Source organism: Dermacentor variabilis, chromosome 4 (assembly GCF_050947875.1).
Source record: "Dermacentor variabilis isolate Ectoservices chromosome 4, ASM5094787v1, whole genome shotgun sequence".
Lineage (NCBI taxonomy): Eukaryota > Metazoa > Arthropoda > Arachnida > Ixodida > Ixodidae > Dermacentor > Dermacentor variabilis.
In genome coordinates, this window is record NC_134571.1 from 170,690,961 (window position 1) to 170,763,049 (window position 72,089).

The 72,089-nt window shown below is 47.0% G+C and overlaps 1 protein-coding gene across 1 annotated transcript; it reads right to left on the reverse strand.

The window, feature by feature from the left end:
- Positions 1-9,971: 9,971 nt before the first annotated feature.
- LOC142578419 (uncharacterized) lies at positions 9,972-29,100 on the reverse strand. Its single transcript, XM_075687807.1, has 7 exons — positions 28,500-29,100; positions 24,846-24,974; positions 21,434-21,506; positions 20,018-20,189; positions 15,783-16,048; positions 14,662-14,760; positions 9,972-11,518 (listed from the first exon to the last, which is right to left on the reverse strand). The coding sequence occupies exons 1-7, from the start codon at positions 28,682-28,684 to the stop codon at positions 11,129-11,131; spliced, it is 1,314 nt and encodes a 437-aa protein (XP_075543922.1). The 5' UTR covers positions 28,685-29,100; the 3' UTR covers positions 9,972-11,128.
- Positions 29,101-72,089: the final 42,989 nt, after the last annotated feature.

Genomic DNA, 72,089 nt, shown 5'->3' on the forward strand with positions numbered 1-72,089 from the left:
GATATGAGTAACGATATTGCCGGCTTCATCTCTTAACGCATACATCTGATTCTTGCCTATTCCTAGTTTCTTCTTTACTGCTTTTAGGCTTCCTCCGTTCCTGAGAGCATGTTCAAGTCCATCCATAATATTGTTCCTTATGTCAGCTGTCTTACGCTTGTTGATTAACTTAGCAAGTTCTGCCAGTTCACTTCTAGCTGTAGGGTTATTTAGCTACTATAGCTGTAATAATCACCAGAATTACAAAGTGGTGCTAACCAAAAACGAAACAGACGTGCGAATTTTAACTGGGCAGGCAAACGAGGGTTGATCTGAAGCTATATGTGTTGCCTAAATGCGAGTTGCCTCGTACATGTACCACATGCTATCTTATGCTAGCCTGCGGATGCAACGAATTTAGCAACCATTACTACACAGATAATTTACGCCATTGCTTAATTTTTCTCTTTAATTACGGTGTAACCTGTTCCACAAATCGTGCTTTAAGTAAGTAGTCACGCACAACCATTCACCAATACACATATTTGCGAATGTATTAACATCTACGCAAGAATACCTCTGAGAAGAGAGAGAGTGAGAAAAAGCTTCATTTTGTAACCTGGCGCATGCTTTCTTCGCCCCGAAATGGGTGCCTCCCTATTCTAGGTAGCCATGGCTTGTACTGCTGGATAGCTCACGGCATGTCATCTATACTGATTCTAGATCTGCAGTCAGAGCATTTGAAAAAGGCACCGTTTCCAAACAGGCCCCCAGACTTATTGGGGGCAAGGCAATCACGCACCACTTCATTTATTGGTTACCGGCACATCAGGGTCATATAAAGGGTGCTCCTCCCAACCTCAACGAGTCGGCTCACGGGGCTGCGCGTGAACTTGCCCACCGCGCTACCCTCGACCAATCGGAAGCCGACTCCCCAGAGAACAGGGACACGCCCTCCACCTACAACGAGATTACTAAACACTACTATCTCAGCCGTAGAACCTACTTTGTTCCTCATCCGCGCCTCAGTAGAGCTCAATGATTAACGCTCCGTCTACTACAAACGAATACATATCCGAATCCGTCGCTCTTACATAAAATCTATCCGGATACTTACACCAACTCTACCTGCCACGATTGTGGAGATATAGCCACGTTAGACCATATGCTCTGGCGGTGTGCCCGGTCACGCTCTATGATCGCTAACAGCTCGGCCAAAGGGAAGCGGTTCTCCGCAGCCCTCTTCTGGCTGACCAACTCTGGGCTATCCAGCAGGCCCACGATGCCGCCGAGAGGCTCGGCCTTCCGGTTCCCACGTGGGAGCGGCCCGCTTCGTGAAGACTCACGATCTGCAGGACTTCATTAAAGTTTTACCATATCATACCATACCATACGATACCATGGCTTGTAGCGGACGCTCGGCCCCTGCCCACAAGTCGGAGCTGGTCCTCAAGATTCCGTGATGTCAGCAGTACCTCCCACTGGTTTTCTTGATGTTGTTCTGGGACTTCTTCCTCAATGACTTGAATGCTTAAGTTGTTTCGGCACCCCCATGCAATGTTGAACAAGGTGTTCACTGTCTCCTGGCAGTATTTGGAGTTCCTGCTGTAGATACCTGTATATATGGCGTGGAAAAGTGTACGGTGTGGATAGGTCCCTGCTTGGAGTCATCACGATACATTCGTCGTCGCACCATCTACGTGATACAGTCGATAAGCACTTGTCCCCTGTCTACCACTCTAGTTCGTGTCGTGTCTGTGTTTGTTTTTCGCTCTTAATTCATCTCATATATGCAGCAACTAGACCCTCTGAACGTCCTTTTAAATAATCGTTACGCCATATTTGTCATACAGTCGTCGTCATCCCCATTGTCTTCATACCTTTCTCATGTCATCATTGTCACACGGTCATCGTAATGCCGTTGAGGTCCTTCCGTCGTCACCATTCTATAACTTCATTATCCGTCTATTCTCATGCCGTCGTCGTGATGCAATTGTCGTCACACAGTGGTCGTCAAAAAATTCTAGTCACGCTATTGGCATCAGGCTCTTTTACCATCCTGATTGCGCCAAAAGCCATCCTATAGTCGTCTTATAGCCTTTGTCTTTCCGTCAACGTGATTCCTTCTCCGTCCTTCTATCGTAATCAGGCTGTAATTATTCATTTTGTTACGCTGCCGTAGGCAGGTCCGCGTGGTCATTGCGTCGTCATTGGACAGCCGTTGTCATGCATTCCTTGTCATCCGTCGTCGTGATGCTTTTGTGGTAATTCCACAGTCACTGTTCCAGCTTTGTCAACCTGTTCTCGTCATACCATCGTCAAGCCGCCGTCGTCATACACTCGTCATTCCGTGATCTTCACGCTGTCGTCGTTATACCATCGTCATTTCAGAATCGTAATGGGATTGTCCTCGTGCCGTCGTCGTCATACCGCAATGTCTTTCCTTCAATGTCATTCCTTCTCCGCCATTACTTCGTCGTCACTGCGTCGTCGTCATGCCGTTGTGGTCATGGGCGACCTTGGCAAGTGAGTGTGATAGACAGTACGCCGATACCGGAGACCCTATGTGTCGCATATAGCCGAGGCAACGAAAGTCTCCTTATGACCACTATGAAATGTAAATTAACGTGACTTCCGCTATGTCGCCTGTCGCTAAATTGCTTGAATACTAATCGCAAAACTGTGGACAGTCATCGTGAAATGAGCTCTGCCGTAAGGTTTCTTATCCTTGATTTCGTGGAGGATGCGCTGGGCAGGTGCGTCTCTTCTTGGAGTGTATATAGATGCTTTAGAAACGCTCGTCTTACTTTCGTAAGCTTCAATATCTCTAGTTGATTCCCCTTTTGTGCTTAAACTAAATCTTCCTTGGTGTCATGAGCTCCCATCTTGAGAAGTTTTATCGTCGATGCGGTGGGTGAAAGTCCCATGGCGAAGAAAAAGAAAGGTTGGCAACTCTTCACACAGAATTCAAAATTCAAGCCGTGATTCGGGCGCGCAGGGGAGGAAACGGCGATAGAAGCATTGGTGTTTGCGAGGCCGAGAAATTCGAGAGCTAGCGCTTCGCGTTCGGCTGTGGGAAATCATACATTTCAATGATTGTGCTGGTCATGTCGAATTCGTGGACCGGAGACAATACGTAGCAGATAAATGACTGATTCGTTCAGCGTTCCCACCTGGATGTATTATTGAGCTCGGAATTCGTCCACTCGCCGACAAGAAGTACGTTTCATTCACGTGTTGCTCTGTTCTGCGACATTTGAAAATCATGCGTCGTGGTAGCCAGAAGTTGGACACAAGCAAGCGGGATGGATAGATAGATAGATAGATAGATAGATAGATAGATAGATAGATAGATAGATAGATAGATAGATAGATAGATAGATAGATAGATAGATAGATAGATAGATAGATAGATAGATAGATAGATAGATAGATAGATAGATAGATAGATAGATAGATAGATAGTGAGGCCATACAGTTTCTCACTATACTACCTAGAGGGAAATCTGCTGCTGCTGCGCTGTGGTGGGAATGCCGGTATATTGTTATAACTTCGGATTGGCATCGTCCTCGGAGAGCCAGGGCACCTTGTAGACGCGCCTGGCAAGCACCTTTCTGTCTGTAGTAATGTTTCATTTTCTACTAAAACAGCACGTAAAAAGCTGTTTTAGCTTCTTCATTGCACAAAACATGCTTTGTTTAATTATGAGAACTTGTTATTGCATGTACAAATATATGAAACGTAGAAAGTATCAGCGGGCCGCTAAAGTTGGAGGACAGATCACGAGGTTCGTGGTCGCTTTGGAACAGTTTGTCGTCTGTTCTTGCTTTTCTTCGCTTGGTTACACATTGCAGGTGAGTAAACTTCACTGGAAGATGTAATATGCGTGAATGAAAAGCTTTCATGAAGATTTTACTTTAAGAACGAGTTATTTGTGTATCCATACACACGATTCAGAGGAAACGTTCTACAACACCTGCAAACACAAGCTTCGCAGACACATATATCGTCATTCCCATGACAGCACAGTGCCTCTTAAGAAACTCCCATAGGCGGTGGCGCCAGATTTCCTTCTAGGTGTTATAGTGAAAAATTCCATGGATGATAGATAGATAGATAGATAGATAGATAGATAGATAGATAGATAGATAGATAGATAGATAGATAGATAGATAGATAGATAGATAGATAGATAGATAGATAGATAGATAGATAGATAGATAGATAGATAGATAGATAGATAGATAGATAGGTCTACCCGAGTAGCCGCAATGTCCAGCTACGGCAGTTGGAGCCTCGACACGACAGGCTAGAGGGGCGGCGTCCAGCTTTTGTCTGCCTTGTGGCCGCCTCTGAAACTCCCAGCAGACCACCATGCTCGGGGGCCACGACCTTGATCCCGCTGTGAGAATTGTGGCATTGTTCCGCGCTATAGGACAGACACAGCGACATCACGGCATAGTGCAAGAAGGTGACGAAGTGTGCTCCAGCCGTTACTGCGAATCAGCTGGCCTGGTCTCCGAGGGCGAATCTTCACCACCACAGATATTCAAGAGCTGCGTCATTCTTCCGGTGCGGTGACTGATGCCAACATTCCAAAAAGATAAATTTGCACAAATTCACGTGAAACTCATAGTGCAACTAGAAGCACTTGAAAACGTTGCGCGCATGTATTTCCGACTTCCTCGCAAAACTGATTGTTGCACCGCGATGGAATTAGGAGGAAATTAGGAATCACTTGAGGGAACAGATTGCAGTGTTCTGGTTACAATGGCGGATTAAATAAAAATTCCCAGACGCTCGTTTTAGCCATGTTTAGATGCGTTATATGAAATGCGTAGAAAGTTCTCCTGATGTCCTAAGAAAATTAAAAGTCGCCGCGACATTATATTTGGAGAAATGTGGGGCTTCTTATGGATGATACGCACTGGCAGTTTAGCGCGTGTAGGTTAATTGGAGGCTTTGGATAACATTACTAAACATTCGCTTTGTTCCTATTTAAAGGCTTTATACGAAGTGCGTGCTTTGTTTGGCCCAAATGCAGTTGAGGGACTGATGCTTATGCGCGCACTAAACTTGAAGTAGGTGAGTTAAATACAGCCTTTGGGGGCAGTAGGCTATTTAGCGCATCGCTTGAAAGTGTTAAACAAGCATTAAGTGTTAGTATTTCCGGTGTTCCAGAAGGGCTTAATGTGACCAAAGGAGTTCATATTTGGATAAAATGGAGAACACGTATGGGCCATATACGGGCAAAGTCGTGAGTTAATTGCTTAATTACGGTCATCTAATAAATTGGCTAATGCAAGTGCTCGAAAGAAGGATCTCTGTTGAAAACTGGGTTGATGTATTGCAATGTAACCCAAGTCTGCTTTATTATCTTTTTTTATTTGTGTACTAAGACAACCATGCTGTCATCCTTCTCCACCAATGCTCCAGACTGCCGTTGCCCGCCTCTACGTACAGTCGGCGTCAAAAATTTATGGACCGAGGTGCCTGAGAAAGGTGTATATTTCTGCACCCTGGACACGCGGCCCAGCATTGTGATTTCCTGCGGATGCTAATACATCCTAAGAACTTAGTGGTGTACAGCTTTTTCTGGCTACGGTGCTACTCTGCTCGAAAATTAAGCTCTTTCTCAGATACTGAGGTCCGTGAACATGTAACGCCGGCTGTACCTTTTTGCGTATTGATGCACCCGTGAGGAATTTTAAATGACAGTCTTTCTTGGTTCACTGTGCTAGCTTCGGCAACTTTGGACTGAAGAAAATTACACATAAATATATAGACCGTCATGTTGCTGGATTGTGTACAGAAGCAGCAAATATATTTATTCGTTATTGCAGAACGTTTTTCGGTAGTATTTATCCCTCAAGCACCCACGTCCTATCCTCAAATAGTAAAACTGACATCCGCCCTTTCCCCACCACTCTTGGAGTTGTCAAAAAGATTTCTTTTAATATCTTCTTTGCGATTATACTAATATGGCAGTTGGGCCAATCTTTTCATGCATATACAATGGGCGTCAACGTACAAATTTGCGGAAAGTGCTTTTTCAATGTATGTCCTTGGTACTGCACTTCCAATGTAGGTTTTCGGTCTTGTACGTAATGTATCAAACGCAATAGTTTCTTGTAATCAGTTACATATTTTGGTAATTGCGTAATTTGTTGAATTACATCGTTACAATTGGTAACGCTCATTGTAATTCAGTTACTTTTTTAGTAACCTATTAGATGTAAGCAGTTACATTTTATGACGAAAGGAGCTATAACAGCAGACGCAGCAGTGAGTACGTGGATTTGGCGGGAACTACAGCGTGCAAAGGGACAAAAAACACTTACATGTGTTACCTCCCTCCACACAATCAGCGTCCTGCAGCTACACCCCAATCACCGCTTGACAGGCTTGCCAATTTACACACTTCTCTTGGAAGTCCGGCTTCTCAGCTTTTCTGTTATAAATTTCTGTCTCCTGGAAGCGCTTTTAATCGGCCTTCATAGGCGCTAAGAGCTGCTGCATAATGCTTTGTGGAGTCTATGGCTTCTCTGATATATACAAAAGCTTTGCGCCATTAAACGCATATGTGTCTATCTGTTTGCTATATACATGATTCATATACATTCATTTTTGCGATTGTAACGGACGAACTTCGTCACTATTAGGACTGAACAATATGCAGCTTTTATAATAAGTTACATTACACATTTCCCAATTTCCCAATTTAATCACCTTCGCAGGCGCTAGTTAGAATCCGTCGGCGTAGTACAGAGGTACACTTAGAGATCGCAGGGAGAGGCCTCCGTCCTGCAGTGGCTGCTGCTGCTGCTGATGATCATGACATTACAAATTTGGCCTCCTTTATAACTAAGAAAGTGAACGTTTGCTGGACTCCGTTCACCCGCCGTGGTTGCCTAGCGTCTATGGTGTCGGGCTGCTGAGCACGAGGCCGCGTGATCGAATCCCGGCCACGGCGGCCGCATTTCGACGGGGGCGAAATGCGTAAACACCCGTGTACTTAGATTTAGGTGCATGGTAAGGAACCCCAGGTGGCCCAAATTTCTGGAGTCCCCCATTAAGGCGCGCCTCATAATAAGATCGTTGTTTTGGCCCGTAAAACCGTACAATTTTGGACTCCCCTGCAGTTAGTCGTTTAAGTCTAAAGGGCTAATGAGTGAAGAGCGTCGGGTGGACGTCCACCAGATGTTGGCCGACTGATTGAAGCAGCGCTTCTCTGACTCCACAGCGATGGCTACTTCGGGATTCGCTTCGGGAATACCAGGGAATCACCCATGGACGATTTTTTAGATTCTTTACTGGCGTTATCGAGAGCGCCTTCCCCTTGCACCAGAAACACTGAAGCACTGCGCTTCGTAGAAGACCCAGACCTGATCCTTTATGGTACTGAGTAACCATGAATCGTGTGAGCAAGGTGTTCGAACGTTACAGCACAGCCATCGCTCCAGAGCACACGTCGAATGTGTTTTCAGCGTCGCTGCAGATGTGTTCACACACACACAAAAAAAAAACGAGGGCAGATTGAGTATGGGAGAAAATGTTGAAATGCAATTTTTACTGAAAAACAAAGCGCGAGGAGCTGCAGAGGACGCGTTGGAAGGACGCATGCGAGCTCGTTCTACTCGTTCTATTCACTGTATATGTGCAATGTTAGCTAAAGTTGGGCTGTAAGTAAACTTCAAATAATCGATATTTTTTTTAATAATTGCTCAGTCGCTTTAGTGGCGTTGTAAGTGGGTAAGTACAATCACTTACATTTTTTAAAGAAGTAATTGTACTTGTAAGTGGTTACTCTTTTTTTCTGTAACTTGCGCAAGTCTGCATAACGTCTTGCATTATAGTACTTTAGTAATGACGCCTAAAATATCTTGATTTATTTTTTCAGGGTAACATGCATCTTGTCTTCCACTACGATGGCACCAATGTCGCCTCGGTGAAGCAACCTCTGCCCACAAGTAGTTATTAGCTCAACCACCAGCAGCGAGCCACTTCGCTCTGTATTGCAGTGTTTAATCCGGCGCCCGTCCAGTTGACATCTATTGCCTGTCCCAACTGTTCTTGTTGTTTTTATAAGTGGTTGTTAAGAAAAAAAGGCGAGAGGTCTTTTACCAATGCATAAGACATATCGGCGAGCGGGAAGGTGGCATGATGGATTATGGGAAGGCATTAACAGGGGAAAAATAGGAGGATGAGATATAAATTGCAAAATAGCGTCCCATACTGTGTTCGCTAATTCGAGTGGATGTGCCAGAATAACGTTCCTTAACGACTGGGGTCTTAAATTAGTTGGGAGGTGCTCCATGACAACTAGGTTGCTTTGAAAGCCAGTACAGACCCGAATGGTGTGTTCACTTGTATTCGATGTTCGGTCCTTTTCTGGTAGATTATGAAAGAGTGTCGTATAACAGAGGAAAGGCTTGTGAAGGTTATGGGCGGCCTCAGACGGACTTGCTGGGAGTGGGGATAGGGTTCGGGGAGGTGAGTGGACTTACAAGGTAAGCTAAATGATCTTTGCGTTGCTTCGCAAATGCTGCCCGCTCGTATTCTGAGTCCGAAGACGTCCAGCTGGCTTGAGTCGTGGTGACAGGTTGATAACATAATGCCATGCGACTCTCCTAATTTCCTGGTTTTGCAAGATGGCCGGGTGCCCATGATACGACGACATTGACGTTGCAGTAGCTATAACGTAGTGGTCTTGAGTTCTATAATTTGATGTATACTCAAGCTGTGTGACGAATGACTCGACTGTGACGCTTACAAGCCTCTCAAGCACCTTCTCCGTTGATGCGCGGCCTCAGCGCGGCCAGCTTTTGTCTACGTTTGCGACTTGTCGTCGAGTCCGGACCAGTGCTTCTCTTCCCAGAAGGCAGTGCGCAGGCTTATGAGATTGCTCAAGCTACCTTTGTGATAATGGTGAACGAGCCTGACGCTGTTGACTTCGTTGCACATGTCAGTGTTCATTTTGTATATTTTTTGTATTCTTTCAAGTTTTATTATGGTTAAAACTAACACAGCGGAGAAGACGGAGACGACCGATACACAAGCGCTGATTATCAATATGAAATTTGCTGCTGAAAAGTGGCTGTTTATCTTATCTTGCCACGCTGTTGTGCTCACCAACGAACCTGTACCAACTTTCTCAGTTTTCTCTTCTCTCCAGTGACAATTTAATGACCTTATTTATAAGGGTTTGTGGGCTTTTTTATTGCTAATATATTTTTAACTTTCTATCCAATTTCTGCATATATATTGTTGAGTGCATACTTGCTTTCCCCATTCTTTATAGCCATTCCCTTCCATGTTTAAATTTATTCCTTTGCTTGGCCCGGGCCAATTCAGGCGTCCACCAACAGGCGTCAGTTACGAAAGCCGCGGCCTTTCCTCGTCGATTACATTGTTTACTTTGAGCAACAGACCTTGTCTGCATACGTTAACCAACTCTCGGATTCAGGCTAGGCGAATACGTCAGAAGTACATGCGCTGCTTGCGCGCTTTGTAACACACACACACACACACACACACACACACACACACACACACACACACACACACACACACACACACACACACACACACACACACACACACACACACACACACACACACACACACACACACACACACACACACACACACACACACACACACACACGCACACGCGCACGCACACGCACACGCGCACGCGCACACACACGCACGCAGATGCACGCACACACGCACGCACACACACGCACTCACACACACACACGCGCGCACACACACACACACACACACACACACACACACACACACACACACACACACACACACACACACACACGCGCGCGCGCGCGCGCGCGCACGCACACACGCACACGCACACACGCACGCACACGCACGCACGCACGCGCACGCACGCGCACGCACGCGCACGCACGCGCACGCACGCGCACACAAATCAGAACAAAAAAACAAAATATAGGCTTAATACTTTGTGAAATGCATCCGCTGTTTTATTGCCTTTGACACGGAGGTACACAGTACTCAATGGCTTGTCAGAAATGAGTTGGTGGGTGAATTCTAGGGAACCATAGGTAAATCATTATTTTCACCATGCACGTTTAGGGCACAAGAAAGGGTCGAATCGCATAGCCACAGTTGGGCCCACAGGCATAATGAGGAAATAACGAAAAACATATCCTCTATATTATCCACATGTAACGTCATGTTTATTGCGATAGACAATCACAACGTATTTTGACAAGTCCACGAACGTGGTCCATCACAGAACGCTATGATCGATTGCCGCAATAGCAATAGATGATACCACAACAGGTGATAAGTGAGCAGCTGCCCGCACTAGCAATCGCTTCGACTACACACCATGTAGGTGCAACAGGCAACCCTGATTCACTGTGGTATCCATGTCACTATATTGACAAATACGGAAATGAACGACAGCTTATCAAAAATCTCACGCCAGCGCGAGACCTATAGGTTCGATATGGCGAGCAGTATTTACCAAACAGCCATTGTTAAGTTCCTCCGTTGTGAAATGAATTATACAGTAAATTCAACAGTCCAGAATCTCGTCACGCGCAGCCGTTCATTAATCAGTGCATCAATTGATGCTGCAGTAGAGATTGCTGATGTTTCACAGGATGAAGTAGCCACAGGTAAAGAGGCCTGCGGCCGCCTTCGGAAGCTCAGGCGATGCTCGATCGACGGCTCAATGTGGAAGACTAATGGTTAACTGCGAAGCTCTCTATGCTGCTCTTCGCCTTTGTGCAACTTGTTAAAACGAGTTATCCAGAGCATCGCAAAAAAAAAAAAAGAGATTGTTCAGGCTCCGCACACGTCTTCCCTTTCGGACACAACTGCATGACTATTTCCATCGGGCTTGCGCCGGATTCAACTTCTCTACTTGTCGTCACGTCGGCATCACAGTCGGCTAAGGAACCGACATTCTCAGCAAACGCTGATTTCCTTGCTCGCAAGTTCGCAGTAGAAGTTTCCGTGGCCGTTTTTCACTCACTGCCGTCACTCGCTTACGACGAAATGTCCGGCATCGAACGGACCAACTGGAACGACGCTCGTCGACTGCACATCACGTCAGACCAGGCGCGCTGCGCCGATGACGTGCCGCATGCGGTGCTAGCGCTTCCAGAAGTCGTCTTCCTCGCTCAGGGCGACGTAGTAGGCGTCGTTCGGCGCCATCGTCGCGGTCGCGTTCTCCAGGGCGCCCCGCAGGTCTCCGATGGCGGCCCGCAGTCCCGTCGCCGTCTCGGCCACCTTCTGCAGCATGGGGGGCATTCGCTTCTCGAGGTCCGCCGCCGCTCGCGACGCCAGCGACGCCGCGGCTCGCAGCGGCTCGTACGCGTCCTCGGTGAAGACGCGCAGCTCGAGAACTCGGGCGGCGGCCGCGGACTCGGCCAGCTCGGCCCTCAGGTCGGGCAGCTTGCGGGCCTGGCCGTCCAGCGAGTCGGCCAAGTCGGTGACGCGCGACAGCGGAACTTCGGTGTCCCGTCGCACGCTCTCGGTTGCCTGCGAGGAGACCGTGCGCATCAAGTACTTCCCTACGAGTACCGTAAAGTTTCACAGTGTCAGTGGGTAGCGTTACATTTTAATGGTTTAACCAGCGTAGTAGAAGCACTTATTTATCATTATGGTATTTATCCAGTAAGCATTAGCGAGAGTGTCCATTGCGTCTTCATTTTCTCTGTTTCCGTGGCTTAGTATTGTAATTTGTTCGCCAAGCACCTTTATTAAAAATAAGAGATGGTTAACATGTTGCGCTAAACCGATCTGTAAATAAACTTAGCATAACATTGACTTTCATATTTATCAACTACATCTATATATCTTTATTGATAAATTTGCCTTTAACGCATATGGCCTATACGTCAATTTATCGCAGTGGTTGTAATATACAACCAAACAATACATGTTCAAGATATGAATAGGTAAAGCCGGGTAACATTTCGACATCTACATTTACTATACGTGAAAATAGAACATCAACATTTACTACATGAGAAAATAGTTTTTTTTTCAGAATAATCAGAAGGTCGTTTTGGCACGTAAAACCCCATAATTTAATTTTTAATTTCTCTTTATGTCAGTGGCAAATAAACATGGCGTCAAACTAATAAATTAATTATGGCCCCGCAGCAAATTCACAATGACAAATCAGTGACAAATATTAAAGGAATGCCATAAGGAGGTATAGTAAGTCGTATCAGTATATGAGAATAGGTTGGTCAGGCCAGAAGAGGGCGACGAAAAAACAGTTCACCGACGTTTACGATACTTCCTAATGTGAAATTTGAGCGCAGCTGTATAGGTGTTTCCATTTCGCGATATATATTGGCTGGCGCGGACAATCTTTCTCGTGAGACACGTTGCAAACGGAGCGAAGTCTGTCGCGACTGCCTCGCTAATCGGGAGATCGCGAGAGGAAGCGCGTGAGTGATGCGTGGGCGCGATTCACAGCAGCCGCCGCAGACAGACCTCCGCTCATGCAGCGCTTTGTTTTCATACAGACGAAGCCCGCTACTCTGGCGCCATTTCGTAGCCATCGTCGCCGCAAGGCCACTCGTGCGCGGCACCACGCTCCTCTTCTCACGATTTCGCCATACCCTCCTCCTCCGTTTTCCTCCTTGTGCTCTCTTCGCTCTCGCCGCTTATTTCATACACCGCGGCACTCCGCGTTCGCTCTCATCGTTCGCTGTGTTCATTCGCTCAGTTACGAGGTACGCCGACACCGACGCTCGCCCCAGGAACGGGTGCCTAAGAGCTACGCTCTAAAGAGAAAGCGAGGGGCGCTTTTAAAGCTCGTTTGTTGTAGCCGTATAGGCCTTGTGCACACTTCACAAATACTCTTACGCGAGGTAGGCCATCGTGCCATTCGATGTCTCTGACGCCTGTGAGAGACAACGTGACCGTGTGGTATCGCTTTGGCGTTGCACGCGTGGCAAGAAAATTCTTTGTTCTCCTGGTCAGGCATGACGTTCGACATGTCGACTCTACACTGAGTTAACCCCACACTAAAGCAATGTTCTGACAGCTGCAAGCAGCAACTTTAGGTATGCACGCTTGCTTCTACTGATCGAGATGCACCCTACAAACTAGCTTGACTGTATAAACCATCTTGATAAAAGCACATTCACTTCGTCAAAGCTGATCGTCAATTTAACAAAAATTTCAATAAATAAACGAAAAAATATTTGATCATTTGGATAGCAACGTAATCAATTATTCGGAACGCTGAACTTTAATAACAAAACTGATCAACTAGCCGAAAAACTAATCCAATCATCTAGGCTAAGCAACTTGCGCACAAAACTGAGTGACCTGGACTATGTGTTTTCAAGTTAGTGCGGTGGTGCCAATAGTGCACAAGAACTGTGAGGTTTATTGCGTTCTACGAAGACATAAGCCAGCATGGCCAGGTATTTTTGCGTACCATGTCTTCATTTGGATAACGCCGAGACACGTGACACATTTTCTGCAGTGTAAATTATACGAAGCATATGTGAGGAAGCTATAAATGCCCGTGCACCTATTCTTCTCGATGATAAAATCCTGTCTTGACACCGTCGACGACTGAGCGAAACCTATGTGGTAGCTCTAATAAAAAAGGGTCAAACTTCTTTTAAGAAGGACCTATGCGCACAAGCGAAACTAAGTGTATAATCGAATTCGGCAAGTAGTGGTAAATATTCGTATGGCGTTTAAGGCTATAGCTAACTTCTTCAGTAATTGATGTTGAACTTGCGTACGAATCTGTAAGCGTTAAATTGCAATGAAAGTTTCGTATCCAACATCTGAGGAAAAAATCAAGACTATTACCCTGCTAATTGAGTACATGGATAAATTATGACAAATAAGTTCTGCGGAAGTCAACAAAATGGAGGAAGGCTCATGAAAGGAAAAAATTGCGATCCATCTGAATGTAGCCCGAACGTACAAAGGGAACCCACACGGGTTTCAGTGTGCACACGTGTACTTCAATTTATTGATTAATTCGCTCTTGCTCTACGATGAGCTGGCCTCCTCCTTTACTGATGGTAGAGCGATTGCTCCGCAAAGGCGGTCGCCCCAGACCAGGACAATTTTGTTTTCAAGTGGAAAACTTTATTTCTGAAAATACCGTATGGGTCGCCTTTGAAGCTTCGGGCTATAGTCGGATGGATGAAAATTTCCCGTTTCCAGAAATAAACAAGGATAACTATTTGGCCTAATGAATTTCGTAGTTGCATCCATAGGCACTAAAGTGTACGCAGGTAATTTCATCTCATAGAGACTAACAACTGAGGAGGAGCGCTTAGAGAAGTTACGGCTCAAATGAAAACCTCTTCGTTTCTTTAAGTTGGTGCTGACATTACGCACCTTATGTGATCAACGAGAACAAAGATTCGGTTTTTAAAGTTTTATACGCGAAGCTCTGCGGCTGGGCTCACAGACAAACACGCATATGGGCCGCGCACCGTTGGAGGCGCTGCGGTTATCCTTTATAGTTTATTACATTCTGTCAGGACGTCATTGTACTTCGCTACCGGCATCTCTCATAGCTCACTGAACTTGTGTATAACTTGACCGCTTATATTCAATATGACGCTGCTCTAAATTTTTCGGACCCTCGTTTTCTGGGTCTACCGGACTACGCGGGAATACGCTGCACGAACCTGGCGCAAGTGCTTGGCGATGTTCGTGCGTGTGGAGCCGAACAGATCTGTGAAGATGCCGCGCACCTTATCCTGGCGACGGTGAGCAGTGGAGGTCCCCTGTATGAAAGACGGAACGATCAGCTTAAAAATTTTCAAAGAAAACACCAGTATCATTGGCATGTAATAAATCTTAGTGTCCGCTGTAAGATACATGAGCGATGTAGCTATGCTTGTAATGTTGTCAAATGCTTATGAATGGTAGTTTATGTGAGGGTGTACTTACGGTTCCTGCAATTGCTCGTAAATGTTATGTGCGGGTATACTTATGGTCTGAGCACTCGCCTGTGAAGTTGTGAACCTATTTATGTGTTAAGCACTTAAGCTTACATATGTAATTGTATACGTGTTCATGTTCTATGCGTTCCTGGACAAACGTACGGAACTTGGTGTCAATGCTGACTGTCTTTTTCGTGATACATTTGTGTCAAATATTGTTACGTATATTGTGACGCTATCTTTCCTAGCCAAGAGACAGGTATAGCAACCGGTGCCATCTAAAGGAGTCAATTTCTCCTATTACGTCATGTACTAAAGAGAAGCGTGACGGTGTGCATCAGGATTAAATAAAGAGAGCCGGCAAGGGACACATCAACAGAACAAGACAAGGCACAGAGCGCAATCGCAACTAACATTGTGGATCTTTGCAGCGCACAAAGGGTGTTGGTTGATGCCGTCCTGCACTAAGTAAACGAAAAAAAATGATATAGATTGAAAATAAAATAAAGAATAAATAAATAAAGCATTGTGTTGTTTCTGGATACCGGTCTTGATCAAAACACTATTTCTTGTATCCGCCCTGTATGAGCCTCGACAAGTCCCGCGGCATCATTGAAGACGAAACAGCTTTCCCTACTTCAGTGAGATTCATCAAAAATCGGCCTAGCGTTCCACCCTGAAGACTGGCCATTTTTCTTGTAGTTCGAGGTTCGGTTAGTTGTTCTCATGAATTGAACATCAGCAGTCGCGAACCGGTGCTGTGCGCATCGTAATTCTCTATATGTGTCTGTGTGTCGAGCTGTTATCGCTACCCTCCTGGAACCCCCCCCCCCCCAAAAAAAAAGAAAAAAATGCATACTCGCCTGGATGCGGAAGGGAGGCGTGGATCCCGTGGGTGACCTGTGGTTGTTCTTGAGCTCGACCATGTGCAAGGGCCTGGCGCTTCCAGTACCGCTGGAGCTCAAGGTACCGGAGGACATGGAAGGCTGCGACTCCCAGGGCAGCACTTGTGGTCTCAGCAGGTGCGCCGCTCCATTGGCGGACGTCTTACCTCCTACAATGACTGGCCGACTCGTCTGTATGTTGACCGCCGGCCTCGCCAGCAGGAAGCCTCGCTGTTCCAACTTGGCTGCGTGCAGTGCGTTTCCATTTATTCGACGTACACGCGAAAGGAATAGCCCGCGGGGTCAGCGGCGCTGCAGTATCCGTGAAATGCGAAGCACTAAACTGTTCTATGGAAGCCATCGGGCTATAAGACGGAATAATATGTGATCAAAAAATGCACCCCCCTGTAACTGTGTGCGAAAAAGTCGTTACATAAAATCTTTTTCAGTACGCTGAACGACAAGACCTAGAAATTCCTTTCGAGATCACCTTAACTTAAGAAAGAAGTCGAGGAAGTGTTGTTCGTGAGAAAAAAAAATACAGCTCATCTATAACTGAATAGAATGATATACAAGAATAAATCAAGTTTGGGCTTCAGAACTTAAGCCGAGTTGCGAAACTGTAGTTATTTTAAATGGCTATTGCATTCTAGCCTAAGAGATTTGGAACAGTATTGGTATTTATGTTCCCGCACCGTGTCGGACATGCTTTAAAACAAAACTATGGTTTCAACGATTTCTTCAAGAGCGGGCGCCTCATATTCTGAAAACTCTTGCCAGCATGGTTGCTCTAGCGGTAAAACGGCAGAAAGACAACTGATCATTCATATGGGCTGCTGCTAGCACTTCCGCTTTCAAGTAGGTATTCACGATGTCAGTGCGGAACCAGAATGACTCGCCTGTGTACTGCAAGCAGTGAATATTGTTTCGCTGCATGGCATGGCCTCACTTTTTTTTTTTTCAGCAGCAGGGTACTACCCACGAGCACTTTTAGTGACGTTACAGTGCTTCTCCTCGTCTACACTATGGAGAATGCAATCGACATGCATGCAAAAAGTTTCAAAGATTCGTCATTCCTCCGACTTAAAAGTGCCTGGATATGCATGCTATGGAGGCGGTACGCATAAGTTTCTAGTTCTTTCAGTCAGTTTCTAGTTCCCTAATTATCGAGAGCAGTTCGCTTACTATATTGACACGTGTACTTATCTTTATCGGGCGACCACGTTTCGCCGCCTAACAAATGTTATCGCACAGCGCGGGACGCGCCTGCATGTATCCGAAGTTTCTGGAATGTTATCGATGCTTCTATCCGCTGTCTGTTGTCGCCGAACCTTGTGTTATCTGATTTCATCGCCTGACGCGAATAATGCAGAACTTTGTGGAAGGCACGCGGGTCCCGACGGTTAGTCTGGAACATTCGACGACTGATCTATAAAAGCCGACGCGCTTGACCCGCTGATCACATTTTCGACGATCGCCGAGTGTGTTCGCCGCTACCGTTGTTCATTGAGTGTAGCCTGTTTTTGAGGGCACAAGTTCGCCCAATGAAAGGCTCGTTTCGTTAATCACAGTTTTGCTGCTTTCTTAACCGCCACTACCACGTGACAATCTTACTTTTTTTTTACGAACGACAGGTTGATGAGCTGGTTGCCTGAGTAGTTTGTTGTCACAACGGCCGCCTTTGGCTTCTCCCATATTATTTTTCCCTAATAGCTTTGGCAATGTGATCACAGATAAGTTCCTTGTAATTCAGAGGTTCTTGATTAAAATTGAATCGCCATTGTGTTTACCGGTGAGCCTCTGACGAAGTTAATCGAATTATCGAAACCATGGAATTCTAGTTATGCTACAGTCAAACATTTGGTGCACCTATAAAGAAAAAAAATCCGGTGACTAGCGGGAATTACGTTCGTTCCTTTGCAATTCCTTGCCGTCATTTCCTGCAACTGCTCCTCAGCCAGTCGAGCTGCACAAGTGGCCACTTTTATTTATCCCTGCTTTATAGACTTTGCGACATGAATGGACTGTGATTTTATTTGAGCTGCATGCATTAGAAGAAATATTCCGCTGCACGCAACCTATTTGTTGGAATCTACATTAAGTGAAGCTTTGTCGAAAAGTTTCAGTTAAATGTTATATGCACAGAGAAAGAAAAATGCGTGCAATTTTAGTTTATTTCAAACTACGTGCCAGCGATGACATAGCCGCTTGCAAATGGCGCACACTCTCATAATTCGCAATGCGGGCTTTTATACGCTCAGCCATGCCCACGCTCTCACAAACCCGTGACCGCACGCTGCACAAATCCCTGACACGCCACTGCAGTCCGCGGCATCGGTCCAGTTTATCTGGCGAGAAACCAACCTTACAGCCGTGCCAAGCACATGGAAGGCCGGCAAAAAAGAAATCTTCGTTCCAAGAAATTATGCGCTTGAAGGCCGATTTTTCTTGTAGTAAAAATATTTAGGCACCGTTTGTTGTTTCACTGGGACATTTTATTGTGTCACTGCGTTTCACTGTGTACGTAGATAACGCAGCCGGTCACCAGCACATTCGTAGGTATCGATACAAATGGCTATATAAACCAATTCATCAACTTCATGACCACTCGGTCGTCTATACCCGGCTTGAAATATACATATCCATACATGCATATGCGAAACTCCTAAGGTTATATGTGGACAAAAATCCTCTTCAAAAGGCGGCTCGTCCCACATCGACGCAAGTAGACTATAAAGCTTGAAATGCACGTCACTCTACTTGCGAGAGACGTTTATAACACATATTGCTATCATTACTGCTCGTATGTAGTGCGCGCTATCGTTTCGGAATGTGTTGATCGTCAGCGTCGCCATGATTTTACCTCTTTCTTTAGTGGAAAAGATATACGCCGCTTACAGCACGTCGTATTCTACCGATACGCGCTGCCTGTTTTGATAGCAGCAGCAACTGCTCGGAACTTCGTGCTTCGCTAGCTTTGACACTGCTTTCTGCTGAGACGTTCTCCATTGAATGACGAAGAACGGCACCCTGGAAGACGATCATGGCAATATTTTTCTACATGTTTAAGTAGAACAGGACTGGAACGAAGGTTTTCGCGAAAAGAAAACACAAACATGGTCACTGCAGCCTTTGCTGCGCTTAGAAGGCCATTATGCTATGTTCAGACTACGTTCGTAAGGCGCCGATTTTTCGTAACATGCGTAAGTGGAAGCGCAACAAGCGTATGCGGCTAGTTCAGACTGCGAACGTAAAAGTACCAACGTGCGCAATTCACGCGAAAATCGTGGGTGAGAGTGTTAAAGGGTCGGCAACATTTACGACTGTGATATTACAACCGTTGCGACACAGCCAATGATCGATAAGATTTCGGTTTTCAACAACCGGTGACGCCACTTCCGTCCTCCCGTCTGCAGACAGCTCCGGGCGCGGGAAGTGCCATTCCGCCATTCCGTGCGCACGATTAGGTTGGCTGTGTTCGCGAAAATTTGTGCAGTGCGCCTTGCGAGACTGTTTTCAGTTTATGTGGTTTATCCACCGAGGAAATCGATGGCCGCAGATGCGTGGTGCAAACTTCGATGAGTGGTCTCACTAGGTTTTCAAGGAAGCGGAACTGCTGGGGCGACATGCGCATGAAGTTATGAAACATCGCAGCGTCACCAACTCGGAGCTTCGCGAAAAGGTTGTGAAAATCGCCGTCCACGGCCCTGTCGAGAAATACCAGCCGCACCCAAACCCTTCTGCGTCGCCTTCGTCGTCTTTGGGCGATTGAATACCTGACTATAAGTTTGTTTTGAGCGTGAATTTATTCGATCTCGGCCAGCGCTCACATGTTGACAGGAGCCATATTGGACTGCTAGTGACGTCGATTCTGCAGCTCCAAATTTGATTGGTCTGTTGTAAAAGCCGTAATTTACACAGCAGTAAATGTGAACAAAAGTGCCGGCTTAAGTGCCGTAACGTTTTTTACAGCCGTTACGTTCGATACGCCGAAAGAGCTGTTACGCGCGTTACGGCCGTAGTGTAAACATAGCTTTACGCTGTGCTTCGAAGCAATATGAAACTAGAGTGCTAAGCTACTACTAGCAACGGCAGCCAATCAGGAGCGCGTACGTGCGTTCATACCAAGCTCACGGCACACGATCACGGCACGCAAAGCGATCTGATACGTATTTTTTCGCGGACGCGTTTTGACATAGTAACATCCTGCTTACCGACGATGCGATCTGAGCTGTGCGTCGTGTAATTGCGCAGGTCTCCGAGCATGTGGCGGAAGAAGCGTTGCTCGTCCCTCAGGTCCCGCAGCTGGTCACCTATGGAGGCCAGCTCGGCGGTGGAGGCCTTGTCTCCGCTCGAGGACAGGGAGGACGATGACGACCCGCATCCCTGCGCACGCGTAATTACGTAATTACATTTTGATTGATTCCTTCTTAGAGTTTAACGCTTCAAAGCAACACCTGCGCTAAGCGAGACGCCGTAGTTGAGGGCGTCGGATTAATTTTGATTACCTCGGGTTCTTGAACATGCGACTAAGCAGAAGCGCAGGAGTGTGCTATAGAAACGTGGTACAATAGTACTTGAGCATTTTCGCAGTTCGCCCCCTACGAGCATATTTCGTAACAGCGATGGTAAGGAACACGTAGATCAGAAGCCATAGCAAGCTCGGTCAGAAGCCATAAGACGGACCACTGATCCCGCAGAACGCTGAAGGAATGTAAACTAGGCTTGAAGCAGACACCGTCATGCACATGCACAAGAGACGAAGCCTCAGTTATAAACAGAGCCATAGCATGCACCCTGTACACACTATACAATACCCTTTACGTTAATGCATAAACGGGCTTCCCTACCTATACACAGCGCAGGGCCTACCTATGGAAAGCTCCCACCTTATACACCTTCGAGAAATGCCGGTATATCAAACTTGCCACCCCTCAAGCATCACGGCAGTTGGGAAGCGGAAACCCTTTTCTTAAGGGCATTGAAGACAGTCTTTTGGCAGCTCCCATTCGCTCCCTCTGAATAAACGACGTCGTAGGAAAAAAAAAAAAAACCAAAACCTTACGATGCCTATCATGGAATTCAGTTGATTATTGGGACTAGTAGAGGTGCTCCCAAAGAAGCTTTGCGTAGAAGCCTTTATTTGCGCTACAAAAGTTCCTGAGGTCTTGGGACCTTTATGTTACACTTCGAGAGCGCCGATTGCTACCGCTGCATAGCGTACGCGGTTACCTTGTTTGCACTCGCCTCTCTTTCTCTCTTTCCCCTTCTCATTGCACTCTCTTTCTTTTTTAATCTGCCTACTCATTCCCTTCCTGAACTACCTGTCGTTAACCTCTCTGCTCTTCTATACGTCCTTATTATCTCTCACCTCTTTTTATTTCTTATGTAACACTTCCATCCATCTGACACCTCTGCATGCGATGTACAGGTGACAACACATAATGTGGCGGTCGCACCAGGTAATAAAGGACACGGGGCCTTAATCGCGTTAATATAGAGATACCGTTGATGGTCCTCCGAGCACTTAGTTTTCAGACATTTCTGTGCGGGCGGCCATCTCGTTGAAACACCGTTTAATGTTTAATGGTCTAACAGCACCTTGTCCTCGCTTCTTTGGAGTGGCTCACCTTGCTGGTCGCGTATCCTATTGGCCTTGGTGGAAAACGCGTCTGATAACCTGCATGGCTTTCGGAAGTTGTCCTGCGAAAAACAAAAGCATAACAAAAATAATCTTGCAGTGTAGTCGGTGCGCAGACGCTCACGAAAAAGGTTAACAGCAAGGCACTGCTACTGCGACAAACTTCTCATGTAGTGGCAAAAACTTACTTGTGAAAGAGGGTAACCAAGAAAGCTTCAAGAATCCTGGATTCATACCTCTTTTGCTGATAAGAAATAACTCCCATTGATTTGCGGGGTGTAGTTTTGAGGTTATTATTATGGCTCTCGATGCAGGCGCTCGCCTTTGATAAACTGCCATCGTTCTTTGGGTCGGAATAGCCCCCAAAAATGCATTGATTGCCTTTCGCGTTAAGCCTTCCGTCATATTTTTTAATTATCTCTAGGTGACATTTAGCTGGGAGAGCCGGAATGCAGTGTGGGGCGAGTGCAATGCACCCTTACGTGGCTTGCGCTGTGCGCGGATATGCAGAACAAAACTAAATGGTGAGCTCTGGACACCGGTGGCTTCGGTAGCACGCTATGCCCGCTGTGAACTGGAAGTAGCAAGTAATAAAGGACGCCTAAGCAAAAATTGAGGAAGCCAAAGACGATCGAAGTACGAATTTTTTTAAAGGTTCGCGCACCTACAAAGCCCACCAGAGAGGTGTAGTAGCGGATGAGTTCAAATTCCTGTGTTATATAGCTGTGATCTTGATTATTTCTTTTGTAGCTATATTGTACCTAGCTTTACCTTAAAGCCGGGAAAAGTGGCTGATAATATTCCCTGATGACAGTGTCGACAGCTTGAAGTTACTCGAACGATACAACTTTCTTATCACACGAAAAGAAAAATATTTACACAACAGAGAAATTCGGCGGGAAATGGAAACGAAGTAATCGCCAGTGTCGGAAGGAGGGATGTGAGTGGAGCCAACGTTACAATGAGGAGACGGGTCTTCGTCACGGTTCGGAGAAAGAAAAGTGTCCTCATTGAAACGTTGGCGCCACAGATATGCCTTGTTCCACCACTGCTCCTCTTGCCCTTAACCTCCTCGCCCTCTTATAACAACTACAAAAAGTGTGCTGGGTTGTTTTTTAATAAACGATAGCATCCATAGTGACATTTTGGAGAGCTGCTTGTATACTCGCGGACAACTTTCTGTGGCACTGAAGGGAAAGCTAAGGAGACAAAGCGCTCACAAGTGAGAGCGCTTCTGAAAAGAGTTCCGTGTTTTCATCCACGTTATTTTAAGCTGGGCAAGAGAAAACATAAACACCTTATTAGCAACATCACCTTACTAGCAACAGTTACATAATATAAAACACACCACTGAATGTAACAGCTCACTTATTTAGCGGCTTTTCCCTTCCGCGTCTGGGCAAATGCGAAACCATCGCACATGAAGCTGCGTCGATTCAGCGTCTGTTCTGAGCAACCAAAAGCTGTGTCAAAGGCTGGCGGACTAATTCGAGCCGTAACACATGTGCAGCAGCCACGCGCCCGTAGCCTTCCATTCATTGCCACAGAAAGTTGTCCCCGAGTATAGTGACTTCTTGGTGTAAAGTCGAATGCGTTATACAGGTAGAAGGACGGAGTTCTGTCAGATGGTGGCCGAAAGTAGCTTTGCAGATATTTTTTCCCACGTTTACATGAGTGGTCACACTGCGTTTGATGACTGTGGACGACACGAGACGCTTGAGCATACTTTTTGTGACTGTCGTCGGCATTCTGCACAGGGATATTCGTACGCCACTATGCTAGCTTGCGTTGATGACCGACCAATTTTCGGACGAACCACAGAGCAATGCAGACTTCAAGAGTGGTCGTGGCAAAGGAAAAGTACGGCCCACTCAGCGCTGTCTTTTCTCCAGTTGGAGCGCGCAAAAATAATCAATGTAGATGTGGGAGAGATTGACGCTAGCTGAGAAGGCCATGCTAAAAGGGGAAAAACAAGCTAAATAGTGTAAAAAAACAACAACAAAGAACACTTATATACGTTGCTAACAGTTCCAAAACGTTTGCTTTTGCTACTTGTAGCGAACATCACTGTTGCTTCCAATACGTATTATTTAGGCTTTAGCAATGATTGCCAGGTTGTGGAGAGTGTACGGCACTCTTTGCATTCGAATGACTCCACTCGATCAGCTTTCTCGATCAGCCATGTGCTTTAAAGAACAGCAGGGCCTCTCATCGCACCGTTTCCAGTATTCCAAGCAGCAAAGATTAACGTCATTTGCATAATCAGTGTTAACCCAGCAATAGTACCGACCACTATCTAACTCTTGTTATTTGAGTGATAACACATCCCAACAGTAGGTTTATCTCCTATACATGCGTTGTTGAAGCACTAATAAATTAAATACGACGCGCAGCATCAACAAATGATATTTCAGTGAGTATCACTAAAGCAAAACCACAATTACATAAGCTTCAGAGGATATTTAAATTTGAAGCTTCGTTTAAGCAGCGTGTTTGTCGAAGCGTATATTTAGGCTACTAACCGGGCTCTCAACCAAAACGCACACATTGCATTGTTCGACTTGGGAAACGTAAGAAGCACCGCAGGTGAATATGGATAATTTTTCCATCCAGTCAAAGTTTTCTTTTAAGACGCTACATTGTGTCTAGAGGTTGACATATTTTGATAAATGTGAACATTGCAATCCATCTAGCACGCGGCATTGTTCACCACATATTTCTGAAGCCATTGTTCAGCAGCTCGCACGAAAGGTAGCGATAAACTTGATGGATTTCCTATGACACGGAAGTGTAGAAAAGTTCAATTTTTCTTGGTAATTTAGGCGTGCTTATGACAAAGCTCTGTCATTGTAGGGCGTTCATATGTGTTTATTTTTCGCTCTGAGATTGTGTTACTTAAGCCAGTTTGTTTACGTACAGAAACATAACGAAATTCAGCTGCGAATAAGTTGATAGACATATAAACCTAATCTCACATGGCCTAGGGGCTGCGACGGACCACCTAAAGACAAACAAACCGACAGTGCACTGTTGCTTTAGATATCTACATCACCGAGCTTCATTTTACTTTGCATGAGAAACTATGTTCTGATAGCTTTGGTGTCAAAGAAAGCATGAACTAATAGGTAGCCTCATATGGCCACGGCCAGTCGGATAAGTACTCAGCTGCTACAAGAACACTGACATCCGTTCCAGCACAGTATACGCGTGCTCACGCGACTGAGGTAGGCTAAATGTCTCAAACTAATAAGGCTGTAATTACACAATTGCAGTTTAGGGCGTAGTTTTGTCCCAAGGCTCCACCTATTCCTTACGCTATACATTGTCGAAGAACGTGACTTCGCGTTTTTGTGCGCAAGGTAAAGTGAACCATATATGCAGGATAGCCCTTGCACGCTCACCTGTCTCGGAGCAGAGCCCTCTCGAGGCGTCCGATGGCGCTGTCCATGCGGCCTAGCCGTGGCTCTAGCAGGGTGACCTTGCTCACCAGTAGCTCTACGCCGTAACGAAGCTCGGACAGCGTCCGCTCCCTGTAACATGCGTCGAGAAGAACATAAAACAAAATTACGCTTTACTTGACTATTTTCATCACCGAACATGGAACGTGACACACTCAACAGACAGGAGGAGGAGGAGGAATAAACTTTTATTGTACAACCAGCACTTTATGATGGCCGGGCCTAAGCCTCCCATGAAGGGACGTCGAGGGCTTGCCTCGCCGCCGCCTCGCGAGCGTGCTGGGTCGCCCAGGTTTGGTCGTCGAGGGTGGAGCTCCGCAGAGCCTCATGCAACCTCGAAGAGATAGTCGTGGTGTTAGTCTGTGTGTACTGTGCTGGGCACTCCCACAGCATGTGCGGAAGCGTAGCCAGGTGAATGCCACAACACCGGCAGTTGGGGGTAGTGTAGACGTCTGGAAATATAAGGTGGAGGCAGGCGGGTGAAGGGTACGTGTTTGTTTGTAGCAGACGCAGGGTGGTAGCCTGCGCCCGGCTGAACTTGGGGTGAGGCGGAGGGAAGGTACGGCGACTGAGGTAAAAGGCCTTAACGAGATCGTTATAAGTTGTCATATTGTCCCTGGTGTCCAACTCATCTCCAGTGACTCCGGCGCGGTTGACTCGGCCTCGCGCAATGGAGTGGGTGACCTCGCTGAGATTGGGGAGGTGTGGGTGGACAGGGCGCACATGGGCTGGGATCCATGTTAGGGAGATTATGCTGTCTTTAGAGTGTGGTGCCTGGCAGAGGATGCGAAGAGCTTGGGGAGAAGTACGGCCTTTGCTGAAGTTAGTGACGGCTGAGCGAGAGTCACACGATGGTGTGACAGGTGGGATGTAAAGTGGCCAGGGCGATGGCCACTTCTTCAGCCGTCTCGGCAGGGGGATAGTGACGCTGGAGGCGTGGTGCAGGACTCCATCACGTGTGGAGACGGCCACAAATCGTGTGCCATGGGAATATTGGGCTGCATAAACAAATGTGATGCCAGGTACGTGAGCAAGGGCATTTATGATAGCTCCGGCCCGAGCTTGGCGCCGGGCCCTGTTATATTCAGGGTGCATGTTTCTAGAGATAGGGTCTATGTAGATGCAGCTACGGATGTCGGTCGGGATCAGTTGTTTGAGGCCCTGTTGCTGATGGTATGTGACGCAAAGCGTGGGGAGAATAAAGCGTTCCGTTTCAGCAAGGGCGAGCCGCTCAAGCTGAGAGCGTTGTTGGGCTTCAATGAGTTCGGAAAGATTGTGAACTTCCAGTTGGTTAAAGAGTTCAGTGCTGGTGCAATGCGGGAGGCCAAGTGATTGCTTGTAGACCCCTCGTATGAGGGTGTCGAGCTTGTTTTGCTCAGCCCGGTACCAGTTGAGGTACGCAGCAACGTAGGTAATGTGACATATGACAAAGGATTGGACGAAGCGGAGAAGGCTTTCTTCTTCGAGACCCGCTCGTCGGTTCGAGATGCGTTTAAGAAATCGTAGAGTGTTTTGAGATTGGGCACAGATCTTGTTGAGAGCCAAGGCGTTGGAGCCGTTGGTAGAGATGGTGAGACCGAGGAGCCGGATACTAGGGACGTGTGGGATAGGACTGCCATCTTGAAGGCGTAGGGTGATGGCGTCACAGGGTCGGTGATCAGATTGGTATTTGGGAGGGCGACCCCGCTGAATGGGCTTGTAGAGCAGAAGCTCCGATTTAGCCGGCAAACAGCGCAGTCCGGTCCCTTGGAGCTAGGCTTCCACCTTGTCAATCGCCGTTTGGAGGGCTGACTCCACTTGACCATCACTGCCTCGGTACGACCAGATGGTGATGTGGTCGGCGTAGATGGTATGGTTGATATTGTCGACTCGTTGTAGTTGCTGGACAAGGCCAATCATGACAAGTTAAACAGCATGGGAGAGATAACTGAACTTTGCGGGTTGCCTTTGCTGCCAAGTGGAAGCTGGTCTGATCGTAAATCCCCGGCCGAGAGGGTGGCCGTGTGATTGGAGAGAAAGTCATGAATGTAATTGTAGGCTCGCTCTCCCAGGTGGAGGTTGGAGACCTGGTCAAGGATAGCTGCATGGGAAATGTTATCAAAGGCTTGAGTGAGGTCGATTCCGAGGATGGCTTTCATGTTACGGGAACGATCGTTTGGCACTTGATGTTTGAGCTACAACATAGCGTCTTGAGTAGAAAGACAAAAATATATTTTTTTTGCGAGTGCCACGCGCACGTGTTAGCTTTTGCCGGTGACAGTCTTTTACTGATGATCACTCTTATCATGTCATTGTTAGGCTCAAGACGTACGCGATTGCTGTATCGCAAACTTTTCGAATGTGGCCGCACCTTCGCTAGCGAGATGGACCCATCATAAAAGTAAAATTAAATTCTTTGATTTTACGGGAGAAAACCACGATCCGATTATTTGGCACGCCGTAGTGAGTGACTCCGGATTAATTTTGACTACCTGGAATTACTTAAAGTGCACTTAAGCCAAAGTGTGTGCACGAACATGTTTGCATTTCACCCCCATGAAAATGCAAACGCGGGTCCGGGATCGACCCCGCAACCTCGAGCTTCGCATCACAACGCCACAGTCACTAAGCTACTGTAGAGGGTCACTATAAGATTGCACACACCGTAGACACGTAGCAGTTACTGCAACACATTCTCGGGCCTAGGCGAGCAGCAGCGACTGCTGTGTAACATGGAATGACATAAATAAACGTAGCGTATACGTCCGCAGGCGGGAGAACTTTACTCCTCTGTCTCGTCTTGTGGGCCAGCCAATTCTTTTGAGTGGCAAGCTGTCCTTGCAAAGCATTGCCTCGCTTCACAGTGTATGTAGGTACTCCCAGCAGCGCCAACTTCTACAAGGGTGTTATAGGAAAGCCCGCCTTCAAAGGAGCACTAGAATCACTAAAAAGCTCTGCTATACAATGATTGCGAGACTTTCCAGGAGACCCCCGAATAAAAAACATAAATTTAACCGGAACACGTATGGCTACCAATAGAAACGGTGTGTTTCATGACGTTGCCACGATACTCTCGTGTCGGTCGCTTCGTCCACACTTTCTTCATACATATATATATATATATATATATATATATATGCTTAGGTATGTGCTCGTCAGCAGGACCAGTGCTCACTTTTATTTATCTCGTTACGGCTAGCCTGTTTACAAAATATGAATGGACATGTCCTATAGTTGGTTTAGTTGTAGCTAACTAAGCACTGAGAACCGCATCTTTGAATGACTCAACCGTTATGATTGTTCTATTTGGCGAGCGTGGCTTCTCGCTAACCGAAAGCAATTACTGAGCTTAAATTTACCACTCGCCCGGTCTTTCTTCCACGCTTGTTTCTCGCCGAGATAATGATTTGGTTCACACTCTAAAGCTCGAACATTTACACCCGTTTTGATAAATATAACCAACGCTTGTCACCCGCCTTAGCGTACGCACGATCTGCCTCTACGAATGTACGCATGGGACCACTTTTCCAAAGAAGCTCAAACATATCCTAAGCACACCTGCTGGCGCGAAAAGTGGGAAAGCCCCCACACAGTGCAGGCATGCGTATGTATACGCACAGTGTCTGGCTGTCCATATTCTTGTACTCCGTGCTGCGGGTAGAGGGCTTCGGGCTCGACCCCGGCGTCGAAGCCGGCGTCGTCACCACTCCGGACGCAGGCGCTGCAGCGTCAGCTTCACAGCGCCTCACAGTCAGCAGAAACAAGGAGGCGGTGGCGACGACCACGGTGGGAAGGCGGCTCATACTGTTAACCTTCGCGACGCAGCCGCGTGAACACCCGATACCTGGTACTCCTTCGAGATTCCACGGACGCGATCGGACGGGAGCGGATGACACGACTCTCGTCTCACACCGTGCGGACACCTGGGAGAGGTCCGGCTTTTATATATAAGTGGTCGCAGTGGGGCGACGGAAGACGCTGCAGGGAGGCGAAGAGAGGTGACCTTGATTCTCGCTTCTTTCGTGCCATCGTTACGGCAGCTCCTTCCTCCGGACAGCCAGTAGCGCCACTGCCATCCCCTCGCTTTGTCGTCTTCGGTCTCGCTCTCGCGTCCTTTTGTCCGAACTGTGCTCCTAGTGCCCACGCTCTGCGAGGGACGCCTCGTCGTTGACGACGGGCGGGATAACACACGGCGCTTCCCTCTCACTGTATTTCTGTATTTCTTTCTTCTCTGCGTACATTTGCATGGTGCGAAAGAACCGCGTGAAGTCGTTGAGAAGAGAGAACGGGGGCCCCCGACTGTGCTACAGCGTCGCGGGCTGCGCAGCGCGCGCGGTGTTGTTTCCGCGCCAGCGACTTCGCAGCGGCGGACAGTGGTCTTCTCCCCCCCTCACTGTGTGACTTCTGCGCGTACCTAGATGTCGGCGCGCGATAAAATAGAATTCCGAATTGCCTACGGTGAGCGCGATACGCAAACGCCAGCCTTGTGTGACGGGGCGCGGGTCTCCCGTGGCCCAAAGAAGTGGCCTACAATGTTTTACTCACAAAGTCAACGTTATAAAGCTAACAAGCACGGTCGAATATCTCCAGTGGTACGCGTATTAGTGTTTAATTAGTCTTCGATTTACTATTATCCAAAACTAGGTGAACGATGCGTAGTGGTGACGCGAGAGGAAAGAGCATCAATTTGCAGCTAAGTTTATTCGCAGCGTGCATGCTCATTTTTCAGAGCGAAGATGCTAGCGTGCGCGCACGACCTTCTTGGTTCCGCGTTTTTCTATGTCATAACAGCTATGAACCAGCCTGCTTAGCAACACGCGGTGATATACAGTGCTGAAGAATTAGTGGTGCTGTTCAACAGTTTGTCTTGTTTATAAAGCGCATTCACATGTGCAGGCACGGTGAGCGATAAAGGACGGAAATATGGGAAGCTCAGTAATGTGAACTTTGAGTCAGCGAGGCAGCAGCAGTACCAAATGACACCGCCATTTCATAGTCGCCCGTAGCTGTGAGCTCTCTAGGTCATGACGACGAAGGCGATACATGATGCTTGTCGACGGAAGAATGGTGATGGCAAGCGTATGCACCCGGAGAGATACGACACACGAGTAACTACATTTAGGGATTCGACACTTTTTGGGTAACAGTGGCGCATACTCAGTGGCCAAATACAAGAGAGCAAACACAAGAAATATAAGAATCTGAATGAAACCTATGTATATCATGCGCTGTTTAGTCCTTCACGGCGTCTGCGTGAAGAAGAGATAACTTTGAGCTGACATCATATGCGCAGGTTTCGTGTCGTGATTCATTGTTTTGCTAACTCAGAACACAAGTGCGCTTTCTGGCACTACTATGTTGGTCAGCATTCAAGGCTATATAAGTTGCCCATTCTTCAGAGAACGTTACCTACGTACTTCTGGAAATAGGCCACAAAAGGTTAGTTTTAACAGGAGTACAGGGTTCCTGTTCTTTGGAGGGTAACCTGCATTGCCAGAACCGATATCCCCTCAAAGATCAGCCTATGCGGAACGGTGGCTGCGGCGACCGCTGTCTCGAGTTAGATTCAGTGCAGCGACGGTCGCATTTTGATGGGGAAAACTAAAAAAAGTAGAGAAAAAACGTTCGTCTACTTAGGCACACGTTAAAGAACGACCGGTGTTCAATACTATTCCGAAGTCCTCCACTGCGGCGTCTCTCATAGACTCAGCGTTGCTTTGGGACGTTAGGCCTCATGAATGAATGAATGAATGAATGAATGAATGAATGAATGAATGAATGAATGAATGACGAAGATAAACCGTTTGTCATGCAGGGGCTAAATGGTAGAACAAGTGCAATGAAAATGGATGGTTCGCTCTTAGCCCAGCAGTAGTGAGACCTGCGCAGACCACCGGTTGCGCCTGTTACATGCTATAAAAGGAAATAAATGTTTATTTCTTCATTTATTTATTTATTGATTGAAAACATTATTATTCCACCGAGCGGGGGTGCCTACCTCTTACCCTACACGCAGGTAGGGGGGGGGGGGTGGGGAGGGGAGGACGAAGCAGTCCCCGCGCGTTGAAGACGGTGAGTCTTCACGGCCTCAACGGCCAGGCGGATTGCTCGAGGCTGGTGGTCTTCAGTCACGCTCTGGAGCAAGGCCTCCCAGGCTTCTCTACTGTCAATGCTTGCCTTGGCCCATGTGGAGCCAGCGCACTCCCATATTACATCGTTCAGCGTACCTTTCTCCTCAAAAATTAGCCCTTCAGGCTAATGACGTGATATGTAGGGCTAGTTGTAGTTTCCCATAAATGTTCCACAGAGAAGAGGCATTTAATCAGCTCAGACGCTTTAGGGGGACTACTCGTAGGTCGTCACCTGACTAAGGCAGTGTTGCTTGTTTCTGCGCCTGTTCTGAGTGAGCGCTGTAGCTTGTTTCACAAAATAAATAATGGGATAAAACCAATTTTGATTACACCAATCTGACGCTGTAGCACTGTGTTTGCAATGGTAAGCAATTGCATACATCCACGCCGTTCACCGCCAATAACTGCACAGAATACTGAAATAATGCGGCATATTAAAAAAAAATATCAAAAAGTACCGTGTGTATGATGTGTGCGTCACACGGATGATGTGAAGCAGCATTAGAAAAAGGCAACGATTTGTGGGTAAGTTCGGATGCCAGTTCTGCTCATAACTTATCTAAAAAAAAAAACGACCCAATAGGCATAGCGTGCACAGCCATTCCTGTTGAAAAAACCCATATGCCCCATAACTCCCTTGTCCAGTAATCTGATTTGAAAGATATATGATACTTCATAAAAACTCGTTTTTCTCGTGTGCCATATGGTTTTATTGGACATGTGAGTTATGGAGACTACGAGGTTTATTCGGAACGGATGCTTCGCTGAACTCTATTCCATTGTCATGAAATTGTTTTTGCCGAACGGGCTTTTGCATTGGTATTTAAGACACATGGCCGCTGCTATAGGGCTACAGAAAAAAGTTGCCCTCCAAGACACATCCCAAAAGACCTGCTTCTGCATTTGACAAAAGCTAGTTTCAATAAAGGTACGGTTCATGTTGACAGCAGTATATCCAGCGTACCCAGTTTATCAGGAAGAAAAAAAAAAACAGCGCACTTCAGCGATTCCTTCGTTTCTGGTATCGCGAGAGTAGTCACTCGCCTTTGGGCAAAACTTGCGCAATCCTGTGCAAACTGCGCCCGCCAACTGTGGGCAACAACGACAACACAACGATGCTGACTGCGTGGCGTAATGATGACGACGGCAGCAGCATGACTGCTTTCATCCAAGACAGCAAAGAGCCAGGTTTGTGAGAAGCGCGCTGAAAATGACTGCTGTATTGAAAGCCGCGCTGTGAATGAACACTGCCGCACGTTTGTTATTCTCAGTTAGCTATCTGCCCATTCCACACACCGCTTATTGTTGGCCTGTAGCGGCTTCCTACATGCATGTACAGGTGCCACAACTTAGAGTTCCAACTGTGTTGTTTTCCTTTATCTCAAGTGCTCATGCCAGCTACGGAGGACTGGCCAAAGACAATCCATTGCCACAGCACACTGCCGCCGTTGCACGAGTTAGGTGCATATAGGGTGCTTTTATTTAGCTGTTCCAAATATTTTAAAAATTGACTGCGAGAGAAAGCACTATTTAGCCCTTGAGCCGATGAATCTCACTCGACGAGGCGGCCACAAGAAATCAAAAGGCATAGTTCTATAATTAACATATTACACTAACTTTTTCGTTACTTAATTTTCGGTGCACAATTCAATCTAGAAATTGTAACTAGCGAGTTTGCCAGGCATATCGACTTAGAACGATTCTGAGGACGGCACCAGTTTCGAGACGTGCACCCTCAAACTTACGAGAAGTATGCGCTGTTCCACACACTATTTTATGAAAACGATGTTTTATGCATTGAAGCTCAAAATTAACTGGAACGCCAATATATTTCGTCGGAAACTTTGAAAATGAATATATCAAAACTGCTGTACTCCTGGAAATTTGTTCTAGGTGGATACGGCTTTCAAACTTACCGGCTATGGTTCGTAGATTAAAGTATGCGCCGTAAAATAAATATATAATCAAAAAAGTTAGATATTGTAAAATCGGTAATCTTTCAATTTGGAATTTTGATTTCTCATAGAAGTAGTGGCCGCTTCATCGTGTAATCTAGCTCATGAGTTAAACATCTGCTATTTAACACAGGTAATTTTTAAATATTTGGTGCAACTCAAATAGTGGCGGCTAGGAGCAACGCCTTTGTTCGCAAATCGACCAGTGTTAAATGGACACTGCAAAGAGAAAGGAAAAAAAAAAGACTTGAGCAGTGTTAATAACTTACCCTTTGTTGCGTTTCGCCTGCGACACGTGGTTTTGCCGGCGCGACTGCGGCGGGGCGGCAGACATTTTGGCCCGATCGTCGTCGCCGCAACACTCATCGCCAGGTGTTTCCAGGCGCGACTGCGGCGATGCGACCGCCTAGGGATCATCCTCGCATTCCAGTCATTGTGCCCGAAACAGGCGATGCCAAAGCAGGGATCTCATTCCAGTCATTGTGCCCGAAACAGGCGATGCCAAAGCAGGGATCTCATTCCAGTCATTGTGCCCGAAACAGGCGATGCCAAAGCAGGGACCATCCTCTCATTACAGTCATTGTGTCCGACCGGCAGCGCCACGACAGGGTGCTACGAGATCGTGCTCGACATGGTGCTACGGCATCGCTACGACAGTGTGCGTCACCATTAGCCCATTGTACATTCACGTGCTCGTCTTTTGAGGGGTTCCTTCTTGCCCTCAACTGCGAGAGTATAAAAACAGCTGCCCCCGGACGCCAAAAAGAGGGCTCCGATTTCTTCTGTTGAGTAAAGTGCTCTCCCGTCTCTCTACTTCGGTCAACCTGACCGCCAACTCTTTGCGATGTTAAAATAAACAAGTTGTTTCGTTCTTACCAGTCGACTCATGCTTTGCCGGGACCTTCGGATGCTTCCAGTTGTACCCCAGGCCGCCAGGCCAACGCTACCCTTGGGGCTTGCGACCCAGGTACAACCACGGGCGTCAGCGCCGAGTTCCCAACAGATCGTACCAGCGGTCCGATCCAAACATCTGGTTGGCAGCGGTGAGATCGCCTACGACTTCAAACAACTGTCTGCCAGCGGTGAGATCGCGACAACGGAGGCCAGCAGCGAAGAGATGCAGTTGACTGTATGCTGAGCAGCTCAACGACGATCCGGGAGCAGTGCAACGAGCCCTGTGTGATGACTGGTTGCCTGCAGCGGAACGACTGCGCGGAATTCCTGCCTGCGAGGTTTGGTGAGTGCGGGACTTTCTTCTTCTGAGCTTTGCCAGGCTTTTTGTTAGTGTCAGAAACAGAGCTGGTAATTGTGGTTGTCGTTGCTGCCGGGTTAGTTTGCGGCAAGACAATAGTAAGCAGTAGAGAAAGCAGCATTCAGAGCAGCCATGGATTTGAAGTCGTTGCGCAAACCGAAATTGTTGGAGCTTGCAAGAGAGTTGGGTCTGGATGTCTCAGACAAACTAAGAAAACCGGAACTGATAAAGGCTATTCTTGAGTTAGAGGCTGAGGATGACGAGCTGTCGGAATGCCTTGAGACCATTGAAGAGAGAGAGACTGCAAAAAGACAGGAGCGCGAACTTAAAGAGCAAAAAGAAAAAGAAGAGCGTGAACGTAAAGAACAGAAAGAAAAAGAAGAGCGTGAACGTAAAGAACAAAAAGAAAAAGAAGAGCGTGAACGTAAAGAACAGAAAGAGCGAGAGCAACAAGAGCGTGACCGTCAACACGCTTTGGAAATGAAGCGTCTTGAGGTAGAGATGGAACGCGCTCGTAATGGAAGTCAGGCACACGGTGCAGGAGAACGCGTATTGTTCAAAATGACTGACCTGATGCGGCCGTTTAAGCTTGGAGAGGACATTGGTTTGTTCCTGGTTAACTTTGAGCGAACGTGCGAGAAGCAGGGGTTCTCTCGGGAAACGTGGCCACAGCGCTTGCTCACTTTGTTACCCGGCGAGGCGGCCGACGTAGTCGCTCGCTTGGATAGAGAGGAAGCAGAGGATTTCGACAAAGTAAAATCGAGTCTGCTAAAAAAGTACCGGCTGTCTGCGGAGGCGTTCCGTCGGAAGTTTCGGGAAAATGAGAAAGGCAGAAGTGAGTCATATACAGAGTTTGCGTATAGGCTTATGTCGAACATGCAGGAGTGGCTCAAAGAAGAGAAAGCGTTTGGTGACCACGATAAAGTTCTGCAGTGTTTCGGGCTAGAACAGTTTTATAGTCGGTTACCGGAGAACGTGCGATACTGGGTCTTGGATAGGCCAGACGTTTGTACGGTGGCTAGAGCCGCTGAGCTAGCCGAGGAGTTTGTGACGCGTCGGGCTCGCGGAGCTAAGGACGGTCAAAAGGGTGAATTTGGCTCGAAGTTTGAGAGGCCGAAGTTCACACATATGAGAGCAAAGGGGGACACGCGTAGTGCGGATGCGAGCGAAAGCAGTCCGACCAAACGTAAAGAGACGGCGGCAGCCAAACGCAGAAAGCGGTTCGAGATGAGGCGAGCGCGCTTGTGTTATACGTGCCAGAAGCGGGGTCACTTTTCGGCGCAGTGTCCGGAAACAACACCAAAAGTTGTGTTTTTTTCAATAGGCAGCACTGACGAGAACATGAAGCTTCTCGAGCCTTACATGCGAGACCTCCTCGTGAACGGGAAAGAGTGCCGAGTGCTTCGCGATTCCGCAGCTACGATGGATGTAGTTCACCCATCTTACGTAGAACCCCATATGTTCACGGGCGAGTGCGCGTGGATCAAGCAAGCCGTGGAAGCTCATAGCGTGTGTCTGCCAGTAGCAAAGGTGCTTATTGAAGGACCTTTCGGAGCGCTTGAGACAGAGGCGGCAGTGTCATCTATGCTGCCACCCCAGTACCCGTACCTATTTTCCAACAGGTCCGATCACCTCCTGCGCGAGAAGGGGCTTTTGTTTGGTGAAGCTAGTGTTCAGGCCTTAACCAGATCGAAGGTTCGGGAGCTCGCTGCAAAGGCGGTAGTTGCGGGGCCGACGTTATCAAACAACGAAAAAGGGTCAGAGGCGCAGCAAGCTGATATTCAGAGCACGCCCGAACTGAATAAAATTGAGTCTGTAGCGTTGAAGGCGCCAGATACTGGAGAGGAAAATCCCGATTCGGGAAAGTTAGAAGAGCTATCTACTGATTTGCTCATCGCGCCTACGTCAGACGGACTTGATAGGTTGCTAAAAGTCAGCCGGTCGGCTTTGATAGCCGAGCAAAAAAAGGATGGCAGCCTGGAAAACGTGCGCTGCAATGTCAAAGAAGGTATCGCCAGGAAAACTGCGCGTTTTGTGGAAAGAGGTGGAGTCCTGTACCGGAAGTATCTAGACCGAAGAGGAGTGGAGTTCGATCAGCTGGTCGTGCCTCAATGCTATCGTCAGGATCTGTTGCGCTTGTCACACGGGGGTTCGTGGTCCGGACACCTAGGAGTTAAGAAAACTAAGGACCGTCTCTTGCAAGAGTACTATTGGCCAGGGTGTTTTCGGGACGCAGACCATTTCGTGAGGACATGTGACACTTGTCAGCGGGTGGGCAAACCAGGGGACAAATCAAGGGCGCCGTTGAAATTGGTACCTATCATTACGGAGCCTTTTAGACGGCTCGTTATTGATACAGTGGGACCTCTGCCGGTAACAGCCACGGGGTACAGACACATTTTGACTGTGATCTGCCCAGCGACAAAGTTCCCTGAAGCAGTGCCGCTTAAAGAACTCAGCTCAGTTGAGATAGTTAATGCACTACTGTCCATATTTGCGCGAGTTGGTTTTCCTGCAGAAATTCAATCAGATCAGGGCACAGTGTTTACTAGCGCTTTGACGACAACTTTTCTCGAAAGGTGTGGGGTAAAGCTGTTACACAGCTCAGTGTACCACCCACAGTCGAATTCCGTTGAGAAGCTCCACTCCGTCATGAAGCGCGTGTTGAGAGCCTTGTGTTTTGAACATCAAACTGACTGGGAGCTGTGTCTGCCTGGGGTGATGTTTGCTTTAAGGACCGCGCCGCATGCGGCTACGGGGTTTTCGCCAGCTGAACTGGTGTACGGTCGCTCGCTTCGATCTCCGCTTCGCATGCTTCGAGAATCATGGGAAGGTAGGGGCGACGACCCAGTCGTGGTGGAGTACGTGCTTAAGCTCCTCGAACGCTTAAGAAGGGCACAGGAGTTGTCAGGTGAAGCAATGACAAAGGCCCAGCAGAGGGCCAAGGTTTATTATGATCGGACAGCCAGGGCCCGTCGTTTTGAGGTTGGCGATGAGGTCATGATATTGCGCACATCGCTAAACAACAAACTAGACGTGCAGTGGGAGGGCCCAGCACGAATTGTTCAGAAACTGTCGGACGTTAACTACGTGGTAAGTCTGCCAGGAAAGCGGAAAGCACAGCAAGTTTACCACTGTAATCTGCTCAAACCTTATAGACAAAGGGAAGCAGTGGTGTGCATGATGGTAAACGTTCCTGAAGAGCTTCCGGTCGAGCTTCCGGGACTAGGCTCAGTGACGAACAGGGAAGACACCGGTCAAGTCATTAGTGACCTTATCAGTAAAGCACCGCTGTCGCCCGAGCAGAAAACCGAACTACACCAGCTATTACAAGAGTTTCAAGGTCTGTTCTCTGAGAGGCCTGGTAGGACTTCTGTACTTACTCATGATATAGAACTTACCTCCCCAGAGCCAGTACGATCCAAGGCGTATCGGGTGTCACCCCGCCAGAGCGATATTATGGAGGCTGAGGTAAAGAAAATGCTACAGCTCGGTGTTATTGAGGCAGGTGAGAGTGATTATACCTCCCCTTTGATTTTAGTTGAGGTACCGGGCAAGGAACCTCGTCCTTGCGTCGACTACCGCAGGCTTAATTCCATCACTAAGGATCAAATCTATCCGATCCCTAACATCGAGGAGCGCCTTGAGAAAGTTAGTAGCGCTCAGTTTATTTCCACCCTAGATCTTGTCAGGGGTTATTGGCAGGTTCCACTTACAGAAGAGGCTAGTAGTTATGCGGCGTTCATTTCACCAATGGGAACATTCCGTCCTAAAGTGTTGAGTTTTGGTTTGAAGAACGCGCCATACTGTTTTTCAAGCCTCATGGATAAAGTGTTGCGGGGACAGCAAGAATTCGCTTTACCGTATCTAGACGACGTAGCGATATTCTCCGCATCCTGGTCTGAGCATATGACACACTTGCGGGCAGTGCTAACCCGCCTGCGCGAAGCAGGCTTGACAGTCAAGGCTCCTAAGTGCCAGTTAGCCCAGGCCGAGGTTGTCTACCTCGGTCACGTGATTGGTCAGGGTCGTCGCCGCCCCTCTGAAATAAAAGTGGCCGCTGTGCGAGACTTTCCGCAACCGCGCACCAAGACCGATATTCGGTCGTTCTTGGGTGTCGCCGGCTACTATCAGAGGTACATCCCTAGGTACTCTGATATCGCGGCTCCCCTGACGGATGCTCTAAGAAAGACAGAGCCTCAAACAGTCGTCTGGGACGAGACAAAGGAAAGAGCTTTTAGCGCCCTAAAGAGTGCCCTAACAAACCAGCCTGTGCTACGATCGCCAGACTATACAAAAGGGTTCGTTGTTCAGTGCGATGCTAGTGAGCGAGGCATGGGCGTTGTACTGTGCCAACGGGAAAATGGAGAAGTAGAACACCCCGTCCTGTATGCTAGTCGTAAGCTGACCAGTCGTGAGCAGGCGTATAGCGCCACCGAGAAAGAGTGTGCGTGTCTCGTGTGGGCCGTTCAGAAATTGTCATGCTATCTAGCCGGCTCGAGGTTTATCATTGAGACGGATCACTGCCCTCTCCAATGGCTGCAGACCATCTCTCCGAAAAATGGCCGCCTCCTGCGCTGGAGCCTCGCTTTACAACAATATTCCTTTGAGGTGCGTTACAAAAAGGGGAGTCTCAACGGTAACGCCGATGGCTTAAGTCGAAGCCCCTAACGTAGGAATCAGCCTCAAAATTGTTTGTTACTGATGTTTTTCTTCCTGAGGCAGATTTTTTTTAAGATATTGCTTTTGTTTAGTGTTTCAAAGTGATGATATGCTTTCTAGTGCAATTTTTCAATTTGTGGACGCGTTCTGAGTGATGCTAGACTACTGTAAGGAACTAGGCAGTGGTATAAAAAGGGGAAAGAGCCTGGCAGGGCTTAGTGAGGGTTGTGCCGTGCTTGCTGACTGAGCGGTTGAGTTTCAGCGTAGTTCTAACGCTTGCCGGGAACGAGAACAAAAATGTGAACTCTCCCGAAGTCACTTTGCAGTGTCCCGTGCGAACCTGAACGAGAGAACGAGGCCTTCTCTGTGCGCTGCGCTCAAGAAACGTCGAGGGACGCCCGACTTCGGTTATGAGCATCATCGAGCGACATCCCTCCGGACAGCGGATGCAGTCCCCTGTCCATCGGGATCTCCTTCCCCCGGCGGGGCGGTCTGTTGCGTTTCGCCTGCGACACGTGGTTTTGCCGGCGCGACTGCGGCGGGGCGGCAGACATTTTGGCCCGATCGTCGTCGCCGCAACACTCATCGCCAGGTGTTTCCAGGCGCGACTGCGGCGATGCGACCGCCTAGGGATCATCCTCGCATTCCAGTCATTGTGCCCGAAACAGGCGATGCCAAAGCAGGGATCTCATTCCAGTCATTGTGCCCGAAACAGGCGATGCCAAAGCAGGGATCTCATTCCAGTCATTGTGCCCGAAACAGGCGATGCCAAAGCAGGGACCATCCTCTCATTACAGTCATTGTGTCCGACCGGCAGCGCCACGACAGGGTGCTACGAGATCGTGCTCGACATGGTGCTACGGCATCGCTACGACAGTGTGCGTCACCATTAGCCCATTGTACATTCACGTGCTCGTCTTTTGAGGGGTTCCTTCTTGCCCTCAACTGCGAGAGTATAAAAACAGCTGCCCCCGGACGCCAAAAAGAGGGCTCCGATTTCTTCTGTTGAGTAAAGTGCTCTCCCGTCTCTCTACTTCGGTCAACCTGACCGCCAACTCTTTGCGATGTTAAAATAAACAAGTTGTTTCGTTCTTACCAGTCGACTCATGCTTTGCCGGGACCTTCGGATGCTTCCAGTTGTACCCCAGGCCGCCAGGCCAACGCTACCCTTGGGGCTTGCGACCCAGGTACAACCACGGGCGTCAGCGCCGAGTTCCCAACAGATCGTACCAGCGGTCCGATCCAAACACCTTCCACAGTACCAAAACAACCACTCTTACCGCCATAAAATTCTTAGTAAGCCATAAAAGAAGTAAGAACGAGCAACAGATGGCGAGGTCGCCTTGAAGTTTACGCCCTAGCTTTTGCTGACGTCATGGACTCTGACACCGTCAGCGAGTCATCGATTCCAAAAGAGTATTACAAAAGAGACGAAGAATAAACATAGCGAGTTTCAGGAATTTAACTGAAACACTGGTGCCTAAATTAAAAGAAAATACATTGCAATCTGTGATCACAATGATGCCATGATACGTCAGTGTGAAATAAAAAAAAATGAAACTATGACCGTCATTTTCTCTTCTAATAATTAACCTACCCCCGCGACATCAACTAAAGTAGGCTTCGTCAAGAACATATAATCAATCGAAATTTATGCAGTGTTTCTCTTTACTGGTCCCATTGGTGTCCCCTAAGTGTCCGTTTAAAATGAAAGTGAAGGGTTTCTTGACCACGGCACTAAGATGACGGCATAATTGGGATGCGTAGATGGACGGAACGGCAAAGAAACCCTCGCTTCGAGCTCTTTTCAAGTTGCAAATGGCTGATCGATCTTGTCTCTCTTTATTTCTCATAACGGTATTAGCCATCTTAACCATGCGATTCATAGTCAGTCTACTATACAGTGGATAGGCGACGACGACGACGACGACGACAACAACAACAGCAGCTTAGATGTGTATATTTAAGAGTTTAAGTATAATCAAACGGACTTCTTATTTCGTTGGCGTTGCCTGGTCAAGCAACGAAGAAGCGCACGTTCGGCATACTCAACGCTTGCGAGAAGGTATTTGAAAGACCCAATGCCTCAAGACGCCGAGTTTCTGGCGATAATACTTTCAGAAACGAATATGGCATATAGATTTGACGGGATTATCATTTGAACTGGCAGCTCATGCGCAGTCAAAACGCCACTATTGCACAAATGATTGCACGGAAATGTAAGAGCGCACTAGAAGGGAGGGGAATGGGGCCCTTAGGTAGATGCCGCTCTAGCGGCCACAGAGCGCGGCATAGTGAAGCGTTATTACGTTGTTACTGTACGCCCCTGTTAGACGGGCCAACCACTGAATAACCTAACTGTGAGTACATAACACTCGCTGAAATAAGAAGGCGCTACCCTCATTTTCTTAACTATATGGTGAGGGGGCCCGTCTTAATCGTGTATATATAGACCACTATATATGATGGGCTCCTTCACCGTAGTGAGGGCCGATTTTATTTCCTCGTCTTTCTTTTGACGCTGCCGATGGTGGGCGCGGTGTCCTTGCACGCTTTGACCCAGTAGCCGCCGTCGGGGAAGGCATTTACGGCGAAAACAGAAATGCACATGATGTCGTGGTGAAAAATTCCACTTTCACTTTATTTAGGGAAAAAATTATTAATGACAAGTGTGAGGAAACATAGCGCTCTTGTGTCTGAAATACCGCAGAAAGGGAAGGAAGAACAGTATCTCGAACAATGGCAGTGCGGTAATCAGCGTAGCATCAGTATAATGGAGCACTTTGCATAATGCAAGAAGGACACAAATGTGAAAGTGACAAATCCATATCGTTGTATGCGTCTGAGAGGAAGTATCTCAAGAATGTATGCAATGTGATGTGGTGGGGCTTTCTTGGGCATTGGCACAGTACGCTTGCGCTGGCCGGTGGTGCTGAGATAAGTGTGACACCGTTTTGGGCATTCCGCACGTTTCGTCACTTCCACAGATTTAGACCCAATATACATATACAAATGCACTTTCAGAATGGAGGCATATTAACGCCGCTCTTTATGTGGGTTAGAACACGTGGCAGCTATGACGATAATCCTTGCATCTTTACGAGTTGAAATATTTGGAGGCCCAAACGTTCCAAAAATGAATGGAACTAAGTGTTTATGCGTGGACACTTGTACTAATGAGGAGAACTGGTAGCGTCACTACAACCATTACACCCATACGATCCCTCACCTGCTCGCCTCAGCTGGAATCCTGCTCACACATTGAAATAGCAAAGGTGAAGAAGACACCCAAACATGCAAGAACTGCTCTGTTTCGTATTGTCCGGTCGTGTTCTTTCCTTGTCTCACCTTGTGTATGGTACAGCATCTCACAGAGAACGCCCACATGACGACATATTTATAATAAGCAAAATCGCCGTTGGAGATTATAATATTTTTTCACATGGCACTACATCTCGTAGCATGTTCATTACCTACTGAGGGTCACTAAGGCATCGCCTACCTCCCAATATAACATTAGCGCCCACAATGCCTCTGAGCGTATTCATACGGATTTCCACATAGTCCTTATTATTTTTTTTTTGCTTGCAAAATTGCTCAAAATTGTTCCTGTACAATATTTTTCTACCTTCGCACTTCGTACTGTTGGCGAAACGTATAAAGCGTCGAGAAAGGAGCCTTTTCTCTCCTTTCTTTCTTTGTCATGGATATGAGAAGAAATAGCTGAATCGAGGGGAGCCGACGCACCCACCGGCACCGGCGTAGTGCCGGCTTGCACGGGCCCTTGAGTAACAATCCGAGCGTCATTCCCCGCTCTTTGCGCTCGTCGCCGCATGTAGACGACGCTCGGTTCCGCTCCAGCTGGCGGCAACGACGACGAAGCCGGCGAGACGGGAAGAGGCAGCTCGATTGTATCGAGTCCGCAGCCCTACGCGCCGTACCACGCAAGGACGCCGACGCGCGTCCGCCTTAGGGGTTTTACTGGGTCAGCCTCGACGGCTTTAGGACGCTGCTTCTCCTCTTGCATGCGGCTCGAATTTACGTATACGCGTGCGACCGCACGAATACTTACGGGTTCCAGCGTCCGTTGTGCTCTCAGCGCAGACGAAACGGAACAGAGTGAGAGAAAGAACAACTGCGATGGCCAGGAAACGCTATCGGTTTTTCGCGTCCATTTTTCCATTCTATGTCGCTGTTTTGATGTTTCGCGGTTGGCGTATACTTAACATATACGCCATGCGTCAGTAGTTGGCGTCGAGCTAACGTGCAGTTACTTGGCGGGGCACGCAAGCTATTATCACCACGCGTATGCTATAAAAGAAGATTCGTTGCAGAACCTTGACACTTTTTTTGAAATCATTGATTGAAGTCTAGCAAGGCCGATTCAGCTTCTCGCCAAACAGGAAGGTCATGCCACCGTGATGTACCATGGGCGGTATTCCGTTCTCGCTGCACGCGATGCCCGCGTGATCTCTCGTCCTTCTCCTGCACCTCCTCCCCACTGTCACTGGCAAGTGCAGGTCGCTCCAATTAATGCGGATAAATAAACAATCTTGTATTGGCAAAAAAAAAAAAAACCATAGCGCGAACCGGCGCGTAGAAGAATTCTGCTATATCTGTGCAACGTTTCAGCTCCAAACCTTCATTTTCTTGCGCATAATAGCAGCGTTCAAGGTAATTTTCAACCTTTCTAAGTCCTGTAACAGTGAATGTCTAGTGTCTCTATTACTATACGCACAGACTTCTTAGAAACATCATTTCACAGTGTGTGAAATGATTATCGCTTTCATGCAAAACCTAATTTAGTTTCGGCGTTTGGTTTCCTTCCGGATATTGTTTTATTCTCTTCATGGTCCGAAACTTAAGCCCAAAGTTTGATAATTCTTTGTGACTGCTCCAACAATAAGCGTAACTCCTCCAGTATGTAGAAAGTCCAATGTAGTGAATCCGTTTGCAATTTGTTCGGAGCTTTCTTTCGGTTACCTAATCGCAATAAATTGAAACGTCCGCAAGGGTGTCTTTCGCTATTACCGAGATTTGGTTAATTCTCGGTGATAATGCGATACTCAACGCTTCCGAATGATGGGCAATGCTGGCTGCATTTTCTGAAAATATTAATGCCGAAACGGCATCTATTTCACATGCTATCATGGCCGGGAATGCGTAGTTATTCTCCACACGTAAAGACCGCGTTATGTCGCGGGCGATTTGATGGTCCAGGGTCTTTCTTTTGAAAAGTCAAAGAAGGAGAAGAAAATGGGCACAGAGCATCTGCTACGAAAGCAACGCACGCTATAAAACTAAAGAGTTTCCACATGTGGAGGGCGAGAAAGCGCGCACCCTTCTGGAGGCATCTGGAAAATAATGAAACGGAGACCGAAGCTTAGGGTACCAAATGAAAAAAAAAAAGAAAAGAAAGAAAGACGCAACATGAACTAGTGAGATTTGGGTAAGTGGAATCCCGCAAGAAAACTGGAGTAAGCAGATCCTTTGGCCCAACCGTAGCTCGGGGAACGCGAAATCGAGAACAGCGAGTCAGTAGGTAAATGGGATGCTAATCTTCCTCTCTCGTTCCACAATAAAAATGCTTACGTTTACCTTTAGGAAAAAGCTTCGGCTAACATCCCTGCTTTCCGATGCGGTCAAGGAATCTGTGCTGTGAGAGAGTACAAGTCCGGGTCGACTTCAGCGGTACGTTTTTATTTTCCCATACGACGCTCCGCAGACAACGGTGCTTACTGACGGTTCCGTTTTGTTGCGTTTAGCTTCTTAAGTATTTTCGTACCCTTTCTTTTCTAATTTGCGTCTAGCGTTGTGTACACGTGGCACAAATACCAGCGATTAACGCATTCAATCAAGGACGTGCGCTCTTAAAGGCTGGACAGAAGACCGCAAGCGATGCCCCACCATACACAGTCGCGTGAGGCCTCTTTTCGTTTGCCGAGGAATGCGGCTTCGTCCATAGCCCACTTCGTCACTGGCGCGCACGCAACAATGGCCCAGAGGGTGATGTATTTGTCTCAAACACCAGAAATAAAAAGAGAAAAGTACCTGCGTCCGCAGCTCTGGACGAGGAGCACGAAATAAGGAAAAGAAGACGCCCCAAAAAGGTAAAGAAAGATGACACACCTCCTCGTCCGGTCAAAGTGCACGAGAAATAACCTTGCTGCTCCGGTTTCAGCCAGAGGGGCGAACGGGCAGTCCGCAGATGTAGAATGCGCTCACGTGCGAGCGGAAATGAAGGGCCTGAAAGATAAAGAGGCGTGGAGACAAAGGTGGTGGAACTCATCTCCTTCAACCTTGTCATCGTGATTGTGCCGCGTGTCCGACAATGAGGCGGCAGGACGCCCCGACCCGACCGCCGTAACCCGGGAAACTCAGCGGATACCCCCCCCCCCCCCCTCCCACCACTCACCATCGCACCCTATTGCTACCTTCTTTCCGCTACCGAGCGATTTCGCGCAGGAACAGTTTCACGGGTTCCCTGCACTCGCGGTGAATGCAACCTGGAAGGCAAGGTTTTTGTGGCCGGCTTCATTCTGGATTGGAAGAAAATATCCACAGCCAACGCCGTAGACCGATGTAGAGGTATACAAAAGCTCTCCGCTTTAGATATTGTGCACGAACGGCAACAAGAGGACCAAAAAAAAAAAAAAAGAAGAATAGCGAAGCGGGAAATCAAGCATGCGGCCTAGTTGGTGTACTTGCCGCAAAGTTGATCGCACTCAGAACATCATTCCTCGCACTCTTGAACTAACCTAAAGAAAAATGTGGGATAGAGGGGGAGCGGTATTTACAGTTTTGTAAAACAACACTTTTTATTTTTTTCTTTGTTGGTTTGTAAGCGATAAGTGATCAAACAGAGAGAGGTTAGCAAAGGCTGCATGAGGACGTCCGATGTGGTAAGATTCCTAAAGCCCCCTGTGGTTGCTTATTGGCTAAGGCACCCAGCTGCTAAGCGCGAGGTTGCAGGAAAATGCAGGCCCCATTTCGATGGGGGTGAAATGCAGAAGCGGCCGTGTACCGTGCTTTGGGAGCCCCAGGTGGTCGAAAGTAATGTCTCTTAATTATAGCACGATTTTGGCATGTGAAACCTAACAAATAAAATTTTTAAAGTTTATTAAGAACTATTGCTGCATTCGTCTTCTTGTTGCCAGTTGTTTTGTTTCCACAAGCAAAATGTGTACGTTCCCACTGTATTCCCTCGCCCTTTTCATGTTTTTGGCTCGCGTCCTTCTACTCACGGGAAGTAGAACGAATTTGCATTCATTGTAACAAATTTGTGGCGATTGGAAATCATTATGACCTCCTTTCTTTTTGAATCAAGATAAATAAATATATAAACATATCAGCAAACAAATGAACAAACAAACGAAAACTATTTGACCGACTTTTCTGGGCACCTTGTCCACCTGAAGTTGCGTACAGCTGGACTACCACTATGACGATGCTTGGTTATTTGCCTCATCACAGCAAGTCAGTCATAGTCCATTAATAGTAATAGAGAACTATAGGTTAGAGCATCGTCAAAAACAGGTTCCACTCAACATTGTCTTTGAAAGGGTTGCAATATCTGGGCGGCAATTTGACCTAGCTCCTGTCTGATACATTATTCCGAACTAAACAGAACAAAACCACTTTCAGAATTAACTATACGATTGTTGCTTAAAGTATGACAAAGGTCAAAGAACAAGTTCTGCCAAGTCATATTTTATGTACTCGTGCTTTCTAAGCCAAAACACTTATCCAGGTTGTGTAGATAAGTTCTCACGGTTGGCCGCTTGTTTAATTTGGAAGCGGCGTCCATAAACTTTTGCATATGAATTTTGAGCTGGCATATCACAAGTGTTTGTCAATTAATATGTCTTTTGTCATTACTGCTTATTTATATGATTATTGTAAAAGGAAAACACCCTGTTGGGCATCCTTTCTGTTTACCACGAAGCTGTTAGCATTGCAAGAATCACTCGAAAGTGTCATATGCATGTTCTGACGGTGTTTCGGAAGAAGTAAGTATTCTACCGGATTTAAAACGAAATATAATGTGATATACGCTCGAGGAGATGGGTCAACGAAGCTCAAATGAGTGGGTTAATCAAGGCTCAGAGGAAAATTACTACCTGCTTCTCTGCCTCCATACACCAGTTCTACTAAGCGCGTAAAATATGTTGACTCAGAGACCTGGGAAAAATAAGTGCGCCACTGACTTTAGATTTGATGGGATGCAGAGTATGTTGGGTGTATTATATGATCAAAGTTTATTGTTAGTGGGTTAATTATAGGAGTTTAGGGACAATTCCTAAATGATGTTTCTCCCTTTTTAGCTTTTCCATACGAAGGGCGAGGGAAGTCTATTGAGTGTCCCGGAAGAACTAATTGTGACCGTGTGTTCTTACCTTCATATGGCTGAGGAGATGTACGGCAAGAAATAGGCTGTGTGGGATGACAGACTTCGGAAATAATAATACAAGGACGCGAAGGTGTTATACGATCGTTACAGGCATGTTATCGCAATGCCATGAGACAAATGGCTGTGTCTTAGAATTTACAATATCCAGGGAACGGATGTTATGTTAGTTGGGATGTTCCAGCTAGTATAACTTGATGTTCATGAATTATTATGCACTTTCGAAAAATGCACTAAATACTCCTTTTATGCTTCTTCAGAAGGCTAATGCTAAGCCATAATATTTTCGGAAAATACTTGAATGCGGCAACCACCTCACATTTAGAGAAAATTGGGGGCTTTTTGTGCGGGATATGCCGGAAAAGTTTAACGAGTCTAGGCAAACAGCAGGCTTCCGTAAAAATTACACACATGCATTCCTAAGCAACAATTTTATCCGAAATTGTGTAAGAATTCTGCAATGTCATCAATGCGGTGAGACGAACTATTTGGTTGCTGGAGCTTGTATTCATGTTCGAAGCGAGTACTTGACACTCACACAGGAAAAAATAAGTATGCTGGACAAGCGCTAGACATAAACTGGCACAAGCCTGGAATAAGTCTACCATTTTTCTTATTATTTAAGTTATATGCCTTAAAAATGAAATTGAGTTTTTATTAATGTGGGTAAGCTTATGAGACGTCACGAATCGCTACCATCGAAAATTTTCTTATTTGCGTACGGTGACATGTCATAGCTTGAAGCTACCAGTGCAAGCCAAAATCAATTTAAAAATTACGCTGAAGAGTTTTTTCTGCAATTAGTTTTCAATTGGCTAATGCCTGCATTCAACGGGGGAAAGATCTCACACAAACTTTTGCTCCGGAATCAAGAAAATTTTGAGTAGCATCGCGTGGAACCACCGTTGCATTTAGGTTATGGCTGGCAATAATTAAGGCCTAAGGTGCACGAACTTCTTGCTATTGGCCTCGAGAGCCACCACAGGAGAGACCGGCGCTCTTATCGCTGTGACGTAGTAAACGACATCACGTGACTCGCCTTTGCCGCCGCTAGCCACGTCCGCGCAGCTCGCTGCCTTTCATCCCGAAGACAGTAATTTCGTTTATTGTTTCAGCATGGTTCATTCACTGCTCGGTGCCGCTGTGCCGAACGTATTCGACGGAGCCTAGTGCGAGTTTTCATGGGCACCCCAAAACCAAGCAGCAGCAGGATGCATGGTTGATAAATCTGAGGTTGATAAATCTGGCGTGGAGCTTCCTGGGACTGTTCGTATCAGAGTTTACGACATTTATTCGCGCCAGGCTGTAAAAGACGGTGCCTTGTTCCCGGAGTAGTGCCATCGCAGAACCTTCCTGCCCGGCCCTTGGACTGTACAAAACACACGGAGCTCCGCCCGGAGCTCGCTGTGCTTCGGGAGCTGGAGATAAGCTCGCGGCGGGTTTCCTTCGGCTTGCATAACTTGTGGGTGGTTACGCGCAACGAGCAATGCGGAACCTGACCATTTGCTAGCCTTTGAGGAGCTCTCAGTGTGATTTTATTACGTAATGTTTTTTTATTGCGAGAGCAATTATATGGACGCTCCAAGCGCATTTCAGCCGTCCTCGTCTCCGTGAATTTCCGTGTAAAGTCCAAGGGCGATAACACCGTCACCGGGAAAAATTACGCAAACTTGCCGCGGGACTGGCCGCTCGAGACACTCTGCGTCTATTCGCGGGTTTCATTCGCGCCCTGAAAAACAATATTATGTAGCACGTATTGAGCAACAGAAAGCTGTATCGGCAGTTTTTCATGTTTCTGTGCAATTTCCTCATTGACATTTTAATCGAATTACAATATTTTATAAGTTGATCAATTAATTAATACAAATTATGTAATTAGGCGGTATTTCTCCTCATGCTGTTCCTTTACGCTGCATATTCGAACGTGGTCAGCCTCACACACTGCCTCTTCAGGGTAGCAGTCGTGGTATGCTGAATTGCTGGTAAACGAATTGGTTGACGCTAGAAGCCGGCAGAGTCATTGAAAACGAAATATGGTGATCGTAATTAAGAGTCGAGCAAGCGATGTACGCTGGGCTTGCAGCATGCTCACTCGATATCACATCGATGAAAATATTGTGCGCAGAGAAGCGCAAATAGTAGAAGCATGGATTGAGGACACAAAAAATATAATCGGTTGAAGTTCCACTTATTAAAATAAATCGGTGATAAATCGTCATCCCGCGATAATTCTGGCGAAAGTGGCACGCCGCACTCGCCACGACGAATGCTGCGAACAGAGTGCGTATGGCTAGTTTTATTAAAGGTCGTGCGAACTTAATAACCAATATCAAAGCATTATATGCGCCGCCAATTCACTTACGCGTTCAAAGCTAGGGCGCAGCGTTGCCGTGAATCATGCACGGCAATCAACGCAAATCGGAATCTTACCTCTCGGCCGCTCACCGTGAGCGCAAAGGCAAGAGATTCGTGCGCGCGATCACGCTTGCCTCAGTTAACATATATGTACGCGAGATGTGCGAGCGCTTCGAGTTGCAGATTACTGGCTGAATTTCGTAACAGCTCCCATATACGCGAGGCGCCTCTTCACGTTCGTCGTCCATGGAGCCGCGTGAACACTATCCGACGTGAGTGGACGATGCCGTACGCTAGGCTCGCTATGTACCATTGTTGGCCTGCACGCCAGGTTGTTTTGCAGCTAAGACACAGGCATTCGACTCTTGCAATACGAAAACAACGGTGGCTGAACGAGCTGAGCCACTGGTGACGTTGAACACTTCCCAATCGGTATCACATGATGACGTTTTCCACGCTATGTCCTCGACGCCAATATTAGTGAGGCGGTTAAGGTCTAGACAAGCTTATGAGAAATACTGCTTAATTTAAGCTACGTCGCGCATAAAAAAATACTCATCAGATTTGTGCATGTGTGAAATGACTGGCAAGCACATACATACCTTACGACAGTTACTTTCTGGCCATGTGGCAATGCAGGCTGCTATATGTTTAGGTCTGTAAAAACATAGTATTGTAATCGATACATACCCCATTTCACGACGGCAACGACCCAGTCACATTTTACAATGGAGCTCTATATAGCTTGGGTATCATATAATTTCCGTGTCCGCAGACGAAAACTATCATCATCAATGGATCATACCCCCGTAAGCACTCATACCTCTGCAAGGACGCAAAAAATGCAATGGCTCACAGTACCGCGAGGCACAGCGTATACAAGCACTCAGCAAAGTGAGGCAAATAGTACGTTCATTTTTTGCAATCACGCATGCAACATAGAGAACAGCGTGTCAAAAACTATCATCCTCAATTGCTCATACCCCCGTAAGCACTCATACCTCTGTAAAGAAGCAAAAAATGCAATGGCTCACAGCACCGTGAAGCAGAGGCCACCAGCACTCAGCAAAGGGAAGTGAATAGTACGCACATTTTTTTTTTTGCAATCACGCATGCAACATACAGAGCAGCGCGTCGAAAACGGTCATCCTCAATGGCTCATACCCACGTAAGCGATCGCTCATTTCCCCGTAAGCAAGCTAAAATTCTAATGGCTCATACCCCCGTAAGGCAGTAGCTACAAGCACTCAACAAAGTGCAGCGTACAGTGCATACATTCTTTGGAGTCACGCAGACAGCATGCGCTGTTGGTGATTTCAATGTGGATGTGTCGGGACCGAGAAGGGAGTGGTTTACGTGTTTCGCGTTGGAGACATTTCGCTTGCGATGCTACACCGATCCGGTCCAATTGACCGACCGCCCAGCGGCCTACGTGTATCGATTTGACATTATCAAAGAATGTGTCTGCAGCTGCGAGTATGCCGTTCAGTGTATATATCATAGCGACAACAAAGACTTTGTGACCGTCGTTACTAAGTGATAATGAATGATGCAATAAAGTCTTTGCCGCAAGTGTTCTTACCATGACGTTTACAGCTCCGCTGGTCATCCATCTTCGAAGGGCGGAATGGCCTTGAATTTTTATGCTATAGGGATAGACACAGTTATAATCAAGCGACAAAATAACATTCCAATGGCACCCTCATGTTGTGACAGATAGATATAGGCTAGAAACTAAGCCATAGTATTGGGTGAATCGTCACCAAAAGATGCCGTTAGACTTACAAAAAAAAAAAGAATATCCTTTGCACTTCATGTTATGAAGATATTCACTGAAAACACCCTAAGCTTTTGTGCACATAAAACAGTGGCGGAAAAATACCAAACAAAATTTCTACTTTGAATGGCAGCCAATATAAGAATCCGTCGATTTTGTAAATATAAAAGAAAAAAAAAGCTGAACCGTGAAGATTGTTGCAACTATACATGAAAAAGGCGATGAGCTGGGCGAAAGTCCTGACCTCACCTTTGCAACGAAAAATAAACTTGCGAACTAATCATGCATAAGTTTTGTGTCAAAAGTGCGAGGGGCACAGAGGAGATAGAAAAAAAAAACGTTACACCCCAAGGTATTTCAGATAAGAAATGCCAAGCCCTAAAGGATCCACGTGTGCGCTAAAAGAATGCAATCAACTTAGTATTGTTCCCTGTCCTCGTGACTCAGTTTGATAAAGCAAAAGCTTAGGCCGAATTGATCAATAATTATTTAGCCGACATTAAAAAAAATGATTTATACGCAATATATTCATTGTGGACTCGTATAGGTGGCGCATTCGAAGACACGGGCACATAAGGCACACAGGTAAACAAATGGGAGGGCTCCTGTTTGTTCACTTTTGCACCTTACTGCGTCCTTGTTTTCGAAAGCGCAACCCCCATACCAGTGCGCAATTCCAACTCGCCCGAGAAACAGCATTTCAAACTGAATGTTCTACAGCCAACTGAAAAATATCTAAATCATTTCTTCCCGTGATAGTAGCTGCTATTGTCTTAATTTTTTGGTGCTTCCAGAAACCTAACAAGACGCAAAAAAAAGGTACCACGTGACTAGGCTCAGTTACATGGGCGTCACCGGTCGATGACGCAGTCATGCGCAGGAAGCGACGCCGTACAGTGCGTGCGAAAGCAAGCATCTACCACGGTTCAGTGCGTTTCAAAAGGGAGGGAACGTGTTGGCTCGTGACTCAGTGAATGTGCGTGCGAAGCCGAGCTGAAGAAAACAGTCGCCTCACAGCGGATCTCGCTGTCTCTCTGTGGATCCGGCTGAATGCGATCACGTATGCGTGCACTGCGCCTTTTTTCTCCTTCGGTAGCGTATACTGCACGCATCGCGACGCGTTTCTCACGACGCGCGTGTTAAGCTGTTGAGCGAACCGTGCGGAGCGTGACGACGGAATGAATTCTACTCTCGTGGTCGGCACTGTGACCGTACTCGGGAGCTTCGCGTGGTGCTGTCACACCAAGTCAAACCTTCCGAAAGCAGCCCGAGACGCTGGAGAGGTAGCAAACAAGGCAGAAAGACTAGAGCCCACATTCGCAAAAAAAAAAAAAGAACAGAAGGCTTTTACGCTAGAATTGTCCCTAAGACAAATGCAGGCCAGTCGTGTTGCTGGAGAAATTAGGAAAGGCGGCGGACGAACAGACCCGGTTGCGAACACAAAATTTCGTGAATTCGTCGCCACAAGAAGGGAAATGACAAACGAATATACTCAGGCCCCTTACTCTGAAACTTGTCCCTCTATAGCACATCAACTGCTATGACATTATACGAAAGTGAGAGGCATGCAACTAAAATAAGAATACAACAAAAAGAGCTCCCAAATTATGATGCTTCCGTCGAGTGACGGCAGCGGCAGTGTTTACATCATCTTGCTTGTTCATGTTTAGCAATAGACTTCCGCGTGACTTCTTGCCCCACGTCACGTAACTGTTATGGAGTTATCGTCCGCTGCTGTTGCTGCCTACGAACCTAGATCGTAGGAAATTGGCAAACAAAACGCAGCAGCCGAATGATTGAATAGTGTTTGGTGTTGTTATATAAACACGATAAATATAGCGCTTTTGCACTTCGCAACAGATCTTGCCTTTAAAGATATCTGAACCATTCCACTCTATGAAGGTGGATGACTGGCGACGCTGTTGAACAAACGACGAAGAGGTGACACAGAATTTTGACAAAGGTACGAGCACATTTAATGTTTTGATCGGCGGTCATCGTAACGAAAGGTACGCAAGCACATTTATTTTCATACGTTCGCGTTAGTTCGCGTTATACATTCGTTATACACATTCGTTACATACAGTCATGTTTTCATTTCCCGATAAATTGAGGCAGAAATTTTGAGACTAAAATCACGCACCGACTGGCAGTGCGCCAGTGCCATCGGCGCCTCCGCAAAGAGAGGGACAGTAGGGGAACGCTGGCATGATGAGCGCCTCGCTGAAAACTAGAAACTGTATTCAAATGACGTCACTATAGGGAAACCGAGTCGCTACAGGCGGACGCGATTGCAAGAAAATGAATGCAGTCTATTCAGTAATGAAACTAATAACAATTATTATCTTCTTAAGTACAAAGCTTATGGCACACGTTTATACTGCCGGCAGCCTTCCGAGGAACAAAAGACGCCCGCGCATCCTGTCACAAAGAGCCACACACTACAAGTGACAAGCAAGGCACTGCAAAGCAACGCTTGGCCAGGGGTACCACCAGATCACGTGCTGACAGCCCCACGGCTCGTGCTCGAGAACCGGATGGCTGGCACGTGACAGAAGATGATGAAGAGGACTAAGAGGCAAAGCTCGAGGGATGCTTTGTGTTGAGTCTCTTGAGTTAACGGCCACAGGGTTGCCCAGAACAAATTAGTTTGAACGCAATAGCGTTAAGGGCCCCGTATCGCAGAAAATGCGTCGTCGGCATCCCACGCCTACCGTGGTTTCGGCAAATATTATTTGGAACCACGCATACCCGACTACGCGGACACTCCATGTAGGGCAAGGAAGCTACTGAAATCATTGAATTTCTGAAGGCAAAATACGCCAGAAAGACATTTAAAGTACGACTTGCACAGAACCTACAGACATGATAGCGTCCGAATGTAATTTGAATATGCGATAAAACATAATTTTGTTACGCGGAACGTAAAAAAATTGGAGGACGCATAAGCTTGGCCTTTAAGAGTGCAACGCGACAGCATTCAAAGATCCCTGACTGCTTCTCACACTTCCCGCCAACTGCAGCTTCTGTAACCGTAATGTTGACCGGGAAACGCTGGCGGTGTGCTGTGCTGTGCACAAAGGCGCTTTGCATAAACGCTGTGCACAAAGATGAGCTTTCTTGTAGAAATGCGGTGTCCTGCGCGGGCCACGATGGGGTGGACGCGGACGAAATCTCGAGGTGTTTCAAGGAATCGAGCCCGCAGCTTTATGACTTTGGAGATTTGTGCGCGCCGGCGCGCGCAACTCTCGGATGCCATGGCCGCTCTATGAATGGTAGAAACGCTGAAAAAGTAGCTTGCGTTTAAAACGATATCGTTAAGAGCCCGGTATCGCAGAAAATCCGGCGTCAGCTTCCCGTGCCTACCGCCGTTTCGGCAAAGATTATTTGGAGCCACGCATACCCAAGCACGCGGGCCTTCCATGTAGCGCAAGCATGTTACTAAACTAACTGAATTTCTCATATTAAAATACGTGATTATATAATTTGAATATGCGAGTAAACCTAATTGTGTCACGCAAGAACTTAAAACACAAACCCATTTTCCATCGTTTCTAGCATTTACAGAGCGGCAATGGCCTTCAAGAGTTGTGCGTGCCGGCGCGCGCAAATCTCAAAGACCTTAAAGCGCCGCGCCTGGTTCCTTGCAACATCTATAGATGGTGCTGCCTCCGCTACATAGTGGAGGCAGCGAAACCTTCCATGAGTAACTATTTACGAGGAAAAAACGAAACCAGGAAAGAAACAATTTATGATAACTCAAAGGGAAGGTCATTACTTTTTGAATGAAGATGAGGGTGCTTAGAACACGCACATATAAAGCGAGATATAAGAAGGAAGAAGAAGCATGTGCTTGCTGCGGTAAAGCTAGGTAGACGATGGAGCATATTTTATTAGAATGTGAAGACAACTGCCCAGCGGTCCATTTAGGCACCACTAGCCTCCTTGAAGCCCTTTGGTTCAGCGAGAGCAGGGGAAAAGTAAGCATGCCCGCAGTAAAGAATAGTAAGAGGCGATTGGAAGATTGGTCAAACACGAGTAGGCAAACGACAAAAAACGGAGACGTAAAAAAGCAAAGTTCGCAATAGGGGGTCAGAAAATCTGGTTCTGGGAGTTCATAGCGGGTTTTATTTTTTTTATTATTTAACTTGGATAGGACATTAGGCAGTATAATAGCAAGAGCTTGGTGGCGCAACCCACCAACTCGTTCCAAAGGGGACGCTCATAACATCCATCCATCCCTCCATTCATCCGCGGCCCGTGCAAGAGGCCGTGTTTATACCGGAAAGCGTGCTTTCGTGCATAGATAGCGTTCGCTGCCGGCGTTTCTCGGTAAATATCGACGCGTGTATTCTATGCAGAAGATAACGACGATGGGGACATTATGGGACTTGATCTAATGGGTCAGTGAGGTTCGGCGAACACGAAGAAGACGCGTCTCTGGCCTGTTTGTTTTCGAACAAGTATTTTTGTTAAGAAAGAAGATCAAGAACAAGGTACAGCAGGTTGCTTGAGCGGTGGCGTTCGATCTAGCTCTCCGTTTAGGAATTGCATTCCTCGGTTCTGGCTTCTCCTGCTTTGGGGGCTTAGGTCAAGTATCGGGTGGTATTTTCTTTGCTGAGCTTGCAATTTCACATTACCTTTTTATTTTTTCGTGTGTTTTCGTGTTAGCCTTGCTTGATGTCTGTAGCATCACCTAGCTTCGGGGCTTCCCCGTGGTCAACCTCGGTAGCTCCTCAGGAGCTGCCGCTTGAGTTTTTTCTTCGCAGTGGAGCCGGCACTGTTCCTGTGGCCATGGTGCCGACCGACGGTGGTACGATCAATATGAAAAAAACCCAAAATGATTCAGGGCGAATGGGAAAAGGCCTTACCCCACTTGCGATAGATCACAGAAGTCCGTCAGTTCGACAAAGGTTGTACTATGTACTATGTACTATGCTGCTGGCCAGACCACACCTGTGTCAAAGAACTGCTGAATTCTTCTAGATTCGCTTCTCATCCGGTGAGCTGTTCCGTACCACCACATCTCGAATGCTCTAGAGGCATTGTACGAGAGGTGGACATCACTTTAACCCCTGAAGAGATTTTAGAAATGTTCTCGGTGGCTGGAGTCATCTCCGTTTACCGGTGCAGTCGAGTGATGGACAATTAGAAGATCCCAACAGAGTCAGTCATAGTTACATGAGCTGGGACGACGTGGCCAACAGAAATTAAGGTCTGGCCCCTAATTTACAAGGTAGAAGCTCTAGCTCCACGCATTCTACAATGTAACAAATGCTGGCGATTAAGTCACAGCGCCAGGAGCTGCAGATCTGCACCCCGCTGGCGTGCTTCTGGAGACAGCCACAATTTTAGTGATTGTTCGTCCAAAGAAGAGAAATGCTGTCTCTGTGGCGTGGTCATCCCGCCAACTACTCGAATTGTCCTACAACATCAGAGGAAATGCAAATTATAGATGTAATTGAAAGGAGACGTTGATCACGCCGTGATGCTGTTGTTGAGGCCCAGCGGAGGTCTAAGGGATATGCAGGAGTGACAACAGCCTGTCAGCAAATGGCTGCAGACTCAGCCGTTTCAGATTCTATTGCGACAGCTGTCGAGAAGGCGCCAAAAGCTATGGAACGATTACCACAAAACCTGTCGGAGACTCTAGCTCAAGTGTCGACATCACAAATGATTCAAATTTTCAGTCCTTTAGCGAGTTCTAGTGCTAGCTCGCAGATTGTTACACAGACCCTAACATCGAACGCTGAACAATTGATGGATGCTTTATCAGTTATTGTACAAGGCGCAGACAATGCGAGGCCATCAACTTCAACTCAGCAGACCGACAACGGATGCTTCTCTGGATCAGTGTCGGAAAGCAACCAGGATGTAGAAATGGACCTCCAGATGCTTAAACGCACAAGATCATCATCATCATCATCATCATCATCATCATCATCATCATCATCATGAGCCTGGTCACGCCCCCTGGAGGGAAAAGGCCTCTCCCATACTTCAACTACCCCGGTCATGTACTAATTGTGGCCATGTTGTCACTGCAAACTTCTTAATCTCATCCGCCCACCTAACTTTCTACCGCCCCTGCTAAGCTTCTCTTTCCTTGGAATCCAGTCCGTAAACCTTAATGACCAGCGGTTCTCTTCCCTCCACATTACATGTCCTGCCCATACCCCTTTCTTTTTCTTGATTTCAACTAAGATGTCCTTAACTCGCGTTTGTTACCTCACCCAATCTACTCTTATCCCTTAATGTTACACCCATGATTCTTCTTTCCATAGCTCGTTGCGTCGTCCTCAATTTAAGTAGAACCCTCTTCGTAAGCCTCCAGGCTTCTGCCCCATACGTGAGTACTGGTAAGACACAACTGTTATACACTTTTCTCTTGAGGGATAATTGCAACCTGCTGTTCATGATCTGAGAATGCCTACCAAATGCACCCCAGCCCATTATTATTCTTCTGATTATTTCAGCCTCATGATCCGGATCCGCGGTCACTACCTGTCCCAAGTAGATGTATTCCCTTACTACTTCCAGTGCCTCGCCAGCTATCGTAAACTGCTGTTCTTTTCCGAGACTGTTAAAGATTACTTTAGTTTTCTGCAGTTTAATTTTTAGACCCACCCTTCTGCTTCGCCTCTCCAGGTCAGTGAGCATGCTTTGCAATTGGTCCCCTGAGTTACTGAGCACGGCAGTAACATCAGCGAATCGCAAGATACTAAGGTATTCTCCATTAACTCTTATCCCCGATTCTTCCCAACCCAGGTCTCTGAATACCTCCTGTAAACACGCTGTGAATAGCATTAGAGACATCGTGTCTCCCTGCCTGACGACTTCCTTTATTGGGATTTTGTTGCCTTCTTTATGGAGGACTACGGTGGCTGTGGAGCCGCTATACATATCTTTCAGTATTTTCACATACGGCTCGTCTACACCCTGATTCCGTAGTGCCTCCATGAGTGCTGAAGTTTCTAGTGAATCAAACGCTTTCTCGTAATCAATGAAAGCTATATATAAGGTTTGGTTACATTCCGCAAATTTCTCTATCACATGATTAATGGTGTGATCATGATCTATTGTTGAGTAGCCTTAACGGAATCGTGCCTGGTCCTTTGGTTGACGGAAGTTTAAGGTGCTCCCGATTCTATTTACAATTACCTTCGTAAATACATTGTAGGCAACGGACAGTAAGTTGATCGGACTATAGTTTTTCAAGTCTATGGCGTCCCCTTTCTTATGAATTAGGATTATGTTAGCATTCTTGTAAGATTCCGGTACGTTCGAAGTCATGAGGCATTGCGTATACAGGGTGGCTAGTTTTCTAGAACAATCTGCCCACCATCCTTCAACAAATCTGATGTTACCTGATTCTCCTCAGCTGCCTTCCCGCTTTGCATAGCTCCCAAGGCTTTCTTCACTTCTTCCGGCCTTACCTGTGGGATTTCGAATTCCTCTAGACTATTCTTTCTTTCATTATCGTCGTGATTGCCACTGGTACTCTATAAATCTCTATAGAACTCCTCAACCATTTGAACTATCTCATCCCTATTAGCAGTTCAATGTAGGCTATGGACTTTGGCGGCAGGCGAAGTAAGCCGATGGGGCGTAAGCGGCAGTGGGGTGCGTCAGAAGGTTCTGCGAGCATCGGCAACTCAAGGCGAAGAGTACTGGAAGAGCAGTCAATAAGAGCAGAATGGGCGGAGAGAAAATCGAGGCCGAGGATGAGGTCGTAGGGGCAATGAGCAATTACGGTGAAGAGGACAGGAGCGTGGCGGCCGGCAATGCTGACACGTGCCGTACACATGCCGATGATAGGCACAGTACCGCCATCCGCAACGCGGACGACGCGTGCCGACGCTGGGGTGAGGAGCTTGTTCAGTCGTCGTCGGAAGGCAGCACTCATAATAGAAAGATGTGCTCCTGTACCGATGAGTGGCGTGACAGGATAGCCGTCAACGTCAACGTCAAGAAGGTTTGGGTTAGTAGGTAACGTGAGCAGAGGATTTAAGGGCAGGGTCGACAACGGAGCTTCACCTCCAGAAGCTGCAGTGCCTAGTTTTCCGGCTGGGTCCGGCAGGCGATAGGCGGCGAAGAGAAGCGGCGGGGTTGGGGCGAACGAGACTGGTGGCGACGCGGTGAGGGCGAGCGGCTGTAGCGAAGGTTCGGAGCAGGGGCATCAGCGGTAGTGGGTTCATGGCGGGTGGCAGAGGGTACAGAAGGTCCAAAGGTGTGGGAATAAGTTGCGGCGTAAGTCTGAGGAGGTGGTGGCCATCGGTTACGGCAGTGACGGGGGACGTAGCCGATGCGACAGCAGCGGAAGCAGATCGGCCTGTCATCAGGGGTACGCCATTCGGACGGGTTGCGGCGAGATGTGGCAGAAAAGGACTGCTGGGGACGAGGAGGGTCGCTAGAAAACTGGGGAACGTTGGGTAGAGACGTGCAACACACGGAGTTGAGACCCATGTTTTCAAATTCATGTCTGACGACAGCCTGAATCATCACAATGGTGGTTGCTGGCGGATTGGGAGGCGTCGTAGAGAACGCTGGCGAACAGGCGGCCTCGAGTTCGCGGCGAACAATACTGGTGACGTCGTCACAGGTAGTGGTCTGACGTGGTCAACCCTCACATGTCGACGTAGCAGCAGTGTTGGGTAGCCGCGCAATGTGATGTGAGATACGGCGGCTCTTAGCCTGTTCAAGGTGACGGCATTCTTTTATAATGGCGTCGATAGTCGAGACGTTGCCAAAAACAAGCAAATTGAAAGCGTCGTCGGCGATGTCTTTTAGCATATGTGCCACTTTATTTGCTTCGGACATATTATCGTCAGCTTTACGGCTTAGAGCCAAGACGTCGAGGATGTTGGAAACGTATGGCTTTGTAGCTGACTGAGCACGAGACGCAAGAGCCTTTCTCGTGGCAGCCTTGCGCCCAATGGGGTCGCCGAACAGTTTCCGTAGCTTTTCCTTGAAACCGTCCCAACTGGTTATTTCGTCATCATGTGTTTGGTGCCACTCGCGTGGGGTGCCGACGAGATAAAAGATGACATTGGCGAGTATAATCGTTGGGTCCCACCTGTTATTAGCACTGGCGTGTTCGTAGAGCTTGATCCAGTCGTCGACATCCTGTCGCTCCAGGCCAGAGAACACACCTGGGTCATGATGTAGGGCAACTGTGACGATTGGAGCAGTCGGACAAGCCGAAGCCGTTGCAGAGGCGGGCTCGTCACTGGGAGGCATGGTGACAACTCGGTGTGCCGACCACTTCTGAGTTCCGTGGTGAGGACGGGGATCGCTGACCTCCACCAGAATGTTACGTGTGGAAAGACAGAGGCGAAAAGCGGCTATATACAGGCTATTTACACTGAAGCCAGGCAGCCAGGCTGGACTCGCTCGTGCCAAGGGCACCGACCAACTTCGTCGTTCTCGCGGCGGCTCGTCTCTTGAGCATCGCTCGATGATAACGTATTACGGGCGGCTTTGTCTCTTAACGCATACATCTGATTCTTGCTTATTCCTAGTTTCTTCTTCACTGCTTTTAGGCTTTCTCCGTTCCTGAGAGCATGTTTAATTCTATCCATATTATACTTTTCTTATGTCAGCTGTCATACGTTTGTTGATTAACTTAGAAAGTTCTGTCAGTTCTATTCTAGCTGTAGGTTTGGAGGCTTTCATACGTTGGCTTTTCTTGATCACATATTTCGTCTCCTGCGGTAGCTTACTGGCATCCTGTTTAACGGAGTTACTAGCGACTTCTATTGCACACCCCTTAATGATGCCCATAAGATTGACGTTCATATCTTTAACACTAAGGTCCTCTTCCTGAGTTAAAGCCGAATACCTGTTCTGTAGCTTGATCCGGACTTCCTCTATTTTCCCTCTTACCGCTAACTCATTGAAGGCTTCTTATGTGCGGGTTTCTTCCGTTCCCTCCTCAAGTCTAGGCTAATTCGAGTTCTTACCATCCTATGGTCACTGCAGCGCACCTTGCCGAGCACGTCCAAATCTTTTATGATGCCAGGGTGAGCGCACAGTATAAGGTCTGTTTCATTTGTAGTCTCACCATTCGGGATCCCCCACGTGCACTTTCAGCTCTCCCGCTTGAAGAAGAAGGTATTCATTATCCGCATATTATTCTGTTCTGCAAACTGTACTAATTACTCTCCCTTGCTATTCCTAGAGCCTATGCCATATTCCCCCACTGACTTGTCTCCAGCCTGCTTCTTGCCGACCCTGGCACTGAAGCCGCCCATCAATATAGTGTATTTTGTTTTGACCTTACCCATTACCAATTCCATGTCTTCATAGAAGCTTTCGTCTTCCAGGTCATCATGACTGGATGTAGGGGCGTAGACCCGTATGACCTTCAATTTGTACCTCTTATTAAGTTTCCCAACAAGACCTGCCACCCTCTCGTTAATGCTACAGAATTACTGTGTGTTACCAGCTATATCCTTATTAATCAGGAATCCGACTCCTAGTTCTCGTCTCTCCGCTAAGCCCTGGTAGCACAGGACGTGCCCGCTTTTTAGAACTGTATATGCTTCATTTGTCCTCCTAACTTCATTGAGCCCTATTATATCCCATTTACTGCCCTCTAATTCCTCCAATAGCACTGCTAGACTCGCCTCTCTAGATAACGTTCTAGCGTTAAGCGTTGCCAGGTTCATATTCCAATGGCGGCCTGTCCGGAGCCAGTGATTCTTAGCACCCTCTGCTGCGTCGCAGGTCTGACCGCCGCCGTGGTCAGTTGCTTTGCAGCTGCTGGAGACTGAGGGCCGGGGTTTGATTGTCGTGTTCATATAGGAGGTTGTGGCCAAGTACTGTACCAGGGTGGCCAATCCTGCTCTGGTGAGGGAGTGTGTTACCGGTTAAGGTCACCGGGGTCAGGCCGCACTCCAGGCCTGTTTAAGCAATTTTTTCAACACGCGCATTTTTTTTAATCCAGTGGAAAATTGCGCGGCACCGGGATTCGAACCACGGTCCTCTTGCACGCGAGGCGAATGTTCTACCTCTGCGCCACCACTGCGCGAAACGCACAAGATCCCCTAACGATAACTCATCGATTTCTGTCCCGCACTCAAAAACCAAAAAGTTTTTGTAAGATAGTCTTTCCAAGTCAGATTCTTATGCTAACACTTCCAGCTCTGACCCTCAATCAAAACCCACAAAGTACGTTAAAGACACTCTTTCGAAGAAATATTTTTTAAAAGACAGTATTTTAGAGCAAGTGGTTTCTAAAGTAGGCATTAATACATCATATAGGTTATTTAAAATTTTTACAGTGGAACTGCCGTTCCATTATTTCGGCAGCTACCGATTTATTATATTTTTGTTCACAACTTTCTCCCGACATTATTCTTTTGCAGGAAACTTGGCTCTCCAATGGCCAAGTTTTTCATATGTAAAATTATCGTTTATTTCGATTGGACTGTCCATCGAGAGGCGGAGGACTTGTTTTCTTGATAACACCTAAATTTTGCCACAAAGCAAAAATTTTCTGCCAGTATATGTCTACGGAGTGTGAGGTACTAGCAACAGATGTAACTATACTGGTTGTTCCTCATTTTACTTAATTGATGGATATTTTCCCACAGGCGTGCGTGATACTCGTTTCCTCGATACCGTTGTCAAATCTTTGCCATTTGCCAGTTAAGGAATTTCCGTAACTTCCTGGTCTACTGTCGACTCAGCCTCAAATAGTGACCATCTACAAATTAGGTTTGTTATTGCCTGCCCTGTTATTCCCCTGGAGTTGCCGACGCGTTTTTTGTCAATTACCAGAAATTTACAGTATATTGAAAAGAGTCCTCAATTCCCAGAAAACGGTTCCGAATGATATGAAAGCCATGAGGCTTTGCGCTGTGGTAAAAAGTTCCTTTAAAAAGTCCCAATTTAATGTTAACATAAGTAAATGTACTGCCTTTCCTTGGTGGAATTCGGATTGCACGCGGGACTATAGAAGACCAAAAGCCGCGTGGAAGAAATTACTTTACAATCAGTGTCCGAGTAACTGGAGTGATTATAAATTCGCAGCTGCTGCATTCAAGAGAACAGTATCGAATTCCAAACACGAGTATGACGAAAAACATCATGGATTCCTCTCTAAGGCCAGCAACAAAAAAGCTTTGTTCAGATTCCTTCGATATAGAAAATTCATACCGGCACCAGCGAATACTGAATCGATAATTCTTTCACCACGCGAGTTATCTTCTTCTTCAGAATTCATAAAAAAGGGCTTAGCGCAACGCTTAACATCACGTTTGCCGAATGGGCCATTAAGGCCTCCAATCGCCGACGACTTTGTGGAAGTCACAGTGTTAGAGCTCTCTAATGTCCTTAGATGTCTGCCTGTCTCAGCTCCAGGTCCTGACGTCATTTCCAATACCATGCTAAAAACGTTGTTTGAAATGTCTTCTGATCCCATTCTGAACACAGTGAATTATTCTCTAAAAAATGCTTGGGTTCCACTAGAATGGACGACAGCCAAAATTATTCCGCTGCTTAAAAAACAAAGAGCTGGCTACAACCTTGAGAACATTACGCCTATCTCTCTTAAGTCAAATATGGTAAAACTAAATGAAAGAGTTTTATGTGATCGTATGATGGAATCATATATCTCAAAATTCGTTACTGAGCCCAAATCAAATAGGTTTCCGGCCCGGTCATCTGCATTTGGTGTGCGCATGTAGATTTGGAAAGCCGCATCCAACTTGCTCAGCATAGAAAAGAAGTTACTGCTTTCGTGACTCTTGACATAGCAAAAGCTTATGACAGCGTTGAGTACTCTCTACTACAGGACACATTACAGTCCTACAATTTTCCGAGATATATAACGGCATGGATTTTTGAATTTCTAAGAAACAGAAAATTTCATTGTTTTTAAAACGGCTTTTCTTCAAGAAAGTTTGTCAGACAAGAGGGGTGCCCCAGGGGGCTGTTCTGTCTCCTATAATATTGCTACGGCACAATTTGTGCGATCACGAAAGGCGAGCAGTGTGAAGACGACAACGACGAGTAGAAGCTAGCGCGGGCTGTTGCCTCTTGGCCAAGCGCAGCGTATTGCCTTGTAGCCTTGTAAATATACTTGTAAATAGCTTTTCGTCGGTGTCTTCCTACGTAACATATCTGGTGGAGGGGGACGTTCCCCGTACCTCGTCGCGGAGCTTCGCAATGGACGGTACGTCGAGCCTTCCTTCATGGCTCCCGGCGACGACAACCCGACTCCGCCGGCTCCGACACCTGCTGCCACTTCGACGACCTACATCACTCTCCCCGCTCCCCATGATCCTGGCGTATTCTCAGGCAAAGCTGGGGAAGACGTCGATGACTGGATCAGCCTGTATGAACACATCAACCGCAATAACCTGTGGGACCCTACTATTATGCTCGCCAACGTAGTCTTTTACCTCGGTGGCACACCTAGACTTGGTCGCTGGGCCTTCCGCTTCCAAGAATATTCGTATACTGTCACCTATATAACTGGCCGACTACACCAGGACGCTGACTGCCTGTGTCGCTACCCGGTCGACGAGCCTGACGACGCCGACAGTAGTAGCGCCAACGGCATTTTCTCTGTGTCTGCCTTCGCTAACATCGCCGATGAGCACTACCGAGACCTATCGCTGCGAGCACTTATCGAGCGTCTGCGTTCTACACCTACCGACGCATCCGTTCGCCGATATGTCCTCCAGTGCGGCATTCTGTATCGAAGGAACTTCCTCCCTCACGGCTCTGACCTTCTTCTTGTCGTGCCACAACAGCTACGACAGACTGTGCTCTTTGAGGTGCATGACGCACCCACTGCAGGACATCTTGGGGTAACCCGCACGTACGACCGCGTCCGCCGCCGCTTCTATTGGCCTGGTCTCGCTCGCTCCGTTCGACGCTATGTTGCTGCCTGTGATCCCTGCCAGCGTCGGAAAACACCTCAGGTGCTACCTGCCGGTCATCTCCAGCCGATCACCGTCCCTGTCATCATCATCATCATCATCAGCCTGGTTACGCCCACTGCAGGGCAAAGGCCTCTCCCATACTTCTCCAACAACCCCGGTCATGTACTAATTGTGGCCATGCCATGCCTGCAAACTTCTTAATCTCATCCGCACACCTAACTTTCTGGCGCCCCCTGCTACGCTTCCCTTCCCTTGGAATCCAGTCCGTAACCCTTAATGACCATCGGTTATCTTCCCTCCTAATTACATGTCTTGCCCATGCCCATTTCTTTTTCTTGATTTCAACTAAGATGTCATTAACTCGCGTTTGTTCCCTCACCCAATCTGCTCTTTTCTTATCCCTTAGAGTTACACCTATCATTCTTCTTTCCATAGCTCGTTGCGTCGTCCTCAATTTGAGTAGAACCCTTTTCGTAAGCCTCCAGGTTTCTGCCCCGTAGGTGAGTACTGGTAAGACACAGCTATTATATACTTTTGTCTTGAGGGATAATGGCAACCTGCTGTTCATGATTTGGGAATGCCTGCCAAACGCACCCCAGCCCATTCTTATTCTTCTGATTATTTCCGTCTCATGATCCCGATCCGCCGTCACTACCTGCCCTAAGTAGATGTATTCCCTTACGACTTCCAGTGCCTCGCTGCCTATTGTAAATTGCTGTTCTCTCCCGAGACTGTTAAGCATTAGTTTAGTTTTCTGCAGATTAATTTTTAGACCCACTCTTCTGCTTTGCCTCTCCAGATCAGTGAGCATGCATTGCAATTTGTCCCCTGAGTTACTAAGCAAGGCAATATCGTCAGCGAATTGCAAGTTACTAAGGTATTCTCCATTAACTTTTATCCCCAATTCTTCCCAATCCAGGTCTCTGAATACCTCCTGTAAACACGCTGTGAATAGCATTGGAGATATCGTATCTCCCTGCCTGACGCCTTTCTTTATTGGGATTTTGTTGCTTGCTTTATGGAGGACTACGGTGGCTGTGGAGCCGCTATAGATATCTTCCAGTATTTTTACATATGGCTCATCCACACCCTGATTCCGTAATGCCTCCATGACTGCTGATGTTTCGACTGAATCAAACGCTTTCTCGTAATCAATGAAAGCTATATAGAAGGGTTGGTTATATTCTGCACATTTCTCTATCACTTGATTGATAGTGTGAATATGGTCTCTTGTTGAGTAGCCTTTACGGAATCCTGCCTGGTCCTTTGGTTGACAGAAGTCTAAGGTGTTCCTGATTGAATTTGCAATTACCTTAGTAAATACTTTGTAGGCAACGGACAGTAAGCTGATCGGTCTATAATTTTTCAAGTCTTTGGCGTCGCCTTTCTTATGGATTAGGATTATGTCAGCGTTCTTCCAAGATTCCGGTACGCTCGAGGTCATGAGGCATTGCGTATACAGGGTGGCCAGTTTCTCTAGGACAATCTGTCCACCATCCTTCAACAAATATGCTGTTACCTGACCCTCCCCAGCTGCCTTCCCCCTTTGCATATCTCCTAAGGCTTTCTTTACTTCTTCCGGCGTTACCTTCGGGATTTCGAATTCCTCTAGACTATTTTCTCTTCCATTATGGTCGTGGATGCCACTGGTACTGTATAAATCTCTATAGAACTCCTCAGCCACTTGAACTATCTCATCCATATTAGTAATGATATTGCCGGCTTTGTCTCTTAACGCATACATCTGATTCTTGCCAATTCCTAGTTTCTTCTTCACTGTTTTGAGGCTTCCTCCGTTCCTGAGAGCATGTTCAATTCTATCCATATTATACTTCCTTATGTCAGCTGTCTTACGCTTGTTGATTAACTTCGAAAGTTCTGCAAGTTCTATTCTAGGTGTAGGGTTAGATGCTTTCATACATTGGCGTTGCTTGATCAGATCTTTCGTCTCCTGCGATAGTTTGCTGGTATCCTGCCTAATGGAGTTACCACCGACTTCCATTGCACACTCCTTAATGATGCCCACAAGATTGTCGTTTATTGCTTCAACACTAAGGTCCTCTTCCTGAGTTAAAGCTGAATACCTGTTCTGTAGCTTGATCTGGAATTCCTCTATTTTCCCTCTTACCGCTAACTCATTGATCGGCTTCTTATGTACCAGTTTCTTCCGTTCCCTCCTCAGGTCTAGGCTAATTCGAGTTCTTACCATCCTGTGGTCACTGCAGCGCACCTTGCCGAGCACGTCCACATCTTGTATGATGCCAGGGTTAGCGCAGAGTATGAAGTCTATTTCATTTCTAGTCTCGCCGTTCGGGCTCCTCCACGTCCACTTTCGGCTACCCCGCTTGCGGAAGAAGGTATTCATTATCCTCATATTATTCTGTTCCGCAAACTCTACTAATAACTCTCCCCTGCTATTCCTAGTGCCTATGCCATATTCACCCACTGCCTTGTCTCCAGCCTGCTTCTTGCCTACCTTGGCATTAAAGTCGCCCATTAGTATAGTGTATTTAGTTTTCACTCTGCCCATCGCCGATTCCACGTCATCATAGAAACTGTCGACTTCCTGGTCATCATGACTGAATGTAGGGGCGTCCCTGTGGCACCGTTCTTTCGTGTTGGATTAGACCTGCTCGGTCCCTTTCCCACGTCATCCTCTGGGAACAAATGGGTAGCCGTCGCGACTGATTACGCCACCCGATACGCTATCACTCGGGCTCTCCCTACCAGTTGCGCCACTGACGTCGCGGACTTTCTCTTGCGTGACATTATCTTGCTTCATTGCGCCCCGGGACAGCTCCTTCCTGACCGTGGTCGAAACTTTCTCTCGAAAGTTATCGCTGACATTGTGCGTTCCTGCTCCATTCAACACAAACTGACTACCTCATACCATCCTTAAACCAATGGCCTGACAGAGCGGTTAAACCGTACTCTTACCGATATGCTGGCCAAGTACGTTTCCACGGACCACCATGACTGGGACATTGCCCTTCCTTACGTAACATTTGCGTACAATTCTTCCCGGCACGACACCGCTGGATTTTCTCCCTTTTATCGACTGTACGGTGGCGAACCTACCTTGCCCTTAGACACGGCACTTCCTGCTGCGGTCTCAACAAGCGAGTATGCGCGCGACGCCATCGCCTTCGCCGACCATGCACGCCAGCTTGCCCGTGCTCGACTGACGGCCTCACAAACCACTCAGCAGTGCCAGTACAACGCCCGCCATCGTGACGTACAGTTTTCGCCTGGTGCGCTCGTGCTCCTGTGGTCGCCCACTCGTCATGTCGGACTTTCAGAGAAGCTACTTTCGCGATACACAGGGCCCTACCGCGTGCTGCGCCAGGTGACGCCTGTGACTTACGAAATTGCTCCTGTGGGTTCAACCTCGTCCTCTCCTCTGGCATCTAGTGATGTCGTACACGTCAGTAGGCTCAAGGCCTACTACACTGCTTCCGAGTCCGAGCTTTAGTCGCTCCGGGACGGCGTTTTTGCCGCCGGGGGTGGTGCTACGGCACAATATGTGCGATCACGAAAGGCGAGCAGTGTGAAGACGACGACGGCGATTAGAAGCTAGCGCGGGCTGTTGCCTCTTGGCCAAGCGCAGCGTATTGCCTTGTAGCCTTGTAAATATACTTGTAAATAGCTTTTCGTCGGTGTCTTCCTACGTAACAATATTTATCCTATTGATGAGCTCAGTTACACTGCCCCAGGATGTGAATCTGTATGTCTATGTAGAGAACATTGCATTTTTCGCGACAGCTATAGACATCAATTCCCTTTACCTATCTTTGCAAACCTTACCTTACCATTACCTCTGTACCCTACAGACGTGGCTTCACAATCTGGACCTGTCGCTAAACGTAAACAAAAGTGCAGTCGTTGTCTTTCCGCTTTCCGGGCCGTTGCAGTTATCATTAGTATAGGAACAGAGAACCATTCCTCAGGTAGAGTTGCTGAAATACTTGGGTATCACATATGACGGAAAACTGAACTGGCGTTCTCACATAGAAAATATTGGAACGAAGGCGACACGAGCCGTAGGTTTACTACGTAGAAGCAGTAACCGACGTTCTGGTATGCGAAGTGACACACTAATTATAATTTATCGTTTGTATGTACGACCGATTCTAGAATTTGGCTGTGCTTTCTTCTCCGAAAGTGCAAAATATAAATTAAGACCCCTTGTTCTGTTAGAAAGAGAAACTATACGACTCTGTTTAGGTCTTCCTAAATTCATTGCTAATAATGTATTATACTAGGAAGCGCGCCTACCTACTCTTCACACGTGATTCCGCATGCTTACGTTTCAAACCTACTTAAGAGCTTATGAATCCTCGCTACGACGTGGACGATATGCATTTATTAGGGAACCATATCAATTTTTGAGACCACGTGGTCGTGGTTCTATACCCCACAAGTTGTATTTGTGCAAGCAAAATTAGCACCTTTAAACTTTCGCCTTAGGGAAATAATTACGCTTCATAGGTCTCCGGGGTTGCACAAAATTGAATTTGCAGACATTTCCCCCGCAATGCGAAATTTCTACCCACAACATATTTGAATGACTGTTTACAAGATTATTTGACCGATTTCAACATAAATGTAATACGTAGCGACTGATGCTTCTTCGTGTGAAGAGAAGGCAGGCGGGGGTATCTACTCACTATCCCTCGATTGCTCTTTTTCACTTCGGCTACCAGATTACGCATCAGTTTTTCATGCCGAACTTCCGGCAATAGTTGTTGCTTTGCGGAAATTACCTCTCCATATTACAAGAATCATTATCGTCTCAGATTCTCTATCTGTATGCAGCGCACTTACTTCGTCTACAAAGTCGACAACATTGAACATGTTTTATTCATTAGCTCCGCCTCACTTAAGTTTAGTTCATATAGTATGGGTCTCTGGCCACCGAGACATTTATATAAATGAAATAGCCGATTTCTTAGCACGAGCTTCCTTAACAGGTCCTGTGCTATCTATGCTGCCAGCAACTGCGCACATCAGTGCAGCCAGATGTAGGCAATTTCCTTTGAGGGAAGACAAAAAAACCCTGTCATTAGCAAAATCTACAGATTTCTTGCACCTAAGTTATTCTTGGAATCGGCAATGGTGTCCTAACCGGAAATTCGAAGTTTCATTTACTGTGTTGGCGTATTCCAATACTTAGTTTTTACTTGCACAGATGTGGTCTGGCGGTATCCCCTCTATGCTACACTTAAAATAAACCGGAATCTATAGATCATTTTTTATTATAATGTCGGCGGTTTTCTACTTATCGAAAGCTATGTGTAGAAATTCCACTTCAAAATTTCGGATTGCCTTTAAGCAGTACTGTTATACTCTGCCTTGGAGCAACAGTATGGGGATATAGCCACAGGAACGTTTGCCTAGCCATTTATAATTTTCTGTGTAGCACAAACAGAATGCCTTGTTAATAGTTCTTTGTTTCACCAATTGATTTACTTCTGCTTCACTTTAGAAAATTCAAAAAGTAAAAGCACACATTCACAGTTTAAATCTTACTATTATTATTCATAATTTAACTTACTCAAGTTTAAGTACATCCCTATTTTATAATTCTCTCTCTCTCTTTTTAGTATTCCTACCAACGCAAGGCTCACTATAGTGTTGATCAATACTTTATCTCATGTATTCACAGTTTATTTTTCATCTTGAATTATATATTTATTTTCCTTTTTTTGTGTTATTTATTTATTAACCAATTTCCTTTATTTATTGAGTCATATTACCACCTGATTCGCCGCCTATCCCCTATAGTGGGTTTGTGCCATTATTTGAGCCTTCACCATAATAATAATCGTCATTATCATCATCATCATCATCAAGTATGCGCCTGGTGGCCTGTTGACCTGGTGCCTGAGCTCCCGAACACTGGTTCTGGTCAAGTAGCTTGCGGTTTTCTTTTAATCTGTCTTTTACGTAATTGTTTTTGACCTTTTCTTTCAACATCTATTAACCTTCCAGAGTAATTTCCTATTTCTTTGCAATGTCACTCTCATCGCCAGGCCAGGAGGCTTCCTCCTGGTCGGCTTCTGTTCCTAACTCTAATTTGCCGGTGGAGCTTTTCTTACGCAGTGGGACGAGCAGCGTACCTGTGGCTTTGGTTACGAGTGATGGCGGAGTGATTCGCATGAAGAATCCCAAAGCAATTCAAACCGAACTCCGTATGGCCTCGGCCAATTTTCAACAAATCACCGATGTTCGACAGTTTGGCCGAGGGGGCATTCTTTGCTGCTCGTCAGACCAGGCTTGTATTCAAGATTTACTGAAATGGGATGTTTTTGCGACACATCTGGTGAGCAGTTTCAGTCCTCATCACCTTGCATGTACTAAAGGCCTAGTCCGCCGTGTCGACATAAGTCCATGTCTGGCAGAAATTTTCGAAATGTTTTCAGCGGCAGGCGTGATTTCTGTGTATCGTTGCAGCCGTGCCGTTGATAATAAGCGCATGCCAACAGAAACAGTCATTGCTAGTTTTGCTGGAATGAACCGCCCACCGGAAATCAAGGCATGACCACTTATATACCGAGCTGAGCCTCTATCACCTCGTGTCCGTCAGACACTAAAGTGCTGGCGGTTCGGGCACTCCATAAAAGGCTGCAGGACCAACACACGATGCCGAATTTGTGGAGAAGGCCATCATTCAAATTACTGTCCTTCCCGAAATGAGTCCTGCTGCCTTTGCAGTGGTCCCCACCCCACAGATGAGCCTAAGTGCTCTGCAAGGTCAAGAGAAGTACAAACACT

What these genes read in the sequence shown, in the direction of transcription:
- LOC142578419 (XM_075687807.1), bottom strand. Translation starts at nt 28,684, where the DNA reads ATGAGCCGCCTTCCCACCGTGGTCGTCGCCACCGCCTCCTTGTTTCTG. An exon ending in CAGCTCAGATCGCATCGTCG is followed by an intron (nt 16,049 to 20,017) that starts GTAAGCAGGATG and finishes CACTGCACGCAG; the next exon opens with CCAAGTTGGAACAGCGAGGC. An exon ending in TCGCCAAGCACTTGCGCCAG is followed by an intron (nt 11,519 to 14,661) that starts GTTCGTGCAGCG and finishes GTCTCCTCGCAG; the next exon opens with GCAACCGAGAGCGTGCGACG.